Consider the following 72,089-nt stretch of genomic DNA (forward strand, 5'->3'; position numbering starts at 1 on the left):
CCAGGCCTCCCTTCCTGCTCTAATCCTGACCTTCCCCTAGATGAATGAACAGCAACACAAATAAACTGCCAATTAAACTGCCCTCTACAACTGAGGAGAAGAGTCAGTAGACCCACCTACAAAACCAAATCAGAGGAGAGAGCTGGAATTTCATGTCTTTTCTCTGGATAGAGCTATGCTATTGGAAAAAAAAAATTATGATAACATTATACATTGGATCTGAGAACTAAAGATTAATAGATTATAAGCTTTTTGATTTCTAGTCACCCCGAACATTCTTCAGTAGCTGGCACACGTGCTTTAGCTATGTCGGCAATCTACACATATTTGCTTAAATTAATGAGGTAATATTTTTAATAGACTCCAGTTACCCTACCTATGGGAGGCAGTTGTCCTTGGTTCTGTTTTTTCTCCACTGTCTTCCAGAGCACTGCCTCACCTAGTCAAGTATATATCATCCTGAAAATAGAAAGAAATGGCCATTTACTAGGTTCCCTGACTTTAAAGTCAGACCTTACTGGAAAGGCATGATTATTCATACTTCTGTTCATTCAACAAATGTTAACTATACATCTGTCACATGTCAGGCACTGGCCTAGAAACTCAGATATGATCCTACACCTGGGAGGACACAGTTTAGTGGAAGGCAACATACATGAATAATTAAGCACAAAAGGAGCTGCTAGTTGTTACAGTGGAAGTGAGCACAGGATGTGATACAAGGTAAAAGGATACATTCAAACCTACTTCTAAGAGTGTGGCAAGGTGTCTGGTAGCATTATGCCTGAACATACTCTTATGTATATTTCTAACCCAGTAACTCAAATTAAGTCAACTCTGGGGATAAAAATGTGTTCTGCAATCTAAGTGTGGTAAGGACTAGTATTAGTTGGTTTAGAACTGGCCAAGGACATAAAGATTTGAAAAAATAAAACCCTTCATTAGACAGAGTTGTCTGAGTACTTACTGCAAACTACTTTTCCTGGGCTGTATACTGAATCTGTGTGTCAGTTCATTTGTGCCTCCTTGACGACTGAAGTCAGGGCCTAACGCTTGGCAAAAATAATTTGAGCAGCATGCCACCCACTCCCCTCTCTGCTGCCACAGTGATTCTAGACTTTGTGCAAATCTACCCTAAGCAACTAGACACTATAACTAGGGAAATGGATTTCCTTAAAAAGCAAAGGGAACGAAGTTGCCAAAAGAGTTTCTAGGAGGATATGCCTGGAATTTGGGATTTTTGATTTGTGTTTCTACAAAGCCTGGGCAAGCTGCCCTACTAAAATTACCATTAAGTTGAATTTATGACCAAGTAATGGTACATTTCTCTCATTAAAGACAGATCTTCTCTATCTGTCTGGGCTCGAGGGTGACCTGCGTGGGAAAACAATAAATCACTAGCCCCACATTGCTCTTTTGTGTGCCTTGGGAGTAGAGGGGGATGCCAAAGTGGTTAAGGTCAGCTTTGTGATTTGTGTCCCAGGAGGGCAGAAAAATCAGTTTGAGGATTTGCTAAAGGATCAACAAAATAATTGATAACCAGTGCACTGGCATGATTCTGCAGTTGGAATGCCTTTGAAACCGTTCCCAAATGGCACCGGGGATTAGGGAAGATTCTTGAACAGAGAATGAGCTATGCGACCTGGGGCATACTTGAACTCAGCCTTCGACCTGGGTGTTGTTGCAAAGAACACTTAACCTCAGGCACCTCCTTGTATGGAGTAGGTAGAATAGTGGCTGCAACCCAGGTAGAGCCCACAAAGCATCTAGGGACACCCTCAAAAAGTGGTCAGTTATTTCTGGGGGCTTCCTCAAGTTTTTTATTAAAATCAAAGAAACAAAAACAGATGAAGATAAAACCTGATTTCAATCCTCAGTCCCAAATTATGGGACCGACAGTTGATGTTCTTTGCTTGAATTTTCCAGTGCCTCTTCACTTTCAGATTTCTGCCTAAGGAAACAAGAATGATAATTGTAATATTTAATATTTATTGAGTGTGTGAAACCTTGGGCCAGGTACTGTACTAACTAAGCCCTTTACCAGCCTTCCATGTAATCTCCACCATTATCCCATAAGGTTGGAATTTCTAGCTCCATTTTGCACATGAGAAACCTGGGGTTTCTGGATGCCAACTCGGAGATCATGCTATGACTCAAACCTAGATTGGGTTGTTTCTAAAGTTAAGCTCTTAAGCATTAAAAAGCTCCAACAGAGGAAATATACTTCCTTCCTTCAGATCCTACCTGTTCTTAATTTTCTAGATCAAATATTTCAAATGTTAGACAAAATTTTGATATGAGGCTTAATAATTGGTTGCATGGGAATATCCCTTTTCAATTACTGCCACCACACAGAAATCCATTCAATAGGTATTACTTTCTCACCTCCAATTAACTATATCTTTCTATTTCATACTTAGAATACTTAAAGTGGAAGCATTTTCAAGATAAACTCTCTACCTTAACTCCATTCAGCTTTCTGACACCATTCTTTTGTAAGTCTTATACTTTCTATAGCCTCAGATCCTTTCATAACATAAATTCTTTTATATTATCAAGGATTTAATTATATGTTCCTCAAAATTTTGTTCCTTTTAAGAAGTTATAATTTATTGCAACCATTTCTGAAATAAATTATTATAAACTTTTGATGACTCAAGGTCCTCTGGAGAATTCATGCTTATAAGGCTTTCTGTAGTTATATTATAAAATAAACCCAGACTTCTGTGCATTGTAGTTGTTGGATCTGTATTTTATCTCTCTCTCCTCCCACCATTGTAAACTGTTATTCCACATGCTGTCAGTGTGGCCTCACTGGTTATAATCTATCTTGCTTTATAAATAATTGTCTGGATAAAGGCCTGAGAGAAGATCTGTGTTTTTACTGTGGACTAAAGCACATGGGTTTTGTGATATGTATTATATTATCATTTAGTTTACTTCTGAGATCATAACAGTATTCCCAATGGTTATGTCTGACCAAAGACATGAGTTGAATGTGAATGCAAGTTGGATTTTTTTGCAAGTCATACATACATATATAGAAATAAAAATAGTTATAGATACATATGATGACATAGGCATAGAAATACAGATAGAATGCATGGGTGTTTTAGCTTAGACTGTTTGCAGACGAGACATAATACACTGAGAACCTTGAGATTAAGGTCTTCTCTAAACCGGAGACTTTTTTTTTTTTAATAAGATTTATTTATTTCAGGGAGAGAGAATGGGGGGAGGGGCAGAGGGATAGAATCTCAAGCAGACTCCCCACTGAGTGAGGAGCCTGACTCAGGGTTCCACCTCAGGACCCTGAGATCATGACCTGAGCCAAAACCAAGAGTCAGACGCTTAACTAACTGTGCCACCCAGGTGCCCGTAAACTGGAAACTGTTTTTAAAAGTTTCCATTGGGCCCAGAATTCAAGTTTAAACAATACTTACCACAATGCTTATTTATACTACAATGCTTTATAAAGAAAGGTCACTAGATACATGCCAACCAAAGAAAATCATACAAAAAGGCATTCAATGTCAAACCATTGAATTGTTTGCTATTACTTTTTTCTTCTCAGATCCACTAAGCCCCTCTTTGAGTGTAAAGCAGTTTGTAAAATAACTCATCTGTGTTAAAACTCTTTAAAAAGATACTAACATTAAGAGAATGAAAATATAAGCCACTGAGAGAAAATATTTACAAGTTATATACCCAATAAAGAAATTCTATCACAAATATAATTTTTAAAAACTTAAAACACAAAAATTAAAAATGGATACAAAATTTGGACATTCATCAAATAAAATATACAAATGGCAGATAAGCACAGAAAAAGATTTTCACACCATTAGTTAGTAGAAAAATGCAAATTTAAACCACATTGAGATACCACCACATGCTTATTAGAATGGCTAAAAATTTTTTAAATGACCATTTAAAATATTGGTGAGGTTTTGGAGGAACTCTTACAGACTAGTGGTGGGAATGTAAAATGGTGCAACCACTAGAAAATCTTCTTGAAGTGTTAAACATACAACTACCATACAACTCAGCCATTCCATCTTAGGTATTTACTCAAGAAAAATGAAATGGTATTTTCATACAAGGATTTATACATGAACATTCATAGCAGATTTATTTATAATAGCCAAAAACTAAAACAATCCAAATGTCCATCAACAAGTGAATGGATAAACAGATTATAGCATAATTATACAATGGTATACTCTTCAGCAACTAAAAGAAATGAACTACTGATACATGGCTATATCTCAAAATAATTATGCTGAGTGGAAGAAGTTAGAAAAATATATGTACTCTATGATTCCATTCATATAAAATTCTGGAAAATACAAACTAACCTGTAGTAACAGAAAACAGCTCACTCCATAGTTGTCTGGGGCCTGGAGTAGATGAGGGTGAAAAGGAAGGCTTACCAAAGACAACAGAGAATTTGTAGGGAAGATGGATATGTTTACTATTTTGATTATGGCAATGGTCTCATGGGTGTATACGCACGTCAAAAATTCTCAGATTGTACATTTTAAATTTGTGCAGCTTATTGCTTGTCAATTACACCTCAACATCCACTTGGACTTTTCAACAGACTTACTTCAGTTGCTGTGTTGACAATAGAATGGAGAGGAGGTAGGGTGTCAAAGGTAGGAGGAAAAAGCCAGTGAGAAAGGACTCCAACAATCTAGATGAGAGACAGTGGATATGTGGACCAGGGTGGAGACAATGAAGATGGTGAGGAGGGATCCCACTCCGGATGAGAGGAAGAGAAGTCACCAAGGGTGACTTGGCCTGACCAACAATAAGAATGGAGTTTCCATTCTACTGAAATGAGGAAGGCTCTGAGTGGAACAGAGGTAGGGATGGGAATCAGGACTTGAGTTTAATCCTTTTAGGTTGATGGGCTCCTACATTCTGTTGAAAATCTCTCCATCCCAACACATGGTGCACAGACCATCAAGCCGTAGTTCTAGTTCCCTCAGAGTTTTCTACTTGGAGCCCAGTCCTTTCCAAGTAGTAATGGCTGATAGAATGCTCACTGGTGTGCCAAAGACTATACATTGTTTGGTTATTGGGATATTGTGCGGGGGTCATGTTTTTATGTTCCTCCAGTATGTAGCTCACTATTAGAGCAAGCCTTTTACCTCATTCTACAAAGGTTGCGAGGAATTTCTTAAAATCTGGTCCTGTATTTTACCAGATCCAGTGCCAGTTTCCAAACTCATATTTTAAGAAACTGGCACAGCAATATTTCTACTTTATTGTTCTATTGGTCAAACAATCATAATCCATAATGACTCAAGGAGAAGAGACACAGACCTCCCACACGTAGAAGGAAGGTGGGTCAGAAATTTGGAGGCCATATTTTAAACCCATTACAACAAGGTGAAACATAATGAATACAGTTAAATATTACCTGCATACTTTCATTAGTTTCTATTTAAGCCCTTGCTATCTTATAAGAGAGTGAAGGGATCTGTATATTCACCTTGACTACAACCGAGTATTATGAATAAACCATTCTTTGCTGGCACGTGTGAACTTGGCATCTAATTTGTTTTCACTCTTTACAAATACAAATGGTAACATTGCATTTTGAAATCACTCATGATACAATCAACCTAAAAGCTCTCTGTAGACAGGGACTTTATCATGCTAAAATGCCCGAAACATAGTACCCATTTAGTGATATTGAAAATTGATATATGCCAAGTTGACTCTACACAATTGTCAGATTCTTTTGGTAAATATTGATTGCCTCAATATTTGGTAATACGATAAGAGATAAGTAAAAGTTATGACTTCTTCCCCTACCTCACCATTAGGTGGTAAGTGTAGTGAAAGTTAATCTCAGACCAAATTCTACCACATAGAAATATTCATTAGCAGGAAAGCTTCAAAATAGTCATACAAACTATGAGGAAGTCCCTGCTCTCTACCTTTTAGGCTTACTAACAAGCTTTACAATAATAGTTGAATACAAAAATTAGCAAAACTTCTAATTAGATCAGGTGAAACAGTCTTGATTAAATAGGGAGGCACAAAATCAAAATTCTAGACCTAGAACATAGTCTAAATGTTAGGCTTCTGGGTTTTGTTGGATCCTTCAATTTTGTTCCTTCAAGGATAGAGATTCCTACATAATCGTCTTGTAGCCAGATACATACCTTGCATACCATCATTCACTTACACCCCAGAAATTATGTCCAACATCCCTTGCACTCATCAGTGAACTGTCTGGTGCAGACTTAAATAGCAATATTTGAAGTGTACTGGATCTGGATCCCTAAGTAGAGAACTGCAAGGTCACAGTGGTTTGCTACAGCTGGCTTACACTGGTGGTGAGTCAATTCTGCACATCCCTTCCCAACACTGCATTCTGTGACTTCGCACTGGTTGCTTGAAACTGGCTATGGTGGGAATAGTTACAAACAGAAATCAGCAAACAATACAAGTCAGGACTCTGTCCCTCCCCAGAGCTGTGTTGCCAGCACATTACTGTAAATGACCGTCCCTATGGTATGAATTAAAGTTAATTTATGTCATACCATTTTTACTGGAGTATTTGAAAGTAGCTTACTAATAACATAATAAACAAATAATAGTTGCTTAAATTAATCATTGCATACAGTTTTTATATTTAAATAAATGCCTAGGGGTGTTTGTGTTTTGAGTGAGTTGTTTGTCCAATCTCATCAGCTCATCATATTCCAGAAGTTTTCAGTGATATAATATTTAATAGAATATAAAAACTGAGTAGAATAGAAATTGATCAGCAGGGGTAAATTAAATGATAATACAAGATCTTTTATAAGATTATCTACTCATATTTGACTGATATAAGATAGAATGACAGATATTAATCGAATTTTAATTTTCTTTTCATTGAAAATTCTGATCTACTCTGAGGCATGGCCCATTTATGTGCAGTATGATGGGAAAGACCAGAGTTCATCTCTACTTTAACTCATACCATCCGCATGACTTCAGACAAGTCATTTCTGAAATTCAATTTCCTTATCTGTAAAATGGGAATGACAAAGATGAGATCATCCATGTGAAGACATTTGCAACTTGTACAATGCTACGAAATGGTTTTTTTAAAGATTATTTATTTATTTGAGAGAGAGAGCACGAACAGGGGTAGGGCAAAGGGAGAGGGAGAAACGGACTCCCCACTCAGTAGGGAGCCTTTTGAGGGGCTGTATCCCAGGGTCCTGGGATCATGACCTGAGCCAAAGGCAGATGCTTAACCTAGTAAGCCACACAGGCACCCGCAAAACTGGTTATTATTACTAAAGTGCCTCACAAAGAGCTAGCTGCTAACAAGTTGGGACTAGGTCAGGAATGCACTGTTCTTTCCTTAATGAGAAATAATAAATAAAGCAATAAAATATTTTTTAAAAAACTTTTCTCTCCAAAATAAAGACTACTAAGATTAACTTTTCCAGGTTCTCTGAGGTTGCAAACAGAGACTGATTTTAAAATTGTCATCAGGCACATACACTTGGATACACTGAATGTCATTATCTTCTTTGGGTGCATACAAGATGCTCTAGCTGAGGCTCACTGCCTTCAGAACTGGCTCAGGCTGTACAGTTCATTGCCTGTCACAGTTTATTGTAGTGTTCCCTAGATCTTCACATTTTTCTTCTGTTTTGCTTCTTTAATATGAAACATCCTTGCCACCACATCCCCTAACTCTCTCTCTTGAGAGAAAAAAAAAAAAAAAGATCGTGAAATATCTGCTTAAATCCAATCTCCAATTTCATTAAACACACCCCCACTCTACCATACCTAATAGGCACTGGGGCTTTATATGTATTATCCCATTTAGCCCTCTTCAAATTATTCCCTTTTTAAAGATTTAAAAAAACCTTAACTGCGCTTCAGAAAGTTTGGGGACTTGCCCAAGATTCACAAAGTGCAGAGATGGTATAATCAGATTTCTAATCCAAGTTTGTCTGGTTTGAAGACCATTCTCGTTTTCCTTCTTTAATAATCCCTCTAGCAAGCTTGCAGGGGAATTTTTAGACTCTCAGAAATTAGTCAATGTTTTTAAAGGTCTTCTAGGCCATGCAATAGTTTGATAGTTGGATTCCCTATTTTCCATTAGAATAATCAGCACTTGACTTAAAGCTGTATGTCTGACACCTAAAATGGACCCTTGTTAAGAGCATAGTCATTTTTTTAAGTCTTTTTTTTTTTTAAGATTCATTTATTTATCTGAGAAAGCGAGCTGCAGTGGGGAGGGGCAGAGGGAGAGGGAGAGAGTTTTAAGCAGACTCCATGTTGAGTGTCACTGGATCTCAAGACCCTGAGATCACGACCAAGAGTTGGATGCTTAACCAAATGCACCACCCAGGTGCCCCAAGAGCGTGACTTTCTATCTTTGAACTCCTAGTAAGTATCTCAGTGCCTGGCAAAGGAGGTGTTTTAATAAATATTTGTTCTTGAATGAAAGAATGGTTCCAAATGGCTGTGCATTTACATGCAATTAGACACTTCCAGTGACAGGGAAGTCACCATTGCCACAGGAAACCACTGTCTTCAAGATCTCCTCAAGTCAAACTATATGCATGATGAAATAGAAGAAGAAGCAAAAGCAGAAGCAAGAAGAAAAGAAAAAAAGGAAAAAGATAAAACATAAAAAAGATAAAGGAAAAAGAAAAAAAGGAAAAAGATAAAACAGAAAGAGAGGTTTTCAGGAATAGATTTAACTACTTGAAGCAGACTATTCCCAAATGAGATGCAATGGCCAGGCAATTGAGCAAAGACAAACATCCTGCCTTCTTCACGTCTACCCTGAGCAAACTGCACTGCACTCTATACCAAAGGGACATTTTATCAAAAGTGTATAAAAAGATTCAGAAGAATCCACTGTCATCAGTAAACATAGTGTTTTGATTCAATGGTCCATTTGCAAAAATAAAGTTAACTATGAAAAACATGAGTCAGATTTGAAAGAGATGAAAATAATGCATATAGGTCAAAAAATAAGCAAAGTTGAAATAAAGATTATTTAAAGTTTAGAATTCTTTTTTTTAATAATAATTTTTTATTATTGAAGTTTAGAATTCTTAACCACAATGAGATATCACCTCAAAAAATTGTTTAGAATTCTTTTTTGAATAATATTTTCTATTTTTTAAGTTTTCAGAGTTCAGGGATATGTTCATGGGATGCTCTGATTCTTCAAACATGCATAAGTCGGGAATGCCTCTCAAAGCATTACATTGATAAAATCTTTACAATAAGGTATTTTAAACACGTTTAATGACATAGGTTATTTACAGTATCTGGTTAAAAATCACCTTAAAAACCAGGTACCCATGATACATATACTTTATACGTTCAGATTTTTTTTATGGTATTTTGTAAACTATGGTAAAAAGCATTTTTCTCTCCTCTAGCAAAGTTACCAAGCCAAATAATTTAGACATGAATTCCAGGTAATATATTATTATTTTATTAAACTCACTTTGCAGTGAGATAAATTTCTAAACACTGCTTTGTATTCTGATACTTCATTGTGTGATTATAAGCAATCTGTTTAATTTCTGGCCTCCTTTAATAGATTTAAATGTATTATTGTACAAATGAGACAACAAAAGTCCAGAGGCTAGTGGCTTTTACGGCATCTCGCAGCTGGACCACCATGGAGTCAAGGGTAGCAGGGACTTCTTGAGGTCACACCAGTCTCTCCTGACTTAACAGACTGAACTCTGCTTTTCATCATTTAAATGTCACATTTAAATTCTTAGTCCACAAGTATAAATAAGAAAAGGGGCACCTTTGCCTTTGATATATGTCAGAATGAAGAGAAACTGAGGTGGAAAAGAAGCCTATTCTACTTCCTTTCCTGCGTTTCCCTAAAATTCTGAGGAAACATTTCAACTTAATCTTTCCAATTAGGGTAGATCGTCTCTTTGTGTTTTTTGTATAAGGCAGTATGTCTGTGAGAATTTATAAGGCCACTGAGTGAGGCAACAGTCTAACTGTGAACCCCTAAGACCAAATGCACCAGGAGAAGGGGCCAAAGAAAACTCTTGAACTTAGCGCAAAAACCTTCCAGGACTGCTTCTGTCTCAAAAAAAAAACCCCACTCTTCTTCCTGCCTCAGGTCCTTTACATATGCTATTCATTTTCTAAGACTGCTCTTGTCCACCCTTTTTCACTTGTTTCTTCCCCCTAGGTCTTAGAGAACATCTCAGACACCACTTCCTCGGGGCAGAATAAAATCAACTTCTTCTGTTTGTGATCCCTCTGTATCTCCAAATACAATTATAGTTAAATTGTTAATTTTGTGACTCTTTATATCTGTCTCGCTCATTAAGTATTGAGCTGTAGATTAAGAACTACTCTTGCTTGTTTGCTACCATATTCCCATCACTATGCCTAGGGCTTGAAATATAGATGGTGCCAATAAGTTCATCTGTTCAACAAATTCCATTGAGTACTGACTACATTCTAGACATTGTGCTGGACACTGGAGATAGAGAACTAAATTCACCCTCATAAATCTCACATTCTAGTAATGGAGAAACTAAAAAACCAAATAAATAAACATCTATTTAAGAAATGCTATGAACAAAATAAATAGGATGCCAAGAAATAAAATGCTAGGACTTGAGGTACCTGAGTGGCTCAATCAGTTAAGCATCTGTCTTTGGCTCAGGTCATAACACCAGGGTTCTGGGATCGAGCCCCGAGTTGGGCTTCTTGCTCAGCAGGGAGCCTGCTTCTCTTTCTCCCTCTGCCTGTCACTCCCCCTGCTTGTTCTCTCCTTCTCTCTCTCTCTCTCTCTGTCAAATAAATAAAATAAAATCTTTTAAAAAAATACTAGGGCTCGAAGAGGTCAAGATGAATGTATCTTGGACATGGGGTCACAGGGTCATAGAAGGCACATCTAGAGTCAACATTCAAGCTGAGACCTGCAATGATAAGAAACCAGCATTGCAAAGTTCTAAAAATGAGTTTTCAAGCAAAGGGAACAGCAAAGACAATGACCATGTGGCAAGATAACTTGGTGTATTCAAGAAACAGAAAGATGTCAGTGTAGCCAGATAGAGTGAGTAAGGAAGAAAGTGGCCCAAAATGAAGGTGCAGAAATAGGCAAGGTTGGATCAGTCAGAGCCTTGCAGGCCATAGTGAGGAGTTAGGATTCTATTCTAAGGCAATGAGAAGACATTGAACGATTATTAGCAGGGGTTAGACATACTCTGACTTAACTTTTGTTTTTAGAATGTGATTAGACTGAGGTTTTGACTTTGGTTGCTGAGTGGGTAATGTAGTCTAAAGAGACAAACGTGAAAGTTGTGAGACCAATTTGCTAGTTTTCAAATAAATCCAGAGAAGAGACAATGACAGCCTAGATTATACTAGTGACAACAATCATGGAAATAAGTGAATGTATTTTTATATCTGCTTTGGAAATAGAATCAGTAATCATAGTAGTTACTGTTGGATTGAATATGTAGGGTGAAAGAAAGAAAGTAAGGATAATGCTTGGGTTTCTGTCTTGACCAACTAGGTAGACTGCAAGATAACTCACTGAGATGGGTGTAGAGTGGAACAGGAAGAGGCTGGGGAAACTAAAAATTTCCATTATGCAAATGTTCAAGTTTGAGACATCAATTAGTCTCTCCTGGTATACATTTGTTGATATAAATATTTGCTAAAACAATAAATGTAGTTCTCCTTTCATTTAGGATGCAGAGAAAAAAGAACGTCCCCATCACCCAAACAAAACTGATAATCTATATTCTTTGTTTTTTAAGTCCAAATACCCAAGTTTAAATTCCAGGTACTGATAGGCTGATAAGGAAATATTTCTTTGGGCAGAGTATGAGCTGAACAGTTCTAGCCTTCCCGAGCCTCGGAGCCCTTTCCTATTAAACTTTGTTTTGAAGTTAATGTGGTTTTCAAAAGGGACACATTCTACTTTCTTATATTTGTTTAAAAAAAAAATCTGTGTATGTGTGTGTGTGTGTGTGTGTATAAAACTTATTATCATCTATTTAACGAAATCTTTACTGCGGACTTACTATGTGCTGCTCCTCTCTGTCCAAGCTACCATCATTCTCCATAGGAGTAGACCATAGGAGTGATTTCTCTACTTATACTCTCATGCCTTCCTAATTCATTCTCCTCACATATGGTAGGAAAACTTTTTAAGTTCTAAGATTGCCAAGATTTGGACACATTTGCTTCATGTATCTATATCTCCCAGCCTAGCCTTTGAAGTATTTTAATGCAAATCCCAGATACCATCATTTCACATCTACATATTTTATTATGTATTTCTAAAAAATGGATCTTTTTATGTAATTATAAGGTTATTATCCCTCTTACACAATTATCAGTAATTCTGTGGTATCATCTAGTCAACTAGTCCGTATTCAAAATTTCCCACTTATTTAAGAAATATCATGTTCCTATTGGCTTGTTTGAAGCAAGAGACAAACAAGGTCTACAAATTACCTCGTGTTGCTGCATTTCTTAGGTTTCTAACTATTGAGTACTCTCTCCTTTTATTTATGTTTACATATCATTGACTTGTTGTAGAAGATGGGTCCGTTGTCTCATAGAATGTCCTAAAACAATGTGGTTTTCTGGATTTGTCTTTTTCAATAATCTATACTCTTAAATAATCTACACTGCTTTAGAAAAGAGCAAATAATCTACAAAATAATCATTCTTGAGTTCATCAGCGAGCTAAGGTTGCAACATAATCAATCAGGCGAACTAAATTCCAAAGGGTAAAAGACTGCACAAAGGAAGCATGGGACACCCAATGTTTCACCCTGGATGGAACACAGGAGGAAAAGAAGACAGCCATAGGAGTGGGTAAGAAGTACACAACTGAAATTTTTCCACATTCTTAAAAGACAAATGTGGACTAGTGTTAAAGTGTAGAATTCCCAGAGGCCACGGGTAAAAGGGTGTCTATGCCCACACACCAGTTACTCTCCACAGGCCTCTCCTGGGTAGTCACAAGAAAGATTGGGTGCATGTAGGAAACTGGAAAGTCCTCTTGGTAACACAGATGTGCAGGGCCTGCTGAAGTTTGAAAGTGGAACAGGAGTATCAATAGAATCTCATCTCACATTGGGCTCTGCATGAGTATAGGATGTTGAGCAGCTGTCATTGCCCACAGCCCAGAATCTCCTAGATAGGAAGCAAAATCTGTCTGCTCTTGGGGATAGTAGAAAGAACCTGCTCATATCCCAAATATCACCATGATTTTACATGAAATAAAATGCATCTGGTATAGAGGGAGAGTCAGGAAACCCTGTCATGTCTCTATTCCCAGGCAAAAGTTCACTGCTTCTGAGGAGGAAGTGCCCAAGAACTTGCTTACACCCAAGATCCTATACTGCTAACAAAGCAGAGGTCTGCTACCGCCCAGGGACAAGCAGGAAACTTATTAAAAGGCAGAGGGGAGGGGAAATGCAGGACACCTACCTGCACTGAGGGGAAGGCAAAGACAGCTTGTTCAGCAGAGAGGTGGGAGTGATCAAAAACCCTGACAAGTGAGGTTCAGGACCAAAAGGTCTGCCTAAGACTGAGGCCAAAGCAGGAGAAGTAAAAACCCTCAGCCTCAGCATGAGCCTTGCACAGAATAACAAGCAACAGAAGTCTAAGGCTAGAGGAAAAACCAGAACATGGAGAGAAACCTCCTTTGTGGCAAAGGCACTTAGGGATTGCTGAAAGTTGAGGATGGAGAAGGAACATTTAGAAAATCACTCTAGAATTCCAGGCCTCACACCAACAACAAGGTAGCAGCAGTCTAACCCTAGAGAAATTTTAAGCCTAGAGTTCACTACAGGTGACAACAACACATCAACAATGACAGCAAATCTGAACCCAGCTCATCTACTGACTAGGTAGCCTCAATTCCCCAAAGACTAATGACCAAACAGAAAAAGAGGCATATCCAGTTCTGGGCACAAATATTATTTGGTTCCAGTCTCTAATGTTCTTTTATATATATTATCTGGTGTGTAATCAAAATTGTGATCAACATAAAAAGCAAGAACAAAATGACCCACTGTCAAGAGATAAAACAGACTCTGAATTTGGCCCAGATATTGAAACTAATAGATAGGAGTTTTAAAATAACTATAATTCATATGTTAAGGGGCCTAGTAGAAAAAGTGTTATACATGAACGAATAGATGAGAAAATTAAACAGAGAGATAAACTCACTTCGTAGTGGTGTTGTGAAAAATTACCACAAATTGGGTGACTTAAAATAAGAGAAAATTAGTCTTCCACAGTTCTGGAGGCCTAAAATCTGACAGTAGACTTTTTGTCAAACTATACAATCCAGGAGATGATGGAACATTTTTAAATGATAACAGTTAAAAGAATTATATACTCAGCAAAAAATACCTTTAAAAATAAAGAAGAAATAAAGGCTTTCTCAGATTAAAAAAAAAAAAAGCTGAAAGAATTCATTGCCTGCAAATCTGCACTATAAGAAATGTTAAAATAAGTTGTTTAGGCAGGAGAAATATGGCACCAAGTAGAAAACTTAATCTATATAAAAGAATAAAGAGCACTAGAATTGGTAAAAGTACAGTTAAATGTAAAAGACATTTTTCTTATTGTGAATTTCTTTAAAATATAATTGACTTTTTTTTATGCACATGCACCCCAGTGTTCATAGCAGCAATGTCCGTAATAGCCAAACTATGGAAGAAGGCAGATGTCCTTCAATAGATGAATGGATAAAGCAGATGTGGTTCATATATACAATGGAATATTACTCGGCCATCAGAAAATATAATTGACTTTTTAGAGTGATGATAATAATAATATATGTATGGAGCTTATAATACACGTAGAAGAAAATATATAACAATAGGACAAAAATCAAGAAAGGAAATGAAAGTGTATTTGGTAAGATTTCTATACTATGTGAAGTAATATATTTAGAAGTAAAATATATTTGAAAGTTAAAGAGGTGTTTTTTTTTTAATTCTAAAGCAAACACTAATAAGCCAATTGTGAAAATTAATTAAATAGAAAATATTCAATTCAAAATAGGCACCAGAGAGGAAAGGAGAAATAAAGAACCAATGAGATAAGTTGAAAATGTAGCAGCTGGTATATTTAAACCCAACTACATCAATAATTATTAATAATTATTGAAATTAACACTTAATTAAAAGACTGATATTGTCATGTTGGATACAAAAGTAAGACCCAACTATATATTTTGTACAACAAATCTGCTTTAAATATAAAGACATAGTCAACTAAAAAGTAAAAGGATAGAAAAATTATACCACTAATTAAAGGAAGATGGAATACCTATATTAATACCAGTTAAAGTAACTTCGGAATAAGGTATATTAACAGCAATAAAGATATCACATAATGATAAAAAGGTAAATTCATCAAGAGGCAATAATAATGTTAAATGTGTATACATTAATAACACAGCTTAATAATCATTATTAAAATTAAAATTAATAATAATTATTAAAAATAATTAATAATATGTAAAACAAAAACTATAGAACTGAAAGGAGAAATACACAATTATAGTTGGAGATGTCAACACTCTTTTTAAAATAATTGATAGAACAAGTAGACACAAAAATCAGTTGATGATATAAAAGACCTGAATAACTCTATAAACTAAATTGACCTGATGATTCTAGAATATCCCATTTGGGGGGATATCTAGATGATTCTAGAATATCCCATCTAGGGAGCCTGGGTGGCTCAGTCAGTTAAGCATCTGCCTTTGGCTTGGCTCAGGTCATGATCTCAGAGTCCTGGGATCGGCCCATGTTGGGCTCCCTGCTCAATGGGGAGTCTGTTCTCCCTCTGCCTCTCTCCTGTTTGTGCTCTTTCTCTCAAATAAATAAATAAAATCTTTTAAAAAAAAGAACATTCAATTTAACAACAGCAGAGTACATACTCTTCAAATAAACATAGACATTCACCAAGACAGACCATATTCTGAGCCACAGAATAACTAATTTTAAAAGATTAAATCAGATAAAGTATGTTCTCTGAACATGATAATGAAACTAGAAGTCAATAGAAGAAAAGGATCTAAAGATCCCCAAATTTGGAAATTAAACAGTGCATGTCTAAGTAACCTATAAGTCAAAAACAAAAGTAAAATAATGGATTAGAAAATATTTTGAATTAAAATGAAAATACAACATGTTAAAATTTAACAAATTAATTCGTAGAGATGCCTGGGTGGCTCAGTCGTTAAGCGTCTGCCTCCTGCTCAGGTCATGATCCCAGAGTCCTGGGATTGAGCCCCACATCAGGCTCCCTGCTCAGGCAGAAGCCTGCTTCTCCCTCTCCTACTCCCCCTGCTTGTGTTCCCTCTCTCGCTGTGTCTCTCTCTGTCAAATAAATAAAATCTTCAAAACCAAAAACAAAAAACAAATTAATTCTTAGATTAATTCTCAAACTTGAAAAATAAGAAAAATAATGCCATCCCTACACAATTTAAAAATAGGTAAGGTAAACAAACAATTTGGACCAAGACTTCACTACAGAAAAAATATCAATGGCAAATAAGTACTTGAAAAAATATTCAATATCATTACTTATCAGGAAAATGCAAATTATATCCACAGTGAGATACCATTTTATACATCTACATATGACAGATTTTTAATGAATAAATACATAAATAAAATAACTGATGTGATAAAAATATTCTGTCTTGATTATGGCAGTGGGTACATAACTATATTGTTTTTCAAAATTCATATAGAACTATACACCTGTAAAAGGTAAACTTTGGTGTATGTACCTCATGACTTAAAAAAATAAAAAGCATGTGCTGAGTGAAAAAGCTAGATACAAAAGACTGAATAGTATATGATTCCATTATATGATGTTCTAGAAAAGTCAAACCACAGGTACAGAAAACAGATCAGTGGTTGTCAGAGGTTTGGTATAAGAAAGAGATTAGTTGCAAAGGACCATGAAAAAACTTTTGTGGTGATAAATTTACCCTTATTTTGCTTATATATTTTGGTTCTGTATTTTGGTAGAGGTTACAAGATTTTATACATTTTTCAAAACACATCAACTGTACACTTAATAAAGCTGAATTTTTATTATGCAAATTATACTCAATAAATGAATGAAAGAAATGAATGTCACATAACATCCATTCATTCCATTGATTCAACAATCATCTTTGATTTTAATACCTAAGAATCTATAAAACACTGTGCTAGGGATGCAGGAAAACATTTTTAAGGAAGAATTACCTACAGAAGTTTTACTGGGAAGTGCTCCTGAGAGTAACACTTGTGAAGCACTGAAGGAAGCGAGATTGAACAGTAGGTCACGCAGTCCCAAAAAAGGCCTCTGCCAATCCCATGGGGAATTCTGGGGATGGATGGGCTAAGAATGGTTCCAATTAAAGCAAAGGGGTTGAGCCTTTGTACCCCTGCATTGGCCAGTCTTTGAACACAAGCTGCCCCCTAGGAGGAGGATGGTTCCCAATGAGGGACACAGCTATGAGCTGTCAACGGCCAATATTCCCAGCATCTAGGAAAATGAATGACCGATCCTAAAGAGGGGCTGGGTCTCTGGATGGCACAGCACAAGCATTCTCTATAAAATTTAACTACCTAATGGAAACATTGACATGTATATGACTAGTTAGACTCTGAAGAATGAGATTAGGGCTTTAGTAGTTGCAACAGAAAGTGTGCTGTGGGAGTCAGAGAACTCAGCTTGGTTCTAGCCAGGGGCAATGGGATCCAATGGTGTGTCATTCGGACAACTTTAATTTATATATATAAATTAGCACATAAAGTGGTATTGGGGGCTGGGAAGCAACCTAAGGGCTAATCTCTACAGAATTTGTCATCTGGGCTCCCTTGTCCTCTGGTTGCCACTGATTTGGCCAATAGCAGAGGGTAGAGGAAGCTGCGTTTGGGGTATTCATTCCCTGCTTCCTCCTTGCCTCTTAGTAATTTTGACAGAAGCTGTGTTTCTTCACAGCCATTGCTCTTGAACAGCTGTTTCTCCTCTTGCATGGCTTTAGCTCTCAGTGGGCTGCAATAACACCATTTCCTCACCTGGTCCTTTCAGGCCCCAAAGTAGTAAGGGTTTCCTAGCTGTTGCTGTCCCTAGGTGCCTCACTATCCTTTGTTGATTCCCTTAACTTCGACCTGAAATAGTCCCTTTATAAATCAGTTCAGCTCTTCTAAGTATGCAGGTTTCCTGCCAGAACCCCCTAAGTCATTCCACTCTTGCTTGCTTGTGTTCTAACTTAAAGTCTATCTCTGCTTTCTCATTCTTCTTTAACTCTTGGGACCTATCAGCCAATTAAATTGAAGATCTCCCTGATGATATTTCTGCTTCATTTTGAATTGGATTATTAATCCTACAAGAATTAAAAGAAGTGAGAGCTAATGTATTTAATAACCTAACTTGCATTGTTCTCCAACCCAGACCCACCAACCCATGCTCTTCCTTCTTCCTTCAGCACCTGCCTCCTCCTGCCCATTCTACAAGACCTACTATAGGGTTAGCTTTTCTACAGAGCCATCTCTGACCTGTCCCTCCAAACATCAACAGATTTAAATGCTTTCTCCTTCTTGCTACCATAACTCACTACAGATTCCTTTATCATAACACTTATCACGCTGCTCTATAACTGTTCACACAGACTGCTTTCCACTAGACCATAAATTCCCACAAGACTGTGTCCTGTTAATTTTTCTATTCCTATCATCTAACACACACGTGGTTCACAGTAGTTGCTCAGTAAGTTTACAATGAATGAGTTAAAGAAAGAAGCTCCATTCTTCTGTAACAGTACAAAATATAACCCAGGTACACTGTAGATTTAAGGCCACCATTAATCTATAAATCCATGGGTTGTCAGGGTTAGCTGACAGGAAGAGCATTCCCTAATCCCACTTGGAAACACATGCATTTCCAGTTTTCCAGTTTCATTGGCTCATTCACACTCCTTAATGTTAGCTTGTCCAACACAGGACCACAGAAACCCAGCTTACAGAGTTGAAGACCAAGAATCTCCGATACACACATGGCCATGGTCAGATCGCCTAGACTAGGCAGAATTACAGCAAATCAAAAGAAGGCATTCCTTTTTTCTGGATTCTCCAAACTGGAAACTGCATACCCTTGTACCATTTGTCCTCTCTCAACCTTCTTGTATAAACTAATTTTGGAATTTTAAGGTTTCAAGATAGATCTTGAAAATTAGACACCTCTATGAGGATGCTATTTAAGAGTTTTCCAAGGTTATCCTTTGGGAGGCTTAAGTTTATGTGCTTTCAGCTTCTACTGAAACCTCAGTCAATCTGCTGTTTTCTACTCCATATGGTCTGGCAAGTAATTTCTCCCTTTTCCACTGCAGGGAGTTAATCCCACAGCAGAAACAGTGAGTCACAAGGACAAGAACCAAATGATGTAGACGACCCCATCACAACCACTCAGGCTGGGGTGAACATTCTGATATGGCATGGAGATTAGACATAGTACAGTGCTCCTTCTTCCCAGACCTGAGTCATCTTCCTCTATGGATCAAATGTAACAGCAGTGAGTTTTTAAATGAATTCCTCAGAGTAATGGCATATATTTTGCCTATTGTTTACAGGGAAATTTATAAAACAGAAGATGTTGCTATAACTACAAAAAGAAAAGCATGCTTTCTTATCTCCAACTACTCCCTATTAGCTTGTTAGGCTCTAGCCACTCTGCACTAGTTAGTGAGTTATTCATTTAAAGCTCTTAACTGTGACACTGGTATCCTTTCACATATAGATGGCTTATGCCAAGAAAATTCTAAACCAGAAAATGACTGGAAACTGGTCTAAAGAAATGCAATAATAGTCAAATTTATATGATCTATAAGAAGGAGTAGGATATCTCTTTATGGTATAATGGCACCAAAATTAAGCTGAACTCAAGGAACTGAGTGAAGAGGGATGATACAGTGTGAGGAACCCTCCTTAGCACCTTCCTTTTAGTTTTGTATCTCATTTAATCCTTATAGCAACCATGGCTTATTGATACAGTAACTCCATTTTACAAATAAGGAAACTGATTCGGATTTAGAAGGGTAAGGAACCAGACCTTACTCTACTTGAACTCCATGAACCCTTCAATTAATAGGATTAGTGGCCAGGGTGAGTTTCTGTTCTAAACAAATATATCTGTTCTAAACAAATATATCTGTTCATTGCAGTGCTTCCCTGCCCCACTCAAACTTGTATTGTACTTTTTCATCTCAGTGCCTTTGCTTCTTCCTTCCTTGAATACTTCCTCACCACTGTCCACTCCACTAATCCAGATTTCAAATCTCAACTCTAATTCCATTTCTTCCAAGAAGCTTTCTCAGATCATGCCATGCATATGGACTATACTCTTACTGAACTCCTGTAGCCATTTCTCTCTGCTTGGCTCACATGGCACTTACCATATTTTGCCAGGTATTGGTAGCTATTCTTCCAACTGCATGTCTTCTTTCCATCTGGTTCATAAGCAACCCAAGATCAGAAACTTAACCTTAATATTCCCTACCATTCTTAAAAATAATTCTGAGCACCCAGTTGAATACAAATATATAACAAGCATTTAGGAATACAGAAATAAATAGTTTATGTAAGAAACATTAAAAAATATGTCTTGTGTATGTCCTATCACTATTTATTGCCTACCCTTCACATATTTACATTGTGACACAAGCACAATTCTCATTTGCCATAGAAAAAGCCAATCTATTTACCAAAGTAGGAAAATAACTAAATTCTTCTACAACAGTTTTCAACAGCAACAGTTGAAACAAGCAAACAAACAAAAAAAACATAAATCACTATGACCTGAGTTAACTGGGTAGTCTACATTGTACACAGGCTATCCTTACATAACTTCATTTAAGAGGCAAAGGGTACTTGCTGGAGGTCCCACAAGCCCTTTGGATGGTCCTGTATTCAGAGCACAAGCCTGAGAAAAAGCGATAGGGTTAAGGAAGGTAGTCAGAAACACTCAAGGTATCAATTGACTCCAAAGTGAGGAGAACAATAAACTCAGAGAAAACCCAGGCCAAACAAACAGCTTCACTGAAAAATCCACCCCTTCAAGGGAATTGTCCACTCTTGGGAATTGTGAATCTTTTGTCTTTCTTTCTTTTGTCATGCTACATGATTAAGTCCTCTAGTTAATGAGAAAAACATTTGACTTACTTACGTTCAATAAATTCCCATGAAAAAGATGGAAATTGGAAACATTTTCAAGCTGAGAAACATTTTAAAAAATTCAAAAGCATCCATCAAGTCACCCTGAACCAAATGGAGGTATTTAGCACCATCTTGGCAACCTAAGCCATATGCCCTGCCCTTCCACTCAGCAAGAAGCGTCTAAAAAACCACAGGAAGCTCATCCCAGGCTCCTCAAGCAGCATTCCTCCTTTTCAGATAGGGCCCAACCCAAGCTGGGATGGAGACTTAGAACCAGCAGATGTCCCAGACATCGGAATATAACCTACATATTTTCTTTGGTCCTTAACTTATTTTTACTATTAACACATCCTTTAAAAAATTAGGACCAAAAGAAGAGGATTAAAAAAAATAACCACCCATAATTATACCTTCTTAAGTTAACAAATATTAACAGAACTCTTGACTTTCTCCCCCAAAACCTTCTCCATCTCTCAACCATGTTCATCTCATTGACTGGCATTACCATCCACCAATTGGCTAGAGAGGCCACAAATCTAGCCATCAAACTTTATGTCTCTCTACATCCAATTAATCAGCATTTTTCTAATAACTTTCATATTTATAAAATTTCAGCTTCTTTCAAATTTAGTGGGGTTAATATTTTGTAAATATTAAACCAATGATCTTTTTTGTTGCTCTTTCCATTATTCTTGTTTCCTGACAGTCATTTAACTCTTACAGTCACAGAGAATTCTCCCTACATCAAGGAGAATATTGTGACTCAAAGGAAGTGTCAACAAGACAGGAAAACATAGAAATCCTACTTCTCCAGACCCTAATGGATTGTAGAGGATGGGATGAAGGCAGGGCAAACATGTAATATAAGAAAAAAATAAATCTCTAAGGTTGTAAGCCATCAAGATTTGGGAGTGCTTTCTTACAGCAACATTACCCAGCCTATCCTGACTGATACACTAAGTTATACCAAACCCAGAAAGCCCTGATAAACAGACTTATGCTATCTCTAGAGTCACCCACAGTCATTCAGAGCTGACAACCTCTCTGCCTTTTCTCTTCCTTCTACAGCGGTAGCACAATACTCAGACCATTCATGAGAATTTATAGACTAGGTATGGTTCCATACTCCAACATCCAGAGCATATTTCTCAAGGCTCATGTGGATCTTATGTAATAACTCAAGGTCCAAGTCTCACCACTGCCAGGAATCTGGTTCAATCCTGGTTCCAAGGGTGCCTGGGTGGCTCAGTCATTAAGCATCTGCCTTCGGCTCAGGGTGTGATCCCAGGGTCCTGGGATTGAGCCCCGCATTGGGCTCCCTGCTCTGCTGGGAGCCTGCTTCTTCCTCTCCCACTCCCCCTGCTTGTGTTCCCTTTCTCGCTGGCTGGCTGTCTCTCTGTCAAACAAATAAACAAAATCTTTAAGGAAAAAAAAAAAAAACCCTGGTTCCAGAGTCTGTGCTCTTAGTCACCAAGCTATGATGCCACTCAAGTAGGAGACACTGAATATAAATTACAAGTTGACTAGAGACTACTGTAAACCTTCTAAGAAACTTAGGGCCCAAAGGGATTTTGAGGGCCACCCTCTGATAATATCTCATCAGCAGATCATCCAACCTGTGCTAAACACCTCCACCAATGGGAAACTCACCACTTCTCAAGGCAACTCATTGAACAAATGTAATTATTAGAAAGTTCTTGGTTGTACTAAGACAAAATCTATTTCTTTTTTTTTTTAAGATTTTATTTGAGAAAGAGCGAGCACAAGCAGAGGGTGGGTCAGAGGGAGAGGGTCAAGCAGACTCCCCATTGAGAGGCAGCCCAATGCAGGGCTTGATCTCAGGACCCTAAGATCATGACCCGAGCCAAAGTCAGATGCTTAACCAATTGAGCCACCTGGTGCCCCAAGACAACATCTATTTCTTTATAGAATCTACCTATTAATTTTAATTCTATGCTTTGGAGTATGTAGTATGAAGCTAAGTTCTCATTCTCATGCCTGCCTTTCAAATATATGAAGACATATCCCAACAGATAATTTTCTTCTCTTCTTCCATTTTGCTCTTCTCAATTCCTTATTCAATTACCACACATGCAGTAGAATTAAGAGTCATCACCAGCTTCATCACTATTCTCTGAACACACTCTAATTTATCTGTATCACTCTTAAAGTGTGATGCATAGAACTGAACAACATACTAAAGCATGGTATGACCAGGACTGAATAGAGCAATATCCTCAATTTCCTCAATTGCAGACTTCTTATAATACCATGTACAAGAGGAACTAACTTTTTTGAATAAACCATACCATATCATCAATTCATACTGAACTTCTGTCATTTTTATTTTGTGGTAAAATACAGCATAGTTCCAAAAGAGTGTAGAAAACATATGTATAATCTTAAAAACTAGAATAAAAATGAGCATTGGTGTATCCACTACTCAACTTCAGATATATGGCATTAAAAGTGGTTTATAAGCCTTCGTATACGTCTCCCTGATTTCAGCCCTCTTTCCCCTACCCAAAGTAACCACTGTTCTGTATTTTGTGTTCAGCATTTCCATGCTTATTTCATCATGCTTTTACCAATCATGTATGCCTAAAAAATATATTGTTTAATTTTGTTTTTAAAAATATATTATAAATGGAGCCATAATCTGTATATTCTTATTTCACTCAACTTTATGCTATTGAGATTCATCCATTTAAGTTCATTTTTTTCATTAAGTTCATCAAGTTCATTTTATACCTTTCATAGTCAAACTTTTCCCATAGAGTTTTTTAAAATTAATGAATAAAATTTTATACTCACCTCTATTACATGGAATCTACCCAATCTCTTCCATCTCAGAAAACATTTCCTGATGAGTAAGAAAAATCTTAAATTAGTATAGGATACTGTCCATACAGTAATCCCTGGATTGTCCTCTAGAATCCCTTTCAACACAGAAGGCTCAAGTTTTGAAGGAATTGCTGAGAAACAGCTATGCCTCCCTGATTTAAACCACATACTGAAAAGAATGATTCCTTACTTAAAAAAAAAAAGAAAAGTCAGGTGCCTAATAAATTTAAAGCTGATTATAATTAAGTTCAAAAGTAGATAATACTTGTATTTTATTTGTCACAGGTATAAAGCTATACATTTAATTTGTCTCAGCAAAGGGATTTCTCTAATTATCAACACTTTCAAGTAGTCTTAAATTAGCACAGAAGATCATTATACCAAAATAAAGAATTTTCTGTTAATATAAAGGATATTTTCAGTTAGTAAAAGACCACAACTCTGACATATATAGAGGCAACCTTAAATTTCTAGAATCAGAGAATGTGGATACCTTTAAAACTAATGTTTAATCCTCTCTCTTACACACACACTCACACATTCCTGAAACTCATAAATATATAAGGTATGCTTCAAAAATCAGAACAATTAGCATATAGGAAAAAGTTTAATTTTCTCTTTTCCCTTCCAGTCTTCTGGTTGAGGTGTTAAAAGCAGAATAAACACCAAAAAGCAAATGAAACAATGGAGACAGGAGTAAAGATTTTGGTTAGTACCTGTGATTAGCCAGGCAATCTCTCATCACACATTGACTAGGCATAATAGGGAGATGTCAATAAATAATAACCACTAGCCAGTAAAATCAAAGGAATCACTCAAACATTTTCAAGTAAAAGAATACCATCATTTTGGTTTTTTTGTGGGGTCTTTTTGTGTGTGTGTGTTTTTAACTTATTTATTTTAGAAAGAGAGAGAGTGCATGAGTGTGCACACACGAGTAAGAATCCCATCATTTTAAACCAAGAGGCCCCTCCTATACTTGGAGAATAAACTCAGATAAACATACTTACCTCACTACTGTATTTGTTAAAAAGCAAGACTATATACAACAGGAGGCATGTTAAAAAAAAAAAACTATCTTTTCCTATTAAGAATAACTTCTCTACCATCTCTGTTCACTTTTTTGTAAAGATTTATTTACTTATTTATTTGAGGGGGGGGGAGCACCCAAGTGGGTGGGGAGGCAGAATGGGAGAGAGAATCTCAGGCAGACTCCCTGCTAAGCATGGAGCCTGATGTGGGACTCAATCTAAAGATTCTGAGATCACAATCTGAGCTGAAATTAACTGAACCACCTAGTCACCCCTGTTCACTTTTTCGATTAGTAAAGATACACAATATAGTCAACTTTGAAAACAAAACCACCAACTCATCTAGATTTTTATTTTACCATCAACTCCTTCACAGAAACCTGACTTTTGAAATGTAGAAAGAAGACATTTTAGTCAGAAAAAGTAACTGCAGTAACACATCACCCCTAAAAATCTCATTGGCTTGTACAAACAAAACAAAACAAAAACTTTATTGTGTATCAATATTTGAAAGGGAGCTCCCATCACTTGGGTCAATGGGGCCTTTCCTCCTTTGCTCCAAGAGTTCATTATATAATGGAAACTCTTTTATATGGCCTTCTTGGTCAACAGGAAAAAGAAATGAGAGCTGGAGATTTTTCATGTGGCCTTTTCTAAGCTTCATCTCAGAAGTGACACATGTCATTTCTAGCCATAACCCACTGGCCATAATTAACCACATGACTCAATCCAACTGTAAAACTTCTGGGAATACGGGGGGAATACTCTCATCTCCGCCATAAAAGAATATCCAAATCTAGACTTTATAGTTAGCATGGTAGAAAACTACCAATCTCTAATTTTTTTCACCTCTCTCCCCTACCATAGAAACACTAATGAAAATCCAAAGAGAAAAGCAAAGTTTAAATAGCCCTAGAAACAAGCAGTATTCATCTATGGTCTGAATTTTATGAAAAATTCTACCAGCCAAGTGGCAGATAAAATCTATAAATAATTGCAAAGTCATATGGACAAAGATATATTAGAACAAATCCGTCCACCCAGATGAGGTTTTTAACCTCTCAAGTTTGACTTGGAGAGCCTTGGTTGATTCAGAGTTACTTTCAAAGGCAACTAGGATGTTTTATTCCCTTCCCAATTAGTACTGCTACCATTTTCTGCAGTGTTATTCAACTGGGAGTAGAGATAGATGGGAAGAGCTCTATGGGCTGACATTTCTGAACTCTACATCTCTTAATGAGACAAGCTAGTGGGACAAGGAAACTCATTTTAACACAATCAGAATCCATATGAAATAAAAGATAGGCACACACTAGAAAATAGGTAAGGAGCTATGCATATCAGCTAGTCTTCCAGCTTAAGATACAAGGATTCTAGTAGTAAGCAGATAGGAAGTTATGAAAATCAAGAGGATGCAACAAACTTTTACAATTGGCATTGTCCTGCCAAGTCTGGGCTGTGAATAATAAACTACTTGTGATTATGAAAAGAGAGGTTCTTACTGGAGGAAGAGAGTGGAATAGTCTTGGTTATCCTAGAAAGCAGGTCCAATGTAACACTAAAAACTAGTTATCCAGATTAGCAGAAAGTTTAGTACCCATCCCCTAAAGGTCCCATTTCCTGAGTCTAAGAACTCCGCAGAGTGTTAACTCATTTTATAGACCAGTCCTGCCTACTCTGCCTTGATTCTGATGCCAGAAATTAAATGTGTCTCCTTGAAGATGGATGATCTTCCACCTTTTCCAAACTCTAATTGAGAGGTAGGGTCCCCCTTCTTCTGCCCAGACCCCACTCATTAAAGGGAGGTTTTAAAACGTCAAGGCCACTGAGAATATTGGGACCCCATTTGCCCTTTCCCTGGCTTACAACGTGGAGGTCCCACATCAGGAGAGGAAAGCCAAGGAGACCTGGGGCTACTGTCCCCTCTCCACTAAGTGCTTAGCTCCTAAAGTGGGAGTCTCATTCAAAGAAGTGTGCCCCCAGCACCAAACCTGTGGCTCAGAGATTTTGTCCATAGGGAGAAGCTCAGAGATTCTGCCCACTGGGAGAAGCAGTTCCCCAAAGGAACTGACTTCATTTCCAACAGAGCATGAAGAAGTTCAAGTCTAAAGGTGCTCTCAAAAATAATCAAGGTGTAGTGAAAGACAATTGCGATGAAATTGTTACTCACTGGAGATATAGGTTAAACTATAAACTGGATGCTTTGCTGAAGAGAAACAGGAAAAGAGACATCTGGGAGGGGCCTTCCTGGTGTAAGGGGATATATCAAACATTGACCTCAAAAACTATCCTTTCAAAAAGCCCAAATTTTATTGCATTAGTGTTTAAAGCAATCTGTGTCCCAAAGCATCACTGAAAGCAATAGAGCAATCAGCCAGCAACTGTTAGAGCTTAAGAGCTGGCTGTGACCAGAGAAATATATAAACAAAAACAAAAACAAAGCAAAACAAAACAAAACAAAAACCTCCCAAATTCATTGTCTTCCCACGGTAACTGTGGGCATACCAAAGCTTCCCCCCAGAAGAACAACATCAGAAGCTTCATATTGCAGATTTCTCTCATCTATGGAACATAAGAACTAGAATGATCAGTAGGGGAAGAAAGGGATAAAGAAAGGGGGGGTAATCAGAAGGGGGAATGAAACATGAGAGACTATGGACTATGAGAAACAAACTGAGGGCTACAGAGGGGAGAGGGGTGGGGGAATGGGATAGGCCGGTGATGGGTAGTAAGGAGGGCACGTATTGCATGGTGCACTGGGTGTTATACACAACTAATGAATCATCGAGCCTTACATCAAAAACCGGGGATGTACTGTATGGTGACTAACATAATATAATAAAAAATCATAAAAAAAAAAAAAGAAGCTTCATATTGCAGGGAAAGAAACAGATTTCACTGAAATAATATAGTCAGTCAATAAGCAAGTAAACAAGCAAATAATAATAACAAGCTCTAGAGGGTGGGAACTAACACTCAAAATTGTTACAATAAATTATCTAAAATGTTCAGCTTCCAACAACAACAAAAAAATGAGATAAGCAAACAAACAGGAAAGAATGATTCATACACTGAAAAAAAAAGTCTTCAAAGTAGCCAATTTAAGTATTTTCAAATAACTAATGGATACTGTGATTATGAAGTAAAGGAAGGGATGGTGACAGTGTCACAACAAAATCAATAAGAAGATACAAATTATTTTTTAAATGAAAATTCTGGTCTTAAAAAGCACAACAAATAAAATAAATAATTCACCAGAAGGGCTTAATTGAGGATTTGAATTGGAAGAAGAAAGACTCAGCAAACATAAAGCTAAATTAATTTTGATTATGCAATCCAAAGAACATAGAGAGAGGATGGAAAAAACAAACTTAGAGAAATATGGGACACCACAGAACATACCAAAATACATGTAACAGGAGAACCAGAAAAACAAAAGAGAGAGAAAAGCAGAAAAAATATTCAAAAAAATAGTAGCTGAAAAGCTCCCACGTTTATTGAAAACATTGATCTACATGTTCAGGAAGCTCAATGAGCTCCAAGTGGGATAAATACAAAAAGATCCACAAACACATACATGATAGTAAAAAAGCTGAAAGCCAAAGATTAAGAGAAAATTTTGAATGCAACAAAAGAAAAATTGAGGCTAGAAAGCAGCAGGATAACATATTCAGAGTGCACAAAGAAAAAAACTACCGACCAAGTGTCTTATATTCAACAAAAATAAGGCAAAATAAAGACATTTCTCAATAAATAAAAACAGAATCTATTCCTAGCAGACCCATCTTATCAGAAGTATTAAAAGAAATTCAAGCTGCAAGCAAGTGGCTCCTACCAGTTATCTGAATCTATATGAAAAAACAAAAAGCACTCAGTGAAGGTAACTATAAAAGTGAAGGTAATTATAAAAGACAGCATATTTCTTCTCCTTTCTTCTCTTAGTTGATTTTACAAACGACATATATAAAATGTATTGTTGAGACTATAACATATGGAAATGTAAAAGATTTCCCAGTAACAGAACAAAGGAGAAGAGTGGAAGTACAGTTGTACTGGGCTAAGGAAATGATGTCAAATAGTAACAGATCCACAGAAACAAATGAAGAGAACCAGAAATGATAAATAAAAAGGCTAATATAACAAAAGATATATATACTTAAACATAGATATATAGAGATATATATGGGTATATATAAGTAAACTAGCTTTCTCTATATATGTACTATAAAAAATGTACTTGTTCTCATTGGAGAGTTTATACACAGACATACTTGCTCTCAGCTTCTTTAAAAAACAGAAAAGTATATAGAGTAATAATTATAACAATGTATTGTTGGGTTTGCAACATTTACAGATATAATATGTAAAACAATAATGCCACAAAAAAAGGGAAACAGGAAGTAGATGTATAGAGACATAACATTTCTATATTTCGCTGGAATTAAATTAGTATAAATCTCAAGCTGATTCTGATAAATTACAATGTATATAGTAATCCCTAGAGCAATCACTAAGGAAATAACAAAAAATATAGGGGAAAAAATTGTTAGATTAAAATGCTACATTGGAAAATATTCACTTAATACCAAAGAAAGAAGGAGGAATACAGGAACAAAAAAGACATGACACATATAGAAAACAAAAACTAAAATGTCAGACATAATTCCAACTGTATCAATAATAACTTTACATGTGAATAGTTTAAATAATCCGATCAAAAGAATGAGACTGTCAGACTAGATAAAAAAATAAGATTCAATATACACTGTCTAAAGGACATACATTTCAAACTAAAAATACGAATAAAGTGAAAGTAAAAATATGGATAAAGAAATCAGGCAAACAGCAGTCACAAGAAAGCTAAAGTAGCAATACAAATATAGGACAAAATAGACTTTAAAACAAAAAAAAATGTTACCAGATATAAAGGAGAACATTTTATAATGATAAAAGGTCAATCAATAAAGAAGATACATCAATTATAAACATATGCAAATAACAGAGCACCAAAATACATGAAAAAACTGACCGAAATGAGGGCAAAAGCAGAAAATTCAATAGTTGGAAACTTGAATACTCAACTTTCAATAACGGATAGAGCACCTAGACAGAAAAGTCACAAGGATATAAGAGACCTGGATATAGAACATGCTGTAAGGCTGCTAGATATAATAGATCATGACCCACCAGCAGCAAAATACACAATCTTCTCAAATGCACATAGAACACTCTCTAGGACAGGCTGTACACTAGGCCATAAAACTAACTTCAGTACATTTAAAATGATAGAAATAATGCAAAATATTTTCTCCGATCACAATGGAATAAAATTAGAAATCAAAAACAGGAGAAAATTTGGAAACACAAACTTCACAAATACGTGGAAATTAAGCAACACTTTCTTAACTAATCTGTAGATCAAAGATGAAATCAAAGGGAAAATTATAAAATAAGTTGAGACGAATGAAGACACAACATGCAAAAATATATAAGAGGCAGCTAACGCAGTGGGAAATTTATAGTTTAAAAAGTCTATATTAAAAAGGAAGGAAAACCAAAAATCAATAACCTAACCTTCCACCATAAAACACTAGAAAAAGAAGAGCAACCTAACCTAAAGAAAGAAGAAGGAAGGAAATAATAAACATTAGGGTGAAAATTAGTGAATAGAGAATGGTAAAACAATAGAGAAAATCAATGTTTCATTGAAAAGATTGACAAATTGATAAACTCTAGTTAGGTTGGCCAAGAATAAAAGAGAGAAGGCTCGAACTAACAAAATCAGACAATCCTCTGGATGTTGTAGTAGCATTTTAACTGGCCATGCTGTATCCACTTTTATCTCACTCCACTACATGATCTATACTGGAATTACAGGGATCTTTAAAAAACTAAAATCAGAACATGACACTCTCCTTTTCTGTCTCTTCAATGACTCCCTGTTCTCAGAATAAAGTGGCCGTGTGCACTACATCTGGCCTGAACCATATAGTACATTTAACCGGGTCTCTTTAAAGTCCTTCAATGTGCCACGTTCCCTCCCCTTGTGTAACTTTCTCATAATGGGTCCTCTGGATATCCTGTCCACTTGAAACTCTTCCTCCACCCCGTTCACTATCACATGACAAGCTTCTATCCATCCTTCAGATCTCTCCTTAGACATAGGTTGGTCCAAAAAAACTTTCCTGATTTTCTTAGTCTCGGTAAAGTGTCTTCCATTAAAAAACTGCAGCACCCTACACTACCCCATCATAGTGGTTATTGTACTATATTATAATGACCTGTGTATTTGTATGAATCTTCCACTAACTTGTAACTTCTAAGAGGACTAAATATACCTGTCTTGTTCATTGTGGCTTAGGATTCTCTCTCTCTCTACCTCTGCCCCTTCCCCAACCCCACCACTAGTGTGCCCTCTCTCTCCCAAAAACAAAACCAAACCAAACAAATCAAAACAACAAAACAAACTAACACTTATTGAGAGCTTGCTATGTGCCAGCCACTATTTTAAGTGCTTTACAAATGTTATCTTAATCTACAAACATTTAATGCAACTCCTGGTTTATAGATAAGAAAACTGAGGCACAGGAGTTTTGAATGAATTGCAAAAGTAATAGAGCTAAAGGTTGCAGAACAAGATTTGAACTCAGGCAGCCTGGCTACAGAATCCAAGTTTTTAACCACTATGCTATATTCTTAAGTACATCCAAGCATGAAAAAATGCTGTCCCAGATATTTTGAGAAACACAAATATGAGAGGGGGAATGGAATAAGAAAGTACACAGATACATAAAATACCCGATGGAGTTCTGTGTAATACAAGGCTTTCTCGCTTTTAAAATACACAAACAGTAACAAAATCTTTCTGTTTGGTGAGATGGGATTTGTTCACACAGAAATATTTCAGTATAAAAATTCCTGAATTCAAATGTGTTTGTGACTCAATTACACAGTGGCAGTTGATATTTATGTTAAAAATGAAAAAAAAAAAAAACCTAACAAGTTATTCTGGGCACTAAACCATGTTTAAAACTGCTGCATTTATGTTTTTGAAATATTTTTCTATAACTACTAACCTTTCCAACAGGACCAGCTCTTTGACATTCCTTACGAATTTCCATGCAAGGCCTGTTTTTCCGCTCTAAAAGAAACTAAGAGATATTATGACTGTTGGGTGCTTGGCTCTATAAATAATTAAAGTAAAGAGACTTTACTCACCATGCAAAATTAAATTAAAGTTTAGGAAGAAAAACATCTTGTAAGAGTATTTAATAACAAAAGTAGTTATTACTTAAACATTACTGTCTGCTTCATAAAGGAGTTACTTCCCCATTATAAGAATATTTAATGATGTCTTGACTAGTTCCATTATAAGACTGTTCAAGGTAGATAATCAAACATAACAAGAATAAAAACCCACTTTGCATATTCAACTGAAAGAAATGTTGCTGTTGATATAATTTGTGAAGTCACTAAACCCAGTTTAATGAGTTGTGGTTAAATCAATACACTTTTTAGTGACCAGGAACAGCTTCCAAAAGGAACAATGGCCATTTGCTGATGATCCAAAATGTCCTTGGTTCTTTCAAGTCTATAGAATTTTTCTAACAAGTGTAAAATAATATTGCTGTTTATTTATGTTAATGGAAAATGTTAAAATAATAGCCTGTGTGCTTATTCATGATAAATGAAATGTGAGCGAGCTTGAATTTTTCTCTGAAAATTGGAGAGGTAAGTGGATTTAATGATGCTTAAATAATATTCATAGGACAGTAAAAGTTAGAACAGTCTGCAGAGGAAATATATATAATCTCATTCTCCAAGAAGTATTTAAAATTGGTCCAACAACTGAAGGAAGGCTTACCTTTGGAATTGAATCGGATGTCCATCTTTGCAGCTAGAACAAATATAGAAAATCATTAAAACTAAATTTACTAGAGTAAACTTCTAATTTGGACCTCTTTAGGGAAAGGTCAGTTTGAAAAACTTAAAAGGGTGGACTTGAGAAAACTCAAAATAAAGGGCTATTATTTTTAAGAAATTTAGTAATTTGAATGAATACACTTAAGAAAATTTTGGTGAGTAGAAGTTTTCAGAATCAAGATTTAATAAAGAATAGTAACAAAGACCCATAATTACTTTTCCATTTTGGAAAAGAGTTTATTCTCAGATTTAAAATGCCCCATGTATTTTTAATAACTATTTCCTTAGGAAACCCTTTGTTTATATGTAGTCCAAAGTTAAACTTTTATTCTATCTTATACAAATGGTTACAAATTCTTAATAACATTTCTATGTATCATAAAACTATCATGGGATCATTTCAACATCTATGAATGTAATATTTGCAAAATAACAAATTACTTTGTGAATATGTGATTGGTTCCAGATAGTTCAAGACTATTACTCTCTAAACCACAACTGCAAATTTTCAGTAAAAATTAAAACTTTTTTCCTAGGGAAAGAAGTAACGGCTGAAAGAGAAAACCAAATGATCAGGAATAAAAACAAAAATTTTAAATGCTCCTGTCTGTGAGTGTTAAAGTTGGATAATTTATTCACTAACTTTGTTAGCTGAAGAGAAAGTAATTTTTGAGTAGTTACTGTAAAAGGTCAGATGGAAAACAAATTTCCTCTGTGTCAATAGGTTAACAAAATGTTATGCTTGCTGACTCTGTATAAAGAGGGCAACTCAGAGAGCACTTGACCTGATTAGCTCATCAGCAGCCCATTAGGAGGTTTTTCTTGGAAAAGAAATGGGGAACCCATTTGCACGATTTTTATCATCTTCCAAATTTTTGTATGATATTGTGTAGGAGATACCTAGCTACTAGTGGGCACTTGATATGCAATTATCAGAATATCTGAGTTTGGTTTAAAATTTCAGGAATCCAATGGTTTCTGGGTTCCAGAGGAAACTAAAAAGGCAAAATATTTCACACAAATGCTATCTTTGTTACCAACTTCATTTTGTATATATAGATGGCTATTTTCCTTCTGTATGCCAAGATATATAATACATATAGATACATTATATATACAGGTATATAATTTTTTTTTAAGATTTTATTTATTTATGTGACAGAGAGACAGCCAGCGAGACAGGGAACACAGCAGGCGAGTGAGAGAGGAAGAAGCAGGCTCCCAGTGGAGGAGCCCGATGTGGGACTCCATCCCGGAACACCGGGATCACGCCCTGAGCCGAAGGCAGACGCTTTAACGACTGCACTACCCAGGTGCCCCTAGGTATATAATTTTATATATCATTTGGATAAATCATTTTTACATATACTGGGTAGGGACAGGAAGAGAGAGAGAGAGGATACCACATTGTAAGTACTTAATGTTTATATGTATCACCCCCCAACTAGACTTTGAACATTTCCAGAATAGAAACTTCATACCTCAAGTTCTAACATGGTTTCTGAATGTATTTTTCTTTTTTTTTTTTTTTTAAGATTTTATTTATTTATTCAACAGAGATAGAGACAGCCAGCAAGAGAGGGAAGTGGGAGAGGAAGAAGCAGGGGAAGTGGGAGAGGAAGAAGCAGGCTCATGGCGGAAGAGCCTGATGTGGGGCTCGATCCCATAATGCCAGGATCACACCCTGAGCCGAAGGCAGACGCTTAACCGCTGTGCCACCCAGGCACCCCTGAATGTATTTTTCTATTGACTGTTCAGAAGGACTTTTAGAACAAATTTATTTTTCCTACAGTGGTGGCAACAGGTATATCCACATTTTGTCTCAATGCTCATTTATACTCATTTCTCTACTTCTTCTAATAAGTAAGGAGGAATGAGAGGAGCAAAAAACATCCAAACATCCACTTTCTTAAAGTTTGCCTTAGAAATTCCCCCTTCTGACTTCCTTTTAAACACAAATGATTTCTCACATTTATATATTACTAAAAATGCCTATGTATAAGTAAGACCAAGTATCTTCTTCCATATCTTTAGGTTAAAAAAAAAAAGAATTGTTTGCATGTTTAAATATTATAGTTCAACTGCTTTACTTTTTATTGTGTGGCAGATGCTTATATTTCATTTCCTTGGTTAATTCTTTTCAGTGGAATTCACCATTTAAATGTTTGTTATTATTATCTCAGTTTTTTAAAATGATTATAAAAAATTTGAAAATGAATAAATAAAACCACAATGGACAAATACAAAGGATCTGCAACAAAGATATAAATATTGTGATTACTAATAAAGATAAAACCATTTTCATAGGAAATTTATACTAGGATATAATATCCAATAAAGCTACAAAAGTCATCATTTCTATAAGTATGTAAAAAAACATGACTTGAAAACAACTAAATACTACAACAAAAGTAGAAAAAAATTTTAAAAGCTATAATGAAGTAAATAATGTCATAAATATCTTATATGTGACTAGAAATAGAAATTAAAATAGTGAAAATACTACAGAGGGGCAAAATCACTTATGTGGTAGATAAGCTTGAGAGACTCTCCTACAATACAAAGTAAAAGGAATCAAAAGATGAAAATGATAGACAGGAGGGACTCAGTTCCTAAAGCAATGATTGGAAGAAATGGAACAGCGGTGATAAAGACGCAATAAAATAAAGATTTTACTTAGCTGGGGAAAAAACTCTAAAATTGCTAAAACAAAAAGACTTACTTTGTACCAAGAAAAAATAATTTTTAGAAGTTGTCACCTCAAAACATCCTGTTGATATTTTCAAATTTCAAGGAAAAGGAAAGAATCCTGTAAGCACTAGGTAAATTTAAAAGATGCCCTACAAACTCCAATTTCAGAAATGGAAGGTTAGTTTATTCATACCAACTCTAATCGTTAAAATCATTTTCTTAGAAACATCAAAGAATTGAAAGGATAGTGAGGATGAGATGCCAAGAGAAACTCTAGAAGAAAGTACATATCTAGAAAAGTAAACAGCCACAAAGTTGCTTTTTCACTGAGGACATCTGCTGATCCAGATAAGATGGAGTTGCAATTTAGATGACATAAAGAGGCATGGAGTAGATAAGTCAAAGTACAGACCCCATCAGACCTGAGGAATCATATATGAGATAAGCACATTAAACTAAAACTCTGAAGTAAGTAAATCCACCTTCTTAACCACAATCCACATGCAGGGAACTTGAGGAGGGTGGATTTCATGCTGAGCAAAACAGAGGGGGGAAACAGAATAAGAAAAAACTGTCTCTTAAAAATGGTAACCACAAATCGTCTCTTGCATAGATTTTCAGCCCTAACTCACATCAGTGGGGTGGTCCAGGAAACCTCAAGCAGTAAATTTAATTTAAAGTGGTTCTGTACTGTTTATGCCTCTGGGGATCTGACAAGCACAAATGCAAATCTTAACCAGAGGAGAAAACTTTACCCTATGCCCTAGGGAATCCTCACAAATAATTTTTCAAGGGCTATTGGTAGTACATAATCAAAAATAAGCAACCCCACAAGGAAACATGATACCATGAGTGAGAACAGAAACGCAAACAACCAAAAAAAAAAGAGATCTAAAAAATGTTACATTTTGGAATAATCAGACAATTATATAACAAATAGGCTTGCAAAGAAATAAGGTCAAGACAGAAAATATCTGAAAGGAAGTGGAAATTACATAACGTGACCTACAAAATGTGAAAAAAAAAGACAATGAAAATGGAATATTTAATTTTAAAAACAACTGGATGTGTTTAACAACTGAACAAAGCAAAAGAGAGAATTACTAAACTGGAAAACAGACTATGATAAGTCACCCAAAATGTAGCATAGAGAGAAAGCAAAATACAGAAAATAATAAAGGAGTGGAGACACAAAAGACGATAGAGATGGACAATGATTAATTTGATTGGAGAAGGGGAGGAGAGAAGAGTAATAAGACAGTATTTGAAGAAATAAAAAACTGATAATTTTCCAGGGATGATGAAAGATACCAATCCACATATTCAAAAGAAACTGCAATAATCAATAGGCATGGATAAAATATTTTCAACCCAAATAACATGAAAGGGATTAATATCTGGAAAAATATAAAGAATTCTAACAATCCTATAAGAATTTGAAAATTGAGATTGAAAAGTCCAAAAGAAGAATGAACAAAGGAGATGAACAGGCAATTCATAGAGGAAGAAACTTGAATGGTCAGTATACATATGAAAAGATAATCAACTTAGTAGTAATCAGTGAAATGCAAATTAAAATACTGAAATACAGTTCACATTCACCAAATTAGCAATAATTTTTAAAGTTTGACAAAATTAAGTGTTGAAAAGATTTGGGGAAGTCAGTATTCTTATACAGTGCTGATGGAAGCAGGAATTAGTACACTTTGGAGGATAATTTGACAGTATATTAACTCAAAATGCTTGTATCTTAGAGCCTCAAAATTCCTATTTGAGAACTTTTTTCTTAAAAAAAATCATTGGTGCATAATGAGACATTTACAAGCATATTAATTGCAATGTTATTCATAATAATGAAAAACTGAAAGAAAACTACATGTTCATCAACAGAGGAAGTGGCTGTTTATGCAACATTCCATTTGATGGAATATTGTGCAACAGTTGAAAGAAACTAACAAGATCTACACTTTTCAATGTGAATAGATTGGAGAAGTACATTATTGAATAAAGAAGTAACTCGACTAGAAGTATAGGCACCAAACTTATAACAGTCTGAGGTTGGGGTTTTGGAAGAGAAAAAAAAAGGTAAAGGAGTAGAGACAAAGAGGATTTTAGCTTTATCTGTTGTATTTATAGTTTTCAAAACTGAATGCCTTCATATTTTGTTGTGTAATTAAAAATTAAATTTTTTAAACTTTAATAAAAAAAATTAGTAAGCCTGATAGAATATTCTTGCAACAGAGTTTTCATCAGTTGTTAAATTTAAATTCAAAGTGCAATCTTTTGCAACATCATATGGCTTAAGTCCATTTTTTGTATCCGTTAAAGTATGTTATTCTGTGCCCAAGGTCTTTGACTCAGCCTTGGTTAAAATAATAGTTGTAATGATAACAATGTGTTTCAACATTATTTAATGAGAAATTTTGAATTGTTAACACCAGTGTTTTTAAAAATGCAAAGCATTGGGCTGGCCATTACACTTTGTTCTGGCTAGATAATGAAGAACTTTAGATAATATTTATATACCAGTTACCATAAAATTTAAATTAAAACTATACTTATTCTGTATCATGTTATCTTAAAGTTAAATTTCTACCTAAATTTACAGAATAAGACAGTTTTCCTATAATACTCAAAGGTTTGTTTTAATTATTTCAAGGACTGTTGACTTTTAAAATGTTGAGAATATAAATTCTTGTTATAGAAAACTACATTTTTTAGAATGTTGGTCCTAGAGAATTGTCTATGTTCACATGAAACTGTAAACCATGTTTGTCATAGTTTGCATTTGTTCTCTTGAGTTTACAATAGTCTGACACACCCCCTGAACTTCTCCCCACTCCAATCTTGTTACAATCAACTCACCCAGAGTGGATGGCTTTTTTTGCAGTATGAAAATGTATATTGAAAGCTTTTTTCTTGCAGATATTATTTTTGCAATTAAATTAAGTGGTTCAAACATTATTTTGAAGGTACAAAGTAGAATCTTATTCCATCACACATGATTCATCAGGAACTTAATTTAAAGTAAAAGTTATAAATGGAACATCATAAACACAGCAATTAACATTCTGCCTTTCCCTTTACAACAATAAGTTCCTTACTGAGAAAGATTTAAACAGAAAAAAGTACTAAAGAAAGCATGAGATTTAAAAAGGAAATCTCTTGAGTAGAGAAGGTCTGACTAAAACCATAAAAGGTTGATGAATTAAACCACATATCAATAAAAAGTATAAATTTTCTGAAGAAATAAACAAAGTCAAAGCACAAACAATAAACTGGAAGAAAATTCACAATACATATTACAAAGGACTAAGTTCATAAAATGTATAATGGATTTTATGAACACATAAAATGAAAATCAACAAGAAAAGTGAGCAAAGGTCATGAGCAGATAAAAAAAGAGTACAGAAGAAAATACAAATTAATTTTTAAAATAAAATGAAAAACCACAATGAGATATTATTTTTCACTTATCAAATGAGTTACATTTCTTATCATGGCATGAAAACAGGTAGAAAAGAAAGTCTGATAAAAGGAAAAACAGGCACTCATATATTGAGATGGGAATTTCACGTGGTATAATCCCTATGAGAGCCACTGACAGTGTCTGTTAAAATTTTAAACACACATAATTGTCATACTTATGTTCTACTTCTAGTATTATCAAATATATTCAAATAATGTGCAATGAAGTTATACAAACAATTCATTGTAGCACTACTCTTAATAACAAAAATCTGGAAACAACCTAAATTCCCATCAACTGCTCAAATAAATCATGGTGCATCTCTAGAATGGAATGCCAAATACAACCATGGAATAATATCCAAGACATATTGTTACATGGAAAAGGCAAGGTAAAGAACAGTATGTAAAATACGATTGTGGGTCTGTTTTTAGACTGTATTTACATATGAGAATAGGTACACATGACATCATAGGAAACATAAAAAACTCACAGCAGTGGCAGGACTGAAGGGCAAGTGTAGGAGGGAGACTTACTTCTTGTAGTACACTTAGCTGATGTCTTTTGAATTTTTTACCAAGTACACATATTACCGGCTTAAAAATGAATTAATTAAAATTTGGGGGAGGGGAGAGTATGTAAGTACATGTAAGTACTTGATAAATTGGGCAATCTGGGTATAATATCATTTTCTAGAAGGATTAGCTAAAGAATAGCCACAAAAACAAAACAAAACAAAGCTTCAGAGACTGAGCAGTATAGTATCTAGGGATCTTGAAGTGCAAACCTGGATAAATAAGAGCACATAAATGTTGTCAGGACAGTAGTCAAATTTTACGAATCTAGAACTGCAGCTACCTCTCTCTTCTATGGAGTTTTGTCTAAATTCTAGGGAGCTGACATTGATTGCAGGGGTGGAAATAGAGCAGATCTAGGGCTGGAATCACCTCTCCGCACAGACGTCCACGGAGACATCCACTATAGCAATTGCTCTTCAGTCATCAGTCCACATAGCTTAATGAGAAGCTGTCCTCTTCCCTATCTAAATAGCTGCTTCAGGATCTCTTTGCTTCCTCCATACCATCTGAGAATAGAACAGGATTCTTTTTCCACCTGTTTTCAAGCCATGTTAAGAAATGTAACTCTCTGTGAGGTGGGCATGACTTTATCTTCTTGGGTATGAAAGGCATGATGCCCAAGTCATCTCCCATCCCATCCCCAAGCTTCTCTAAGGTGTGGCACCTCCCCAGCTGTCAGCCTGGAGAGCAGAGAACAGGAACCTTTTCTCTGGGACCCCCTAGACTTCCTGCTTTCATCAATACCCCTCCATAGAACCTCTCTCCTCTCATCCTCAAGGAATCTTTTTCTTGTCTGGTAAAACACAAAGCAGCCCCAATCTTTCTCGTTGTTTCTCAGAAACATTTTGTCTATACCCTGAATCTTCTAATTTCACCTAATTCTTAGGCTTTTAGAACACATGCCTTTTTCTACCACATTACATCACTTACCTGAGGAAAGGATCTCTGGGCCAACTTTCCTCCTGACAGTAGAGATTCTAAGAAGAGAAAAAAAGCAAAGGATACTAGTTCAACATTGAATATTAACCCACAGTCAAAACAATGGGAGACATTTAAAGTGCTAGGACAGGGATTGGAACCAAGCACTCTGGCTGCAAGAGTATCATTATATATAATCACTGTTAGTACGGTCTTCACATGTCTACTCACAAAACACCTCTGGTTGTCCGTTGCACAATATGTGCGGTATAGCAAATTTTGATCTCCAAATGAACTTCAAAAATACTATCTGAGAGAGAAAGATGACGGGGAGTTCATGATAAAAGTTAATGCCCTGGGTGGTTTTAGAAAAGATATAAAGACAGAGTGCAGAAGACACTCTCTTACTTTTACCTTCTGGTCAGTGAAAGTTCCCCGTCTCCAAGGTAGATGACAACATGGGAAGGGGTGGACATATCCTACCATTTACCAGTTCAACCCCATATTCCTCCCAGGCCCTTTCCACAATTTGATATTGGAAATTCCTCCCGGTATAGGCCAAATCTTTGGCCAGTAAGCCAGGAGTTCAGTACTACTATAATTTCATATTTCTTCTAGTGTCTTCATTAATATTTTAAAGAGGAATTGGGAGATGAGTCCCCTTTACCCAGTTAGGAGGATGTATAGGTCAATAACAGTTATAACTTGAAATTTTTCATGAAAGAACTAGACACTTATGAAATTAGTTACTACTCAACATCCTTTCCCATATAATACACTAACACCTACCCTCATGGAAATTCAGACTCCTTAATATTTGACAACACAGAGCAAATAGATTGAAAAGGGAAACTTAAAACCTACAAAATGAAAAAACAAAGTAGGCACCTAAAAGAGGATAATTTGAATATAAAAATATGAAATGAAGCTGTTGGGAAAAGTAGTGAAGCCCTTGAAAATTTTTGCAAAAAATAAAAGACTCTACATGATCGCACTAAAAAATTAAAAACATGAAGATAAAAATGTCATATCCTACTATCATACCATTTGTCAGAAAATGTATGCAAAAAATATAACACTTGATTCATTTCTTGTTTTAAATCAAGATGTAGTTAAAAGCTAAATTTGGTAAAGTGAAATAAAATAAACTTATGTGATTGTATTTCTTTTTCAAAGTAATGATCTAATTAAACTTTTTTTTACTATTTATCTTGAAATTTTTGTCACCACTTAAAATGATTCCTTTTTAAAGCAGCCTTTTTTTCTAGTACCCATTTTGCACTGATTATTAGGACTTATCTGTGTAACAAAAGTAGAACCAGAGGACTTTCAAACTCAAATCTTAAATCCCTATTCCTTGTTCTCAGTTGAGAATCCCACACAAAGTAAGAGTCTGTTATTTTTCCAAACCCCAGGAAACAGTGCACATAGAGAATTAGGTACAATGTGTTCACTGTGAACAATGTGCTCAATTTTATAATTTTAAATTATATGAATGGCCTCAAAGCCATAAAATTTGGAAGAAACACTAGATCTAACATTGTAAAGCTATTTTACATTAAAATGTTTGATACCATATATAGCTCAAATGTACAAACCTTAAATTTATACATTTGAAAAACTCAACACAGATTACAGATCTGACTAGATCTAAGCCTACAGCAGAAATAAAGATTCTTCCCCCCAGACACACACACACACACACACACACACACACACACACACACACACACTATCTCTGTTAACACGAAAAAAGAAACTAAACAAATCCAGACTAGTTGCTTTGATTAAAACCATAAATTGAGACTATGCTTTGCAGGATAGCTTTGTTGGGCTAACTATACCTCTGGGGGCCAAACATCACACCACGTGTCTCTGATTCAGATCTTTTCCTGTGGTTGACAAAGAAAAAGGTTCAACATGAAATCAAAAATGGGCTCAATCTTTCTCAAGTCCTGAAGGAAAGCAGGGCAAGTTTGTTCTTAGAGCAAGTCACTTTTTAGATCTGAAAACAAGCAGACTCCATGGTTTCTGGCTTAGTTCACTGTTCTCAGATTTCACCATCTAAAATCAAACACTTTTGCCAAAAACACCTTCTTCAAGATTTAATACCAATTAAACTAAAGCACAACGGCAGAGAAGGAATTAAGATCGGCTCCAATGTTATTGTCTAAAAATCCATGACTAATAGAGTCGAGGGTCATGAGTGAGACTAGAATAAAGAATCTAAGGCAAACATGCTTAACCTTGGATCCAAGGGTAGAATTTGAGAGTTTCATGGGTGGGAGAAAAAAAAACTGTATCTTTTCTTCTTCACTAGACTAACTCGACATCTCCCTTGAATATAAATAGAGGCAACAAATCACAGCAATATTATCAACATCTATAATTTTGTCACTGTAGAAATCACAAATATTTTCATATCACAGTATAGTCACTACAGATATCTAAAAATAAAATTTACACATATCACTACTTCAAAATTATGATGGTGACGAGGGAACGGAAGACAAGCTGAAGACAAAGCAGAAGCTGACACCCTGCAACCCCCCCACCACCACCACCTTGGGATGTATGCAACATTCCTCAGGCACTCCTGGCTGCCCTAAAGGACAAAGAAATAGCCCTTACTACCAAAGCCCATTGACAAGTCCTTGAAACAGGCATGGTGACATTCCTGTAAGAACTCAGTTGCCTCGATGTTAATACTTTGCTAAGGGCAAAAGGCAGTCCTAGCCTGACCCCCTCCCCTCCACCAAGATCCTATAAGTCTACTTTAACGTATAAAAATTGCTTTGGAAACTTCCTTTATCTCTAACCCCCCAAGATACGTGTTGGCAATCATCCCGCAAGCATATGGCCCACCGATATATATCTGAAGGGTCTCATGACTAAAGTTTTATTAGATGGTAATAAATGGCCCTTTCCCAACAGTAGCTAGCCCCCTCAAGGTCCTGGAGACCTTGCTTCCAAAATTCCTTAGAGACTTCGCTATCCCTGGGCCTCTTCCCACTTGAGGGTATAAAATAGGCCATTCCTCACAACCCCGGGGCAGCAGCTCTTTCTGCCCACGGGTCCTGTCCCCGTGCTTTAATAAACCACCATTTTGCACCCAAGATGCCTCAAGAATTCTTTCTTGGTTGTCGGCTCCGAACTCCATCCCACTGAACCTCACCTGTACCTCATCAATGGTAGCTAACTGGTTGCTATCTTCCTGCCTAAAATACTCAGCATGCAATGTGGATAACCAACTATTGAACAACTATTGTGCACTTCATAGTCATTTGTCCACCGTATTCTTACATGTTCTCACTTTAAAATCGCATGTTCTCAGAGGAGCCCCAGACCCATGTTGCTTTCCAATATTCCCTACCTGCTATTATTGGCTGATGATTGAAAAAGATGAGTCAGAGGCTACCCCAGAGTTTAATGTTCTCATTTAAGTTAAGCAGCAAAGCCTTTATTCTGTCTTTAATAAATAAAATTAACTTAGCTATATTTTAAATGTATTATTTTGTAATTCAATGTGTTAATAAAGAGGTATATATATGACTATGCTATGAATTTAATATTTTGATAACTATATATAATGTTCTCTTTGTAATTCAATATAACTTATTGTATTCATTAAGTCTTCACCAGATGGCCAAAAGGGCCCATGGCACTAAAAAGGTCAAGAGATGCTAACAGGTCAAGGCAAAAAATACAAAATCAAAGAAAAATGCCCTTTTCTCAGGCAAATTTGGGTCTATCAATATAATCAATTCATATGACTTAGGTCAAAAAATATTTTTTCACCGAAATTGGGTACATAATTATCCTCTCCTATACTTCAAATATAAGCACTCTACAGGAATTTTACAGTCAAGGAAGAATACAAGACAAACTTTTTAAATCTCGTAATGGTTAATAAGCTTTTTCTTTTTTTATTATCATGGAAAGCACCATAGGCCAAGGTAGGAATCCTAGAGAAACTCCCTTTCTTAACCACCACCCAATATATACAGACACTAAATTATTTTATCAATACAGAAATGCACAAAATCCCCACCCACCCATCCTGAATTGTGCTCAATACCAGATAGCTTCATTCAATGTTGCCAAAACTACCAGGTTTCATGTTAAACCATGGCCTTCTTCTTAAAAGAGGCAGTAAACAGCAGGAAGAATTTTGAGGCTCAATTTAAAATAGAATGACTTAAAGAATTCATTGGCATTCTGTTTACAGGACTGCTTCCATACCTAATGTCAATTACGGGTTTTTCCTCACAACACAATGCACCTGTTCTTTTTATTCAGTAAAAGCCTTTCCCTCACTGACCTCTGATAAATGCCCCTGACCCCTCCTTTTCATGCCTCTTCCTGCCCTCCCTTTTAATTAACCTTAGATTGGACTTAGAAAGTCCCAACCTGCTATGACAAATTTTCCCATTTTCACAATTTTTGTCTTTTATTTTTTTTTTACTATAAAAACAGTACATATTTTTTATTAAAACATTGGATAATATAAGAAAACCACCCATATTTTTACTACCCTAAGACAACCAATATATTTTTCTGTGTATAGGTTTTTTAAAAATATATGACATATAGAATTTTGTATTTTGCTTCTTAAATTTAACACTCTTATCACATAATTTTGTGTATGTGAAATTTTTCTAAATTTTCTTTTATTAGTAACAAGAATAATCATCAAATGAATATACTATGGTGTTCTTAGCCGTTCCCTCATTGATGTTTACCATTTCTTATCATGATAAGCAAGGCTGCAATGAACACTTCTATGCAACTCTGTATCTCTGGATCTTGGTTTATATTATAATTTAGCCTAATAATTCTATATCTGGGAACCAATTTCATTTCTTTTTTTTTTTAAAGATTTTATTTATTTATTCGACAGAGATAGAGACAGCCAGCGAGAAAGGGAACACAAGCAGGGGGAGTGGGAGAGGAAGAAGCAGGCTCCTAGCGGAGGAGCCTGATGTGGGGCTCGATCCCATAACGCCAGGATCACGCCCTGAGCCGAAGGCAGACGCTTAACCGTGGTGCCACCCAGGCGCCCCACCAATTTCATTTCTTATCTGTGCCTCTTCACCTTATCAGAAACCTCTCTAGGCCACACTGTTTCAGTTGCTCATTCCCCTAACATATACTGACTGCATAAAATATGCCTCAAGGAATTTACAGTCAGAGGAGGAATACAAAACAAAACTCACTTTGCAAAACACTGTGATGAGTGCTATTAACAGAAGATTATTCAAAGTACTATGTAAATACAGAGAATGGAGATATTGGCTCTGCTGGGAGAGGTCAGATTTGGTTCACATAGAAGATAATCCCAGAGTTAGATTTTAAAGAAAATGGCTTTAAGAAAGAAAGAACGAACAAAAGAAAGAAAGAAAAAGAAAGAAAGAAAATGCACTATTGATGAGGAACAGAAGGCAAGCTGAGGACAAAGCATAAACTGACACCCTGCAACCTCCCCCCCACCCCACACTCCTGGGTGGGATATGTGATATTCTTCCAGGAAGGTGCCAACTATCTTAATGTTAATGCCTTGTTAGAGGGGAAAAACAACCTTAACCTGACAATGGCAAGGTCTCCAGTATCCTGCGAGTCTTCCTTAACATATCAAAGTACTTTCTCAACCTCCCTTTTTCCTTACCTCCCCCGACCCCATAGTATATATCAGCCACCCCTCACCACCCAGGGGCAGCAGCCTTTTCTGCCCATGGGTCCTGTCCCCATGCTTTAATAAACCACTATTTGCACCCAAGACGCCTCAAGACTTCTTTCTTGATCGTGGGCTCCGGACTCCACCCCACTGAACCTCACCTATATTCCAAAACCCCAACACTATAATCAGTGATACAATAAGAAAAACATTTTCTGTGCTGACAAATGTTGAAAGGGCTCTGAATTCAGAGACAGAAAGAGAAAGATTGAGACAGGGATGGAGAGAGGAAGAGACATAGAGAGAGAAGGTAGTCCTACCTTCTTAGGATAAGAACTTAAACTGGTCAATTTATAATTAAAGAGAGAAGATAGAAGTTAATGTTAATATTGATTCACCTCTCCTGAAACCTTACTAAAATAACTTAAGTTTAAGATAGGAAGTCACAGGCATAAAGAAAATAGTAGAGGAGATGAAAGCCACACAAATTTGGAAACAAGAAAGCAGATACGCAAATAGAATTGAGTAGCAGCCCAGAGAAAGCTGAAAGCAAACTGGCCATGAAGGAACCCCAGAACCAAACTGATTTGGGCTGCAAAATCCAAGACAGCCTCAGTAATTGGAATCCTCAGGTATCCCAGAGAGTGTGTAGTTGGAGCTAAATATGGATGAACTGACTGAAATGTCCAGAGAAGCAGCAGTAGGATTCCTGGACCACCATCTCATACTACCAGCTGGTGACCACTCTTCCCCTACCTTGGCAGAAGATTGAGGCTTTCTTCTCTTAACATACTAAACAAGTGGATCCTGGACTTAGGAACACATGGTTCATTGAGAATTGGAGTAAGGTGCATGCTAAAAGAAAAAAAAAAGGAAAATACTAGAAAGAACATACCAAGTGGTGATATTTAGGAGGGCCCACTTTTAACTTGCTTCCCAGAATACTGGTAGACTAGCTTTTACAACTCTCAGGCAATGGATTAAAGAACTTTGCTCTGGAGAAATTGACTCGCTGAAAAAATATATGCATGCGTATTTTATATATGTATATATGTGTGTGTGTGTGTGTGTGTGTGTGTGTGTGTGTGTGTCTTTCTCCCAAAGAAATGGCCCATTTCTATCACCCAACCATGAAGCACATCATTTAAAATCTACACACACACAGATACAGAGCTCTTAAATTGCTCTTAAATATGATGGAACCACCAAGATCAACAGACATTTTAGGAAAGACTATAACCCTAAAGAGAAAAACAAAAGCAAACCAAAAGACATAAGGAGAAACTTGGAGAAAAAGAGCCAGTACTACAAGCAGAAGAAAATCTCAAAAATATAATTAATATCTTCCGTAAGATAAGATACTGTATCTGTGAACAAAAACAAGATGATGAAAAAAATTCTTAAAAATTAAAAGTATGGTAGGATAAATGAAAATGGTAAGAGGGTTAGAAGATAAACTTAAATCTCCTAGGAAGTAGACCAAAGGGCAAGGTTTTTTGCAATGTTTTCAATTTAGTCTTTTTTCTGCTCAACAGCCTTTTTAATGTAAAAGGTCCTATTACACCTTGTTTGTATGTCTCGTATATATATTAAAAGTTGGATATCCGTTCTTCTTATATATCATGAAGTTTGTTTCTAACAGTGATGAAAGTGGACATCATATTTCTGTTCTCAACAAAGATTGCTTTTATACTGTACTATAATTATTTTCACACAAATGAAGGGTGTGAACAAAATTTTGTATATTTGTGATCACTAATGAAATGGATAATTTTTTAGGAAAACACAAATCGATAAAACTAATTTAAGAATAAGCAAAATGAAAATCTTAACAGACCAATAGTCATAAAATAAATTATAAAAGATAAATATGTATCCAGCAATATGCTGAGCTCTTAAGAGTGGATTAGATGTATCTCTTCTGTGTTCAGTGACATCACATTGGTAGCTTGAAATCTCCCGTAATGGGAGCATTTATTTACATCACAGAAGTTAGCAAATGCTACAAATCAGGGCTTTTTCTTTTCAGAGCCAGCTGTTGAACATTTAACAGAATATACCTGGAATACCTCTCCATCTAAAATATCTCAGGTCCAGTGGTTTCCAAGTAAAGTTCTATCAAATACTCAAGGACATTACTGTATATTCTTTACTATCTATAGTTACATTCCTTTCCACATAATCTTTATATTTCTAATTTTACAAAGTCCCCATACTTTGTCTCCAATTCTCCCCCCACCCCCTATTCTGATGTGAATTCACACCAGTCAGGCTTTCATCCCCACTACTCCAATAGAACTTCTGGTGTCAAGATCATTATGACTCCAATGTTTGGTAAATCCAATGATCTGTTCATATTCTTACCTTACTTGACTAATCAGCATGGTTGACACAGTTGAAGATGACCTCTTCTTTGAAACATATTCTTCACTTGGCTTCTAGGTCACAACATTCTACTATTTTTGCTCCCACCCATTTGATGTTTCTGAATTTGTTGATTCTTCCTCATTTCCCTGATATTTTAAAGTTGCCCAAATGCTCAGTCCTTATATTTCCTCTCAATCTAAACAAACTCTTTAGGAAATCTCATCCACTTCAAAACTTTATATACATTATATAAACTGATGAATACCCAGTTTATGTCTCTAGCATGGACCTTATCCATGAATTCCAAATTCATGCATTCAACAGTTTACCACACTTGCTATCTGGTTACCTAATAGACATCTCAAATTTGACATGTCTAGATATATAGTTTTTGCTATAATGAAATAATTGGTATCATATTTATCCTTCCACAATAAATAACTCAAAAATTGAACACTACACAATATATACAAATGTTAAATCATTATGTTGTACACCTGAAACTAATATAATGTTCTATGTCAGTTATACCCCAATAAAAAATTGAACAAAAATAAATGAAGAAACTGTTCTAAGCATTGACAAAAATAATACAGGTGTTACTCTTGAGAGGAAAAACAGCGCATGAGGTGAACTTCATATTCTTCCTGGCTTTCTGCCTGGAAGCATTTTACAAATAGCAGCACAGACAGTGGATCACAAATAGAGAGCAGAAACCTTGCTGAGTAGAGATAGCAAAGTAAAATTTGTGAGGAAATGTACCACAGCTGTATAGAATAATAGCCCCATATATCTGTATAAGGATCCCCTTTAGTCTCTGGATAAATACTAAGTTATCCATGCACAGAGCAAGATTCCAAGAGGCTTATAGGGAACAACTATTCAGGGGCCATGAGATTAATGCAGATTCCAAAGCTTTCACAATACCGAGAGATGTTTATGTTTTGACAAGCCTAATGAAGAGACTTGGCTGAATACCCAAGCATTCAATTTGGACCCTAGAAAGGACACATTTGAAGACTTTCTCATTTCATCGTATGAGATTAACATAACCCTAATACCAAAACTAGACTAGAATCTTGCAAAAACAGTATTATGGACGTTTGTCCCTCATGAACAGTCTCAAAATTCTTTAACAAAATATTAACATATCAAATCTTAATATATAAAAACAAATTATTGGGAGTTAGCTAAACAACTTCATGGTATTGCTGCCTCAGCATCCATTTTGTTTAGCAAACCAGGGTCTTAAACAGACACTAGTTCCCTCATTGCAAGCACTTGCCCCAGATAATAGCCCTCAGAGTCACAAGCAAATGTAAGTTCCTCATATGAGTTCCCCAACAGCCCTTGTAACCAACAGTCCCCTCAGCCTCTCAGGGTCTTCCTTGAATGCCCCTTAGATAAGACCTTATCAAAACCCCATTCTTTTGGTTTGAATTGAGCAATCCAGCCTTAGTCTGGGAACACAAAGCACTCCCCCCATGGACCCTAATAAATGCATGTGCCCCACGTCCTGCCTCATGCTCTGCCTACACCCTGCCTTGATCTCCCTATGTGGTCCCTTGAGGCATACTATATACTTGCTTTAGGACCTATGAGTAATAAACTCTATTTCAATTTCTCTTGTGGTCTTTTATGGAACCATGGCTCACCACCCAGCACCCTGTATTCCACTTAGCAAATGTTAAATTAACAAAGTCATAACAAGGACAATACCTCATGACCAAATGGGGTTTATTCCAGAATGCAAAGTTGATTAAGCATTGAAAAATAAATCAATACAATTCACTGCATTAACAGAAGAAAATTTTACTTTAATTTAAAAAATTACTTCAACAAAAAAGTAGGAAAAGCATTTGACAAAATTAATACTTTTTCTTAATAAAAACCCTCAGCAAAATAGTAATAAAAGGAAACTCCTTATATTTTTTCCTTATATTTGCAATAGTCTTCCTACTTTAGCCTTTGTACCCCTATTCTCAACAGAGCAACAGTTATCTTGTTAATTAGATTAATTTCACTCCTTTGTCCAAAACACCCTATGGCTTCAAATTTTGCTTCTGCAGTTTGCTTGAGTTGGAAAGATATTAGCTTAGCTATATATATATATATATATATATATCATAATCTCTAAAGCAAGCACTAAAAAAAATACAAAGAGATATAGAAAATAAGCCAGTAAATTTAAATGAATTACCAAAAAAAGAAAAGAAAAAATAGATAGGAAAAGGAAATAAAGGGACAAAAACAGAGGAGACAAGCAAAAAAAAAAAAAAAAAAGACTTAAATGCAACCATCAATAGTTACATTAACGGTATATGATCCACATACCAACTGCAAGACCATGATCATTAGATGGGAAAATAAAAATATTTTTAACAGATCCAACTACACATGGTCTACAAAAACATCCGCTGTTACAGTGAAACAATAGATGTATTCCTATTATAGTCAAGAACGAGTAATGTATGCCTGCTAGTGCTATTACGAATTAACATTATTCTGGAAAATTTGACAATGCAATTGGGTAAGAAAGCAAATTAAGAAGTAGAAATATTTAAAAAGAAGAAAAACTAATATTGTTTGCATATGGCATCATTGTCTATGTATAAAACTCAAAAGAATAATCTGCAAAGCAACTAGGATGTATAAGAAAGATTAGAGTAGTATCAACAATAAATAAAGCTCAATATTTTTCTACATTACAGCAATGATGAATTAGAAAATAAATTACATTCCTTGGCAAAAATAGACAAGGCAAGAAACAACAATTGTTGGAGAGGATGTGGAGAAAGGGGATCCCTCCTACATTGTTGGTGGGAATGCAAGTTGGTACAGCCACTCTGGAAAACAGTGTGGACGTCCCTTAAAAAGTTAAAAATTGAGCTACCCTATGATCCAGCCATTGCACTACTGGGTGTTTACCCCAAAGATACAGACGTAGTGAAGAGAAGGGCCATATGCACCCCAATGTTCATAGCAGCAATGTCCACAATAGCTAAATCGTGGAAGGAGCCGAGATGCCCTTCAACAGATGACTGGATTAAGAAGTTGTGGTCCATATATACAATGGAATATTACTCAGCTATCTGAAAGAACGAGTTCTCAACATTTGCTACAACATGGACGGCACTGGAGGAGATAATGCTAAGTGAAATAAGTCAAGCAGAGAAAGACAACTATCATATGATTTCTCTCATCTATGGAACATAAGAACTAGGATGATCGGTAGGGGAAGAAAGGGATAAAGAAAGGGGGGGTAATCAGAAGGGGGAATGAAGCATGAGAGACTATGGACTATGAGAAACAAACTGAGGGTCTCAGAGGGGAGGGGGGTGGGGGAATGGGATAGGCCGGTGATGGGTAGTAAGGAGGGCACGTATTGCATGGTGCACTGGGTGTTATACACAACTAATGAATCATCGAGCCTTACATCGGAAACCGGGGATGTACTGTATGGTGACTAACAAAATATAATAAAAAATCATGAAAAAAAAAAAAGAAAATAAATTACATTCTTAATAGCAAAACAATATATATCACCTAAGAGTTAAACTCATGAGAAATGTGCAGAATCTCTGTGAAGAAAACCACAACATTGTTATTGAAGGACATAAAGAAAACATGTCTAAAAGGAGAACCTTATCATATTACCAGTGAAGAAGACTTAATACTATCAAGATGTCAAGTCTTCCCAAATAAATAAATAAACTCAGTGCAATCCCAGTGGGTTTGAGGATATATTTTTGGAAACTCAACAAATGATTCCAAAGTTCATCTGGAAGAATAATACATGAAACTAGTAAGAGATTTTGAAAATTAAAGTAATGATAGAATTTTTTGACCTGCTAGAAAATAGAATATATTAGTATGTAAAATGATAATTAAAATATTGTTGTACTGACATAAAAACAAGCGAACAACAGAAAAAATTTTGAGTTTCAAACTATTTCTGTATGAGCATATGATTAATGTGTAAAGAATGGTATCTTACATTAGTGCAAAAAATTATTTAATCTGTAAATAGTGAAGGAGTGCATGACTAACAACTGTGGGGAAATAAGCCAGATTAATACTTTTTACTATATTTAAAACAAATTCCAGACTTATTAGAGATTTAAATTAAAAAATAAGATCTATAGCACTAAAGGAATATATTTATGAATATATAATCTTAATGTGGTAAGGAAAATGGCACCAAAGGTATACAGGAAAATATTAAACTTGCTGTAAAAGTACATTTTATTTGGTAAAAAATTGCATTAAAAATAAAACTAAAACAAAAAAAAAAATAAAAAAAAAATAAAACTAAAACAGGCAAATGACTAAGAAAAATATATGCAACATACCTTTAAGGAAAACCTCATCTCAATCCATAGAAAGTTGACAAAGTCATCAGAAAAAAAACAAAAATCACTAATAGACAGTAGTGGCAAATTCTCAAAAAAGATAAAAAAGTATTTGACCCTAATAATTAAAAGTACAACTTAAGGGACGCCTGGGTGACTCGGTTAGGCGTCCACCTTGGGCTCTGGTCATGATCCTAGGGTCCCGGGATCGAGTCCCGCATACAGGCTCCTTGCTAGGCGGGGAGCCTGCTTCTTCCTCTGCTTACTGCTCCCTCTGCTGTGCTCTCTCTCTCTCTCCCTGACAAATGAATAAATATAAAATCCCTTGGAGGGCATGTATTGCATGGAGCACTGGGTGTTATATGCAAACAATGAATCATAGAATACTATATCAAAAACTAATGATGTACTGTATGGTGACTAATATAACATAATTTTAAAAAAATAAAAAAATCAAAAGTACAACTCAAGAGGCATATCACATCAGAGTATCAAATAGATACATCTCTATCTATATAAGTAAGAATAGGAAAATAGAAAATCTCATATGCTAATGGAGGAGTATAGGTTTGTATAACTTTTTTTAAGATTTTTTTTTTTTAAGTGATCTCTACACCCAATGTAGGGCTCAAACTTACAACCCGGAGATCAAGAATCACATGCTCTACTGACTGAGCCTGCCAGGCACCCCCATATAACTTTTTGAAAAACATATTGGAATTCTTGAAATTTTGTTAATATACCATTTAAATTAATCCTAACAAAATAATAATGGATTTCACTAAATGGATTATTCACAGTACCTGCTTATAAAATTCCAGACAAAAGATGCCTCTACCCAGTTTTCTCGAAGAAATAAAATCACAGTAACAATGAAAAGAGAGAAAAGTGATCTTTGATAAAGTTAGGAGACACCTGTAACCCTGAACTATAATATTTGAGGAACGGCTGCCAGATGCCGGGAAATGCTTAAAAAGGTATCTGTGGCTAAAGACCTCAAACAAATCAGGCAGAGCACAGTTATACAAGTATGTGGCAAAACCACAGCTCTTGACGAAACAATGGGAACAGGATGCCTGGGCCTTTAAAGGGAGCTTCACTGGACCCCACAGAATAGGCAGAGGAGGTGGGACTAAACAAGGAAACACAGAAGCAATGTGTCATTGTGGAAGGGTAAAGGAAATGGGTCTTGAATTACTACCAGTCCAGAAACTGCTGATTTCTTTGAACTAGGGAGAAATGAAGGTTGAAAGAGTTCACACACACACACCACTGAGTCATAAGTGCTTTGCTGTGAACCAAAGAAAGTTACTGCTTGCCTGGAACACTACTCTAGTCTCTCGCCTGAAGGAACCTTTCACAAGTAACTGGAAGAATTCACCTCATTCACAAAAGTAATAAGCAAAAAAGAGCCAGCCAAGTATCTATGCAAAGTTACTTTCAGGAAAAAGAAGAAAAATGTGGGAAAAACAAGTGGCAGGTGATGAATACAGATGAGAAAAATATGGCCACCGCTCAGATAAAAATCATGACCAAATATATGGTCATGAATAAAGGCACCTAATGAATCAAAGAGCTCAAAGCAGAGAACTGGAGGAGCTGAAACATGAGCTGGCAGGCTTCAGAAATAAACAGAAGAAAAAAATAAATCCATCCAAGAAATCAAGGCCACATTGAGCAGCGCAAACAGCCATCACTGAAATTACACCAAGGAATAGAAGAACAGAATTGAGAAAAGCAAGCAAAATGATACATACAAATTATAGACTAAAACAATAACAAAAAACAACACAAAACAAAGAAAATAATTTAAAGATGTAATCTTGAAAACTGAGACTTAAACCTATAAGTTGAAATAGCAGTTCATACAAAAACAGCAACAACAACAACAAAACTAAACTAATGCAATGAGATCAGAACACTAAAACATACCCTAGTGATAGCACTGAACTTATAGTTCATGCAAAAACAAAGAACTTTGGGCATCAGGCAAAATGAGTAAGTCACCTACAAGTTTGAGGTAGTCTCCCTGTTTCCTCTAAATTTCCTATTATTTCTGGCCACCCAGGTAGACAATACACTTCTCAGCTTTCTTTGCAATTACTCAGGGTGGACACAAAAGTATGTTCTGGACAACTGGATATAGTGAAGTGTGCAAAGTCATCTGCAATTTAAAGAAAAGCTGCTTTCTCTGAATTTTCCCTCCTTTTCTCTTCTGCAAGCTAGAATGTAGATGTGCCAGGGTCCCACCTCCAATCTTAGGGGTGAGAACAACGATGTAAGGTGATGGTGAAGCAATAAGACAGAAGAAATTGCTCGCTGGATGACTTTACGCAGCAGTTGTTCTGATAACCTAGACTAGCCAGACTGATATGTGAGAGAAGATATAAAGTTCAATCTTATTTAAATCATTGTGTCTCATATTTTGGTACAGTATCACATTCTTTCCTATACCTAATACAAAGGGAAAGAAATTAGACTGACCTCATACTTCACAACAATTTTCAATGCTGAAAGACAAATATGGTACTTACTGTGTTGGTCAGTTTCAGGCTGCTATAACAGAATAGCATACACTGGGTGGCTAATAAACAACAGGAATTTATTTCTCACAGTTGTAGCTCTGGAGGCTGGGAAGTCTAAGATCAAGGTGCCAGAAGACAGCCTGCTTCCAGGTTCACAAACAGCCATTTTCTCACTGTGACTTCATTTGGCAGAAGAGGTGAAGGAGCTCCCTGGGGTCTCTTTTATTAGGGCAGTAATCCCATCCATGAGAGCCCCACCCTCATGATATAACCACTCCCCAAATCCCCACTCTTAAATACAATCACATTGGGGATTAGGCTTCAACATATTAATTTTGGAGGGATACAAACAAGATCCAATCAAAAAGCTATTACAAACAAGATAATTTAATTTAATAAAATACCTAGGTTCAAAATTAATATAAAAATAATTCCACTGACAGCTTTGATAGACATGCTTGTATTAAACCAAATCTCCCTACAAAACAAAACCAAAAACAAACAAACAAACAAACAAAACACAAGAAAGTTTGGATAAAATAAAACAACATGTTTGAAAGTATTGGAAACTCTCCAGGCAGAACTTGAGAGGTGCACCTCTCCAAGTGTCAAGAATTACTGAGATAAGCTCAACATTCTGTTCTACTCTTCCTCTGAATGCATTTGCTGATTTACAAGGGTTTAGCATCTGAGAATTCAGCAGAAAAGTTGGCCATGAGGGTGAGAAGCTGAGCAGAACTTTCTGTAGTCTCAAACGACCGGAGAGAAAAACCTGGAATTCAAAAAGACAGCTAAGACTTGAGAATCCAAGAACTTCAGAAGGAATGGAAATGTATTAAGATGAACCCATAAGAAGCCAAGCAAAAAGTTGTAGCTAGGATCCTATATCATTGGTATGGCTATCATATGGTAGGGCTGCCATAACAACGTACCTCAGACTGGGTGGCTTAAGCAACAGAAATTTATTTCCTCACCTTTTTGAGGCTATTGTCAGGATTGGTTTCCTCTGAGGCCCCTCTGTTTCACTGGTAGATGTCCATCTTCTCCCTGCCTCTTCACATGGTCTGCCCTCTGTGCATGTCTGTGTCCTAGTCTCCTCTTTTTAAAGTAATTCCTGTTACATTGGATTAGGGTCCACCATAATGACCTCATCTTAATTTAATTACCTCTTTATAGATCTCATCTCCAAATACAGTCACATTCCTAGGTACTGCAGATTAGGATGCATGAATTTGGGAAGGACACAATTCAGCCTATAAGAGATACTAAGAAATAGAGCAAAACTTTAGGTAGTTTACTGATGCTAAAACTTTAGGTAGTTTACTGATGCTATACCTCAAGGCCCATCAAGGAGATGAAACTCTAGTAAACATGCTAAGCATTTAGTTAGGGCTCCCAAAAGATTACTTCTTGCAGTCAAACTGGAAGTGGATTAGCCTTCGTGTACACTGGAATCCATCTTGGAACCAGCTCGATCCCAAACTAGACTGAGGTGAACTCCCTGCCAGAAGCACCTACAAATCTTCTCTGAAGAAAAGGACAGCATTCAGACTCCCAAATTATCTTGAAAAATTTCAATATTTGTCATTTGATCAAAAATTACAAAGTATAGGGGCGCCTGGGTGGCACAGCGGTTAAGCGTCTGCCTTCGGCTCAGGGCGTGATCCTGGCGTTATGGGATCGAGCCCCACATCAGGCTCCTCTGCTGCGAGCCTGCTTCTTCCTCTCCCACTCCCCCTGCTTGTGTTCCCTCTCTCGCTGGCTGTCTCTATCTCTGTCAAATAAATAAATAAAAATCTTTAAAAAAAAATTGCAAAGTATAAAAGGAAATAGAAATAGCTGAAAACCAAGAGGAAAAGGTTGAGTTACTCTTTGAATACTGAAGATACAGAGTTCTTTCTAGATGCACTATACCAGTTTTCAAAAGGTCCTCAAAATTATCCAATAGACTTGAAAGTAAACTACCTACCTGTTGAAACAAAGCCTAACCATCATTAAAGGAAGACAATACAATAAAGACACTCAACAATGTAAAACACATGATGAACAGTATTTAATATAAAATTACTCACCATGCCATAAAGCAGAAAAACATGACCCATAAACAAAAGAAAATACTTAAAAAACACATAATCAAAAATGACAGTGATGGGGCGCCTGGGTGGCATAGCGGTTAAGCATCTGCCTTAGGCTCAGGGCGTGATCCCAGCGTTATGGGATCGAGCCCCACATCAGGCTCCTCCACTATGAGCCTGCTTCTTCCTCTCCCACTCCCTCTGCCTGTGTTCTCTCTCTCGCTGGCTGTTTCTATCTCTGTCGAATAAATAAATAAAATCTTTAAAAAAAAAAGACAGTGATGATTAAACCAGCAAACAAGAGTATAAGGAAAGTTATTATAACTATCTTTAAGTATTTAAAGCAAAGCACACATAGAGTCAGAAAGAAACTGTATGAGGTCTAGAGATAATGTCAAAGATAGGAGCAAAGTTATCATAAATAAATTGCTAAAAACTGATGATAAAGAAAATATCTTAAAAGCAACCAGGAAAAAAAAAATACATGATGAACAGAGCAACAAAAATGAAAATAACTGAAGACTTCTCATCATAAACTATGCAAGCTAGATGAGGGTGAAACAACATCTTTAAACTACTAAAAAACAAAAACAAAACAAAACTTGTCATTAGAATTCTACATTCAGTAAAGATATCCTCCAAAATAAAGATGAAATAAACAGATTTTAATTAAAGACATCTTCAAAATGTTGAGAGAATTTATCAGTAGGATGTCTGTATTGAGAAGAAAAATAATACCAGATGACAAGCTGGATCTACACCAAAGAACACAAAGTACAAAAAATGGTAAAGATGTGGATAAATGTAAAACTTTACGTCATTTTTAAAATTTCTTTAAAAGATATCTGTCCATTTAAGTCAAAAACTATCATAATGTATTGTGGAATTTATAGCATGTATGTAACATAATACTACTGTTAAAAGCCATATAGGGGCACCTGGGTGGCTCAGTCAGTTAAGCATCTGACTTTGGCTTAGGTCATGATCTCAGGGTCCTGGGATTGAGCCCCTCATGGTTGGGCTCTGCACTCAGCAGGGAGTCTGCTTGAGATTCTCTCTCTCCCTCTTCCCTCTGCCTCCTCACCCCTGCTTTCTCTCTCTCATGTGCATGCTCTCTCTCAAATAAATAAATAAATCTTTTTTTAAAAAAAATCAAGGATAAAGAAGAGGCATTTAAGGGAGTAACACTCTTATAGAGGTGGAAAAGTTAGGATAGAACACACTGGCAAAGGATGGAATTGAACAAGAGGTGGGATATTGAAACAAAAAGGAAAATACAACAAATGGGTGCAAATGAAAAGAATGTTGTGGAAGCTAAAGGTAAAAGTTATGGAATTACTCACTGGATCATTTTTTTGCATAGCAGAATTTTTTAAAAACCAAGGTTATGCTTTTCAAAAAGTCTTAAGCTATTATGGCATATCTGTGAGTGCAAGAGAGAGAGAAAGAGAACTCCTGGAGGATTCCCCAGTAGTATTGAGAACACAGTTGAATTAGATGCCATGAAGCTGAAGGGACTCTGTGTGGTTCCTCCACAAGTACTTAATGTGCTACAGGTGAGAGGAGGTCTGGAATGACTGGATATAATTTGGTACTAGTTTGGTACTCATCTTTTTTAGTATCAGCAGGACAAGAGGATAGGAAGTAATACTATTGAGGATAATAGAGACAAACTGAAGGAGTGGATTGCAGGATACAGGATAAATACAGAAAAAAGGGAGGGAAAGCCAAAAGTGAACTAATATATTGGGACAAAATTAATTGGAAAGGGACTGAGAGAACTGATACAGTCAAAAAAGCATTGAGAGTTGAAGACACAGAGAACACGGCCTCCTCTAATATCTGCAGGAAACTGGCAAACATACAAATGGACCTACTTATAAATTTAAGGGTAATATGAATTGCCCAATATTGCAAATGTTCTTTGGCCTCCATGGGCAACCATCGTGAATACTGTGCTAATTTGTGAGTATCTCCAGAATGACAAATTGGAATGTGAAAGAAAAGGTGGCATTGGCTTAGGACCCTCTCTTTGGGTGGTGATAAAATGTGTAAGATGCTAAAACTATTTCCTAACATTTGGTAAAACTGTTGCTTGTGATAACTTGGAAGACAGATCATGCATTAAATGAACTTGTAGCCCTAGGAAAAAAGACTGGAAAATGGAAAGACAGTAACAAGACTTAGTTGCTCTAGGTGTGTTTGGCAAGTGTTATAGGTTAAATTGTGTGCCCCCTGTCACCACCAAAAAAGATTTATTGGATTTCTAACCCAACGACCTTAGAATACGACTTTATATTGGAGATACAGATAATCAAGTTAAAATGAGGGCATTAGGGTGAACTCTAATCTAATGTAATTGCATCAAAATTAAAAAGGGACATTCTGACACAGACACACACACACACATACACACACAGGGAAACACCATATGACAGTGAAGGCAGAGATTGGGTGATGTATCCACAAGCCAACGACACCAAAATTTGCCAGCTAGCCACCAGAAGCCAGGAAAGAGGCATGGAACAGTTGTCCCTCATAGCCCTCAGAAGGGACCAATGCTGCTGACACTGAGCTTAGACTTCTGGCCTCTGGATCTGGGAAACAACTTTTATTTAAGTCACTCAGCTTGTAATACTTTGTTACATCAGCCCTAACAAACTAATACAGCAAGGTATTACAAAAAAAAGAGATGAACTCAGAAAAGAATTGACTAATGACTAACTAATGACTAATGACTAAAGAATTGACTAACTTTTATTCCAAACAGGAATAAAGGTGTTAAGTCCAGGAACTGGGGGGCTTGATTAGAGAAAGCAACTGCTTTTCCATCCCAAATAATATACAATTGACCAACAAATACTGATAAAAACCCAGCCTTAAGGCAAGGATTAAATCAAAGGTATGGCCATCATATTCATTGTTAAATTTTCTGAATAGGTTAAGATGTCCCAAAGCAAGATTTTAATACTGATACATCTTTTTCAGTTGTATGAAAGTTAGAGCATGGATCTCCATCATCTGAAAAACAGAGAGACAGCTCAAAGAATGCTCAGCTCTCCTCATACCCCTAACCTAGATTTGAAGGACAGGCTTCTAAATTTTCAACAAATGGGTAATTCAGTGAATGATACCAACAAGAAAGGGTAGTATTTTTATATACAGTGTAAGCTTCAAAGGAGGTACTTTTATCTAAGGAATTAAAATGATTACAAAATAATTTCCATGTGACAGTCTCTCTGTTTTGTTCACAGTTGTATTCTCAGCACCTAACCCAGGCACCGAGACTAGTAGCTGTTCAACAAATAATTGCTGAATGCAAGAATAAATGATGAAAGGGAAGCCAGAAGAATGTTGGGCTTTTCTCTGCTTGTTCCTCCTGGTCCCATGATGCTAAAAGAAGGGGGAAAATGAAAAACCCACTGAAAAAGTATTCTCAAAAGGAACTTAATTTCACTGACAGGAAGGAAATAAAGGGAGCCTTTATTTGAGAAATTTGTATAAGACTGTGTAGGGGTTCTTTGGCCCTAGTTACCCATAGACAGTCTTGCCATTGGTTTATCACTGTCCCCCTAGCTTACTTCTCCCAGAACTAGTGCAGACCTCTCTTGTAAAGCCCACAAACTTTTATAATCCCAACTTTTATTTTTCAGCAGATGATGCTATTTCCCTTTTACCAAGAGGTAGAGATCTATATCACAGATGAGGACATAGCCTCACCTTTAAGGTTGCATAACTGGGCTCCTACTTCTTTACAAAGAAGACATTTTTGCTCTTTACATTTATGTAGAATATCTGTTCTTTACTGAATTGGAAATCAACGCCTTGGTTCTATCGCCCTTCGCCTTGCACCTCTCCATCATCTGTTCCTTCAGACCAAGAACTGTTTCTGAAAATCTTGAGATAAATACTTCCAAGTGTAGAAAATTCCCATTTTTTAGGCTCTGACTGCTAGATTAAAAGTATCCGGGGCGCCTGGGTGGCACAGTGGTTAAGCGTCTGCCTTCGGCTCAGGGCGTGATCCCAGCGTTATGGGACTGAGTCCCACATCAGGCTCCTCCGCTATGAGCCTGCTTCTTCCTCTCCCACTCCCCCTGCTTGTGTTCCCTCTCTCGCTGGCTGTCTCTCTCTCTGTCAAATAAATAAATAAAATCTTTAAAAAAAAAAAAAGTATCCACAGTCCGTGTGCACTACCATTATGTAATGCATAGGAAAGCAAACAAAGGCACTAGAACATAGTTAAAATCATTCCACAAACTAGACGCATGCTGGAGCTACACCTCAAAGTTCTTACTCTTTCACCTACCCTGTCTGCAAACATCCTTGTTCACATTTACTTTCTTGATGTGTACTTTTCTTATGAGGTCTCTAATCACAGTCTAGTTCTTCTAAAGCCATGAAAATATTTCAGAAATAGTATTTTCTATCATGTGTTCCTGCTCACTATCATATATTCACCTAGACGTCCCCTGGTCACATCTATCCAATGATAGCTAGGTGAAATGTGTTTGAGCCTCCACTTCCAGTATGTAGAAATCCAAAGTTCTCTCCAAGATTTCTACAAATTCCCAAGGCTTATGTTTTTTTTTTTATCTCTTCTGCTCAGTTCTAAATTATATTAACCCAGAAATAAATCTAGCTTCTTCATTCATTGCCATCGAAAGGCCTCTATTCACACAAAATACAGATTTTCCTGAATATATAGGGAACACAAGGAAGGACCACAGTCTGCACCACAGAGCAAATACCTTAGAACTCCACTTCAATCATCCTTCTTCTCCAGAGTCCTTTCTGGCCATCTCACCACTGGGGATTCCTCTCTTCCCCCTCAACATACTCAGCACCTAACTTCATGTCTTTCCATAAACTTCCCTCTATTGTTACTCCCCACCCTCTCCAGAAAACCCAGACCCCAGAGGTTTCACTGTCTACCTCCAAAGTGTTTTTCCAGACAAGTACTGTTTGTACCCTAAGAGGAATTTTGATGCAAGTTGTTAGGTTAGGATCCATTTCGGTTTCTGGAAATCGTTTATTAATTGTAGTCTTGCTTTCCTTTGTTTTTTGAATGAGGAAACCGAGGCTTAGGGATCTTAAGTGCCTTGCTTACTTTAGCTCTTAGAACAGTGTTTACACAGACTACCTGATTTAGAATCACTGGGTGGTTGGATCTTTTTTTTTAAATGCTGAATTTGGGTCCCCACCTTTGGTCTATTGAACAAGACTCCCAAATAATTTTTAGGCACACAAAATCATCACCTTAGACTTATAACTTAAGGACCGGGCGGGGGGGGGGGGACACTAAAAGTTGTTATAAATTTAATTTAAATCTAAGCTGTAAGAATGACAGTTTGGATTCATTTAGCACCCAAAAAGATTTTAGACAACTTTGACACAGGACAAAGTAAATACTAGTGTCATTTTGGTGGAAAGAACACCAGACCAACAGTCAAGGCTAATTGTGTGACCTTGAGCAAGTTACTTAACATCTCAGGACCTCAGGTTCCTAGGGGAAAATACTGCTTTCCCTACTTAACTCCAAGGACTAGGACAAGGATAAAATGAGATCACGTTCATGAAAACACTTGTGGGAGGAGGGGAAAATAAATAGTTCTCTTCAACTGCTAGGTATTATTTCAAAGTCCTGCTTGGGCCTGGAAAATATCAATCTTCTGCATGTTACCAGTATGCTAGTAAGGCAGCCTGTGGAGTTTTTCAAGAAGCTAGTAGGATCCAAGTCAGGCAGCTCATTGCTCAGGCTGAGTAGCCAGAGAGGGGAATTCTTGATTCAGAGCAGCATCTGTTAGTGATTACGGTTTCAGAGGCATGTGCTTGAACTGAAGGCAATGTTAGAGAATTGGTCATAGCAGCCGTCCCAATGGTAAAACAGATTCCATCTTTAAAGTGGATATGAAAGGTAAACATGAAAGCATTATGCTACAATCACATTGAGTAAAATGGTGCTTGTTTAACATCCCCCACAACATACTCACAAACACACACAAAGGAAAACAACAACAGGCAAAGTGTTATGTGAAAGAAAGCGAGCCTGAGGAAACAGTTACCACCATCAAAATCAGAAGAGCTCACTTGCACTCTGCTAATTGCACAATATATTTGTGGAGTGGGCCTCTTTGGCATCCATTCCCTGACATGTTCTTCCTTCAAAACTCAAGTTTGTTCAATTTGGATCCTTGGCAGAAAAAAAATCCCTCATCCAAAAATCACTATGAATTCCGTCAGAGATCTGACTACAGTTAAAGTAAGCAAGTTTATTATAACTCAGAATATATGATGGACTTGGAACAAAGACCAAAGATCTGGGCCCAGTATAGAGAAGCGTGATCCTAGGATTTCCAGGTGGGTGAGGTGAGTGAGACGTTCTGAGCATGACTGGGATAGAAGAAGGGTGGAGGCAGAATGAGACCCCAGGGATTTTATTAGAGTTATTTTGTGAAAGTGTCCATTTTCTACCTATAAAAGGGGATGAATATGTGTTTACTGATGAATCTGTAAATTTCAGTTGAATGTACATGAGTCAAGAACATGATGTCCTGCACCAAGGGAGCATCCTGGTTTTAATGGGGAATACCTAGAAGATACTCAGAAAGTCGGCAACTTGAATGGCCTGGCTTGTTTAAGTTCCATCTTCCTAGAAGCACTTGATGAGAAAGCAGGGAGAGCTATGCCTATGCCGAAAGCAAGCGACAAGCAGGAGAAAAGAGAGGCAAAAGCTGACGATAGGATACACATATCCAATGACAATCTTAGCACAAGAAAGCTGCTCCAGTAAAGCAGAGCACTCGGCCTGTGGGCCACATTCACTAAGGCCAGAGGAGGAACAGAGGAGATTAACTAGAGTCATTTCTATTTGATTAGAAGTTAGTTAGTTCGTTTGTTATCCATATGGAAATGAACGGTTACCTCGTAAAATAAATCTAGCCACAAATCACTTAAATCCATCTTACAGAAACTACCTTTAAGGGCATAAAACAGACTAATAAAATAAAATTGTGGGGTGCAGTAGAAAGGTCATTTAACTAGGAGTGAAGAGGCCTGGGTTCTAGTCCCATTTTTTTTCAATTACTGGCTGAGGTAGCATTTCAAGACCTCTGTATGTATCTACTGGAAGCCTGCAGTGAGGGGACAGTGCAGGGTGGGAGGAGGTAGAAAGATGATCTCCAAGGTCCCTTCCAGTGAAAACAGTCTATGATTCCAGTTAGCATATAATATAATTGAGGAAGTCTGAAAGGTTATATATCAAAACACAACTAGAGGACACCTCAGGGGAATGGGATTAGGGCAGGAGTAGAGAGACAAAAGAAAACAATTGGAGAACACATTCAGTGGGGGAAAAAAATGCAAAGGCAGGAGGGATTTGTAAGTGAAATATTAAACAAGAAAAGTTTCAGTTAGCATATAAAATAATAAAGAAAGTCTGGAAAGCCATATATCAAAACATTACTAGTAGTCTGAGTCTAAGCACGAAGCGGAAAGAGCAAAGGTTCTTGGGAGAGCCAACAGTGTGAATATTTTATTTGCCCTCTCTCTCTCCCACCCTTGTTGGAAAAGCCCATGGGAGAGCCACTAGACACCACTTAATTCCTTCTAACTGCTCTTTGACCTCTGGGGCCCAAGCCACCATGCCCAGTGACAGGAAGAAGGACATATAGTGGGAGTTGCAGCCTCCTGTACAATACACCATCTGATTTTCTGTCACAGTTTGAAGAAAGCTGAGCTTGTTTTTCATCCTATACTGATACTGCTATTCTCCCTGAAGATTTTAGCATCATTAGTGTGGCTTCTTATGTCATCCTAGCTCCTCTCTTTGTCCCCATAAGCTTCAAGGTCTACAAATCTACAAATCTATCATGTAAGCTGTACAGAAGTCAAAAGAAGGCCATGCAATCAAACTGTTTCAGAAGTTTTCCATAGTTGTGAGTGGCCCTGTCAGCATGGTCCCAAAACTCATCCTGTGTGTTTCTGGTGCAAGATCTGGTTGTCTTCATGTAGCTGATGACCTTGGTTGGTGCAGTCCATTGGAACTGCCCTTCTGATCTTCACCAAACTGTAAATTTGCAGGGTTCCAATTAAATGTACAAGCCCCAGACTGATTACTCTGTTGTGTCATGGGGATCAAATCAAGTCAGTTGTTGAAGGACCCAAGCAAAACTCTTTGGCATTTCAAAGAGGAAAGCAGAATAAGCCCTTGGAAATAAAAAATTTAACTGTTGCTAAATCACCCATTGAAGACTTAACATTATGCTTATACTATGAAGGATATGTCCAGTGTCTACTTCAAAACTTAAAATCTGACATTTTCTTACCTCAGTACCAAGCTCCAGAATGCGTTAGATTGAAAAGCAAAGGATAGCTTCAAAACTAAAAGATTCAAGTAAGATAACCAAAACCTTTAAAGGTGGTAGAGCTTTTGCCTGTGGCTTAAAAAGGCAAAGGGTAAATGGAAAAACACACCTCCCCAGTTCTTCTAATACCCAACTATTGGTTTTCAACCAGTTTCTCACCATAGTTTTGCCCTTATTCAAGGAATTATGATTACAAAAAAAATTATTGGGGGTAGGAGTGGAATAATGGCTATATAGTTAACTTTTCTGTAATCCTTGTCTTTTTGTTTTGTTTATTTATTAGAGAGAGAGTGTGGTGGGGAGGGGCAGAGGGAAAGTAGAGATAGAGTCACAAGCAGACTCCATGCTGAGCACAGAGCCCAACACAGGGCTCGATCCCACAACTGTGAGATCCCAATCTGTGCTGAAACCAAGAGTCCCAATGCTCAACCCACCGAGCCACCCAGGCACCCCTGTAACCGTTGTTTTTATTCTCCTCTGATCTCATCTTCCTATTCCATGAAATCAGCAGTTTACTCCTATTATCATCTCTCTTGTTCTATCTCACTGGTCAAAGTAACTTTCAGTTCTATTAATAACTTATAGGTGATACTGAAATCCCTGAATCATAAAATACCATCTGATAAATAAGACTGGACACAGAAAGTTGGCTCACTGAGGTGACTACTACTCCTTTTGCCTTTTCCCCTTAAGAAATGAAAAGCTTCACCAAGGGAAGGTGGTTTCTATTTTATTTTCTCCTGATATGAATTCTGAACTTGAGTATGAGAAAGGTGTTTCTCACCTTCTTCCCTACCTACCTCAAGCTAAACAGACAAGGCTGTGATTTTCTTATGAAATTAAATGTTTGTAATTTCTATAAAAATAGTAATTGCTTCTGGGTAAATGGACACGCAAACAGGTCACTGAAAGTTATTTCAGTGGGTATATATTAGTAAGTAATTATAGTAGGATGATTCCTAATTTGAAAAAAGGCCTAAATATGATTAATAGATAAGAATTTCTGGATGTTACATCCCTAATAAAGGAAAAATACCTAGAAAGTGAGATTCATGTTCTGCTACATTCTAAAATCACTTAAAAGTTGGTTTAAGTGATATCCCTGTGAACTGCAAGGGAAAAAGGCTTTTATTTGGCCCAACTGTTACCTTCTAGTTACCAAAAATCACTTGACAGGGTCAATGCTTCAGTTTGTCCATACTGTAACTGAGCAATTTTCCCAATAACACAAGTCTCTGATGTTTTTCTGGAATGAAAAAAAATACCATGAAAAGATGTAGAAAAATGGTGGAGTAAGTGGTGTAAGTAATAAAATAAGCAAATATCTTATTCATAGCCTCTTAGATATGCTGATGCTCTTATGCCTCAATTAAAACTTCATTACTTTGGAACCCCAAAGGGTGAGAATAAATAAAAAAGACAAGGTGAGCTTTCTAGGCCATACCAAAGCTAATTCTGAGTCTAACGTATCATATGTGGTTGATTAAAGGAGAAGTAATTTAAAAATATTAATCCCTAAGCTTATCAAGTCCAGAATAACAATTAAATAAACCTTCTGATAACCCTAAAAGGAGGCATATCATGAAGCCCATGTAGCTAAGCACTGTCCTTATCTAACTCTGTTTTCCTTTTCACAGGGTCACAGAACTCACAGAGGCAGAAACTAATGGCCTTCTTTTGGAGCCTAATTATTTGTTCTCAGAAACTCAAACCACTTCACTATACCCAAGCAGGCCAGAAAGCTTGCAGGTAGAGCTGAGCCAGAGAGTCTGGTTTGGTTACATGAGCCAAAACATGAGTCGACCCATTTGAGCTGACTAGACACAAGCAAAGGAAACAAAACTTTATATATGTGTGTGTGTACGTGTTGGTCTGTGCCGTGTTTGTGCGAATGGTCACTGGGGCTGACAGCGAGTAATGACAGAGTATTTTCACTGGCTTGTCTTTTCCTTGGCTCATCTTTACTACTTAGGCAGAGCAGCAGTGCTAGGTCTTGGCTCACTTTAATTCGCCTACCTCATTTCTTGACAAGCAGGAATAGAAAGTGCAGTGGTGTTTGTTATTTCTGCAACTGATAAAACTCTTCAAGAGCTTCCCTACCCCCACTAAAGCATCCTTCTTCTAAACCTAAATATGCTTCCAAGATTCTGGGCAGCGTTGAGGTAAGAGAGAAAGTTATTATTCATTTATTCAAAAAATGTTTGACCTTCCATTTACATGAAACTGTGTGAGGCCCTGTAAAAAATAAACAAATAAAAAAAAAAAACAAAGCATAACACACAAAGTTTTAAAACTAACTGTAGGGTAAGAAAATGTTTGTTAGTAATGCAGAGTTCCTTTTCAAAAAGCATGATACAAATCTCTCTTTCAATATAGATTAATCCAAATGTAAGGATATCTAAGTATAGGTATAGATGCAGATAAACAGTTAAGAAGACAGCTATAAATAACTAACTCTCCCTGCCATATAAGGATTTTCTTTCTGCATCCCATTTAGACGTTTCTACACATGCAGGTCTTGCCCTAGACAAAATAGTGAAGTGGGTAGCCTTCCCCTTCAGGGCTTCCCAACATTCCTGTAGCTCTTCTGTCCTTTCAGGGTCCATTTCATTTGTGATTACTCTAGCTGCCAAGAGTCCTCTACTGCGCCCCCTCACTCAATGGCCCATTATGGTTCTTACAAATTCTTTCTCCCTAATTCTACTTTTCCACATCTGGAGCTCTCTGAGGATGACTATACAGAAACACCAATTTTGCTAGATTACCAGCAGGCAGCATGGTGTGCAAGTTGTAAGGAGTTGCCTGAATTGAGTCAGGCAATTTTGTGGAATCCTGGCTCAAATACTTACCAGGTCTGTGATCAAATAGCTTACTGAACTTCATGTCTCAGTTTCCTCTTGGGTAAGATTGGATAAAGGAGGATGGTGGCTAATATCATATGTCATCTAATCTATGATGCTTTCTCTTATCAGTTTCACCATGATTTTATACGCCACTGGAGTAGAAAAGAATGCTCTAAATTATGCATAAGACGCTGTTGATTGTAAGATACATCCAGATTTCAGAGTATTAAAATGTGAAAAAAGGTACATCTTAAAAGTGATTAAATACAATAGTATCCACCCCATAAGTTTATTCTCAGTATTAACTAAGGTAACCAATATAGAGTGCTTAGCACAGTGCCAGACACAAATTAAGCACTTCAGTGTTAGCTAACGTTACTAATGAGTTTCTCCAACCAAACATACTTTATCTTAACAAAGGCTCTTTAAATACGATGTCTTAACATACAAAGAGTCACTGGGGGCAGGGTATGAGGGCTTAGCCAATGGAAATATACCTTATGGGTGGCTTAGACTTTTCGATGTTCTCATTGAGGATAATATCTTGAAAGTTATTTGTAGGATTGTTCCTGCTGAAAACTTAGTGACACAAATCTGGGATCAGAACTTCTATCACAGTTTAGACAAATTTATCTCTACATTAAACAATCAAGCCTTTCAAAGGCTTTCAAAATTAACTGAAGTTTATAACCAACCCCACCGCACCCCCCAAAATTTTTTCTCATGCTCTTTAAATCTGAAAGTTTATTCAAAGCACCAAAAATCATTTATCTTTGGTACTCTAATTTTTGTCATTTGTGTTAAGTTGAAAAAATGTTAAAAGACAAAACAGGAAAGAACACCTTTTCACCACCAGAAGACATAGTTATCATTCAGATGAGTGACATTATAGAACAAGAATATTTTAGCAAGCAGTTTGAATGATATAAATGCCCTATATTTGGAAGTCTAATTCTGTCACCTTTATGTTAAATTTAACACATAAAATCTAAGGATGGCACTCGTCCAGAAGTCAGACATGATATACATAACAAATGTAATACTCACAGAATGTACAGTAAAGCATCATTATTTTACAGGTCTTCAGTTTAGTCTGTAGCTTGATAACTTGTTTACGCTAGCATGCCTGTCTCTTAAGTACTATACTAACTCTATTGATGTGATTTTCTAAAGATTTGACTACTAGCATAACAGTTGACGATATGTTGCCACAATTACATAACTTCATGAAAGCTTTCACCTCGCTTTTGCCAAAAATTTAGACAGTATCTATTTATAACCAATCAACCATTTTTAGTGAGTCAGTCCTTTTTCATCTCTTCCCTGAATGATATGCTATGATCGAAACTGGTTCCTGAAATTGACTAAAGCCCTGTATATACATTTGCCAAAGATAGGTAGGTCAACTTCTTTAGACCCAAGACCCAAGTGACACTCACTAACATCTACCTTCTGAGGCAGAACTTAGGAACAGCACACACCAGAAGACAGTTATTCCAATTTGCAACCCCAAGGACAAAACTGTACTCATTCTACACTCAGCACTTCCTTCGCTGACTACCCTTTTCATGCACTCACATGGAGTATCTATTTATACTCCAGGGTCTCCTGTTAAACGATATACTTCCTTGAAGACATAAATTGTACCTTACTCATCTTGGTACATTCCTTTACCTATTCTTCTTCCTTTCCACATTTCATACCTAGTGGAACCATAAGATTTGTTAAATTAAACTATATGTCTCCAACTTTCTGCAATTTGATTGTACTTAAAAAAATACACTCATTAGTCTACACAAGTTCTTGAAATCAAAGTTTTAGAAAGACTTGACAATAAATCCATGTTTAAACTTCTCCTAGTAAAGGGAACCCTGAGTGGAGAAGAGAAAATACCAAGTAGAACTATAATTAATTCATTACAAACAGCTTTTATTAACTCAGATTTTTTTCTTGATACCCAGTTATTGGAAAGTGGGAAAAACCCCTATAAGGATTGAAATTATAATGCATTTTCCAAGATAAAGGTGGGTCTAGGAATGCTACTCAGAACACCCCTTGGACCATCAGTCCTCTAAAGAAGAGAGTTATGTCCTTAAGAAACTGTGGAGCAGTCTGCTCCCTGCTGGTAAGACTCAAGTCGATCAAGTAAATTAGGGAAATACCCTAGAAATTGACACTGGGATCAAGAAACTTGAAGAGACTTTAGAGATCATTTAATGATTCTAGTAAACACTCTCATTTTACAAACGAGGAATGTAAGCCCGAAACTAAGCTGTATGACTTGACCAAGTTCAGAAAACTCATGAGAGCCAAAATAATAGAGAACCCAGGTATCTAAATTTCTAAAAATATTTTTATTGAGCTGAATTTTTAGATTTGATCAGAACACAAACTGATTGTTAAATTATCTCCAGGACATATTATATATGGCAAAAATAATACACTCTGAAGAGTCTGATGTCAGAGAATAACATATCAATCCAGGGCCAAAAAAATAGACTGTGCACGTAAATCTACTCACAATAACAATGTTCACAAAGACATATCCTCAAATACAGCACAAGTTGTGCTGATCCTACTGTAAAATAGGATTCATTCTGAAATTAGAAAACTGGAGCTGATTTCTAAACATATCCAATAGATTATCTCACCTCATTTACAATTGTTCACTCATCAAATACTGCCGAACAAAATGAGGTCAAGCCTACTGTCTCAACCCCTTTTTCTTTCTGATGCCACAAACTTTGTCAAGGCCTCTGTCACCTTTCCTGGGTCAAAGCAACAAGCTCTGAACTGCTCTCCCTGTTCTCAGCCTCTCAAGCTTTCTCCCTGCCATAAAGTTATCCAACAAAAAGCCTAGCTCTTTACATCATCCCTTGCTTTAAAAACCTTCATAAAATCTTAACACAAAAAGATTTTCACAGTCTGGCTTTAATAGCTACTTCTCACCACCCTGGTATCTGAGAATATCCAGTCTGAACTTGTCACACTTTTCTGAATGCCCGACTTCCTACCTTGGCATAGGACAATTCCTAAACTGGAAGGATCTTCTGCTGCCCTCACCCCCTTGGCCTCCCTAACACTGTTCTTCACCTGCAAACTCTTATGACCTGTTCACATGCCAGCTTCTTAGTGAAGCTTTACTTAATTCCTCCATATGGTTACTCCATTCTAACAAACTTGTTTGGCTTAAAGAAAACAAGAGGCCATTG

General features: G+C 36.5%; 1 long non-coding RNA gene across 1 annotated transcript; it reads right to left on the bottom strand.

Moving 5' to 3' along the window:
* Positions 1–381: 381 nt before the first annotated feature.
* Positions 382–40,744, bottom strand: LOC123001145 (uncharacterized). Its single transcript, XR_006409764.3, has 6 exons — positions 40,691–40,744; positions 32,964–32,996; positions 32,176–32,250; positions 24,039–24,087; positions 1,861–1,951; positions 382–459 (listed from the first exon to the last, which is right to left on the bottom strand). It is a non-coding gene; the product is annotated as an uncharacterized LOC123001145 (long non-coding RNA).
* Positions 40,745–72,089: the final 31,345 nt, after the last annotated feature.

The sequence above is a fragment of the Ursus arctos genome, unplaced genomic scaffold, assembly GCF_023065955.2.
Source record: "Ursus arctos isolate Adak ecotype North America unplaced genomic scaffold, UrsArc2.0 scaffold_21, whole genome shotgun sequence".
NCBI classification, from domain to species: domain Eukaryota; kingdom Metazoa; phylum Chordata; class Mammalia; order Carnivora; family Ursidae; genus Ursus; species Ursus arctos.